The sequence below is a fragment of the Lonchura striata genome, chromosome 11 (genome assembly GCF_050655825.1).
Source record: "Lonchura striata isolate lonStrDom1 chromosome 11, ASM5065582v1, whole genome shotgun sequence".
Lineage (NCBI taxonomy): Eukaryota > Metazoa > Chordata > Aves > Passeriformes > Estrildidae > Lonchura > Lonchura striata.
This window is the reverse complement of record NC_140713.1, coordinates 22,848,197-22,918,179: the sequence shown is the minus strand read 5'-3', so window position 1 is coordinate 22,918,179 and position 69,983 is coordinate 22,848,197. Positions and strand designations below refer to the sequence as shown.

The 69,983-nt window shown below is 49.3% G+C and overlaps 2 protein-coding genes and 1 long non-coding RNA gene across 12 annotated transcripts; 1 reads left to right on the top strand and 2 right to left on the bottom strand.

Annotated features, from left to right (window-relative positions):
* Positions 1-15,629: 15,629 nt before the first annotated feature.
* Positions 15,630-33,093, bottom strand: LOC146766446 (uncharacterized). Of its 3 annotated transcripts, XR_014958006.1 has the most exons (5): positions 32,997-33,093; positions 32,752-32,795; positions 23,143-23,273; positions 16,654-16,784; positions 15,630-16,223 (listed from the first exon to the last, which is right to left on the bottom strand). It is a non-coding gene; the product is annotated as an uncharacterized LOC146766446 (long non-coding RNA). The 3 variants fall into 3 exon arrangements; XR_014958004.1 differs by lacking the exon at positions 32,752-32,795; XR_014958005.1 differs by lacking the exons at positions 23,143-23,273; positions 32,752-32,795.
* A 604-nt stretch (positions 33,094-33,697) lies between these two features.
* On the top strand, positions 33,698-37,407 carry FOXF1 (forkhead box F1). Its single transcript, XM_031505844.3, has 2 exons — positions 33,698-35,248; positions 36,957-37,407. Exons 1-2 carry the CDS (start codon positions 34,189-34,191, stop codon positions 37,115-37,117), a joined length of 1,221 nt encoding a protein of 406 aa, XP_031361704.3. The 5' UTR covers positions 33,698-34,188; the 3' UTR covers positions 37,118-37,407.
* A 5,726-nt stretch (positions 37,408-43,133) lies between these two features.
* MTHFSD (methenyltetrahydrofolate synthetase domain containing) lies at positions 43,134-66,807 on the bottom strand. 8 transcript variants are annotated; one of them, XM_085589916.1, is made up of 9 exons: positions 66,649-66,807; positions 65,057-65,347; positions 64,162-64,275; positions 61,838-61,928; positions 60,183-60,295; positions 59,846-59,971; positions 51,432-51,572; positions 49,600-49,712; positions 43,134-43,485 (listed from the first exon to the last, which is right to left on the bottom strand). In XM_085589916.1, the coding sequence occupies exons 1-9, from the start codon at positions 66,757-66,759 to the stop codon at positions 43,251-43,253; spliced, it is 1,335 nt and encodes a 444-aa protein (XP_085446042.1). In that variant the 5' UTR covers positions 66,760-66,807; the 3' UTR covers positions 43,134-43,250. The 8 variants fall into 8 exon arrangements, with proteins under 8 accessions (XP_085446042.1, XP_085446046.1, XP_085446040.1 ...); XM_085589920.1 differs by having other exon boundaries at positions 43,140-43,485; positions 65,057-65,170; XM_085589914.1 differs by lacking the exon at positions 43,134-43,485 and having other exon boundaries at positions 49,107-49,712.
* Between the last annotated feature and the right edge of the window lie 3,176 nt (positions 66,808-69,983).

Below are 69,983 nucleotides of genomic sequence, written 5' to 3'. Positions count from 1 at the left end.
GCTCAACCCGTGGAAAGAGATCCTGGTTCTGTGCTCAATCCATGGAAAGAGATCCTGGTTCTGTGCTCAGTCCATGGAAAGAGATCCTGGTTCTGTGCTAAATCCATGGAAAGAGATCCTGGTTCTGTGCTCTATCCATGGAAAGAGATCCTGGTTCTCTGCTCAGTCCGTGGAAAGAGATCCTGGTTCTCTGCTCAGTCTGTGGAAACAGATCCTGGTTCTGTGCTCAATCCATGGAAAGAGATCCTGGTTCTGTGCTCAGCCCATGGAAACCAAGGACACAGGACCATGGAGCTCAATCCAAGCCACCCAGCAGGACTCTGTAAGAAGCAGCTTGAGGAAAAGTTATCTCGTTCTGGGCTGTGACTGTTCTTGTTTTATTAGTCTGCACATCCAGCCTGGATTTCTAACAGCCCAGCAATCAACATGAGTGTATTGACACGTTTGGAACTGAGGCTTATTTAAATCTGTCTTTGCATTTGTCCAGTTCTGTGTTATATCTAATTCTTTGGCACTCCTGTGTTGTGCCCACATGCCTCAAGTGGGAAGCCAGCTTTGTGAGATACAAGTCACACTCATCTCCTGTCAGCTCTAAAAGGTACTGGCTGGAGGACAAAGTAGCTTGGAAGAAGTTTTGCTATTATCTGGAAAGCACAAAAAAAGAATCCAGGATGTGTTATAGTTGGAAACAATCAGCAGAGATAATGCTGGACTCAGGGAAGTGGAGAGAAGCAGCCAAAAGGTGACCTGGAAGGAGGGAGTGTGGAATTGCAGAGAGCACGGAGTTTTAGGAACAATGGCTGTTTCTGGGACAGCGAGGGATCCGTGGGCAGGCTGGGAAAGGGGAGAAAGTCCCAAATTCTGCTCTGCTGGATGTGAGTTACACGGGAGCTCAAGCCAACGAGCTGGATCCCAGCACCCTTGTCCAGATCCAAGTTTCATCTGCCTGATTCTCCTCGTGTTTATATGGGAACGCCTTGGCCGGTGTCAGCACTTCTCGAGATGTTACAAAACCAGGGGAAGTGGGATCAAAGGTGGTCCAAACCAACCCACCAAAGGTCAATCCTACAACACCGGGTTAGGAGCTCAAAGGTGAACCCCCACTCATGTTCCCTCCCCCTGGTCCTGAGGTGTTGGACCCCAGGGCACCCACCCATTCCCCTTGTCCCTCGAGGATGTCCCACAGGTAATGCTTTTTCTCTTTTCGAGCCCGTCATACAAGCTCTCAGAGATAAGCATTATACCCCTGATAGCTCTGCTACCTCAGGAGGCATAAAATGAGCAGGATGGCTCCTGTGGCAGCGCTGGAAACAAAAAGTTTTAATAAAAGGCATAAATAAAAAAGCTCTTTACAGAGAAAACCGAGTCAGGACAAGAGGTTCTTGCTCCTGCTAAAAAACTTCACAAAAGCCATTAACTTCTTTTGTTCTCTTCTTTTCTAGGGAATTGCTTAGATGGAACTTTTCGGCTCCTGTCCAATTGGGTGTCCTTAAGTTTGAGGTGAAGTCCCCAAGGTGCTATGAGGTGTCTTGTAACCAAATTGGGGAGAGAAACCTCTGGGCTGTTTCCTTCTTAAGGGGACAAAGGGTAACTTTTTTACTCAGGGGACACATTCCCACGCAGGAGCACTGAACCTCCCTGGATTCACCTCATTGTTCTGCTCAGTTCCTCCAAGTGAAAACCCCAAGACAGGATGGGATTGCTTTTCCACTCCTGTGCATGAAGAACCCCAAGCCAAGCCAAGCGGCAAATTTTGGATGCTCAGGTTTGACCCTTCTAAAAAGCGCAGGGTGAGCTGAGAACTTGGGCTCTAAACCTGGACTTGAGCCTTGGCTCAGATCTGCTGATACCAGTCCTATCTCTCTTTTGGGGATGACATAAATATTTAAGAGTGCTCAGCCGTGTGTTTTTGTAAGGAATATGGATAGTTTGGGATAAGAAGATGAGTCACGATTCTGAGATAGTGCCTGGCTGTTACTGGAACACTGTAGAGCAGCTATACTGAGTCTATATTAAGGAACAAGATGAATAATTATTTAAGGATGAAAAGCCACTTTTCTTCATAAAGGGAAAATGTTAAGAGCTCTTTTACTGTCTCCTTTCCAACACAAAGACTTTCACAGAAAAGGAGTGATAAAACAACCAAAAAAAAAAAACCAACAAAAAACCCCAAGAAACAGAAAGTGTGTCTCACATGCAGGGCCAGGAAACAAAATTCCCATTATTTGCTTCTTAGATAGAGATGTTTTGGTAGAGAAGAGATAAAGGTGTGTATTGAGAAAAGACTGCTGTGGCCAAGGCTTGATGAGTATCTTGGATTGGGATTGTTCAGCCAGGAGAAGAGAAGGTTTTGGGATAATCTAATAGCAGCTTTCCAATGCCAGGAGAGAGATTGTTTATAAGGAATTGGAGTGACAGCACACAGGGAATGGCTTCCCACTGCCAGGGGGCAGGGGTAGGTGAGATATTGGGAAGAAATTTTTCCCTGTAAGGATGCTGAGACCCTGGCACAGCTGTGGCTGCCCTGAGATCCCTGGCAGTGCCCAAGGCCAGGCTGGACAGGGCTTGGAAACTCTGGGATAGTGGAAGGTGTCCCTGCCCATGGCAGGGGAGTTGGAATGAGATGAGCTTTAAAATCCCTACCAACCCAAACTATCCCATGATTTTATGATACGTTTTCTAATCTTCACTGCTCTAATTTTTGAACCCATAGAAGTTGTATCAATTAATTTTGTAGGATACAGAAAATGCAAATGGAGCAAAACCTTGGGCATTTATTACGGGAAGTAAATCCTGCTGGTAACTAATCATCTGTGCCAAGGTCTTCGTTAGGCTAGGAGCAAACCCAAGCCCTTAAAATAAAATTTGAGAACAAAACAACCTCCTCCCCCTTCCAACGGAGCAATCTTCAGCTCAGCCCGTTGGATCCCCAAGCTTGGAATGGGATTGGAAGCAGGGAGATGACATTACACACAGCCTGTCAGCACACACTTCCAGAGCCCAGGCAGAGCAGGACAGATTTCCTTGTAACAGGTGGAAAAAAAGTTTTGGAAGCAAAGCTTTGGGAAGAATTACAACCGCGGAAGACGACAATTTTCTTTGCACTTTGTCAGCCGTGCTTCCGATGGGTCCTGCGCTCTTGGCTCATCCTCTGGGATGAAATGTCAGATAAACAGGCACTTTGATGGAGCCTTCCTCCCCCTCCAGCCTGGGAAATACAGGATATAAAATATGGGAGAGCAGGTTCTGGAGTAGGTGTAAGTTGGAGAGGCTCCACAGCATCGCTGGGGCTGTGCTGATTTATCCGAGCTGAGAAATCCCTCCTGGAATTGAGGATATTTCTCTGCCTTGCTCTTGGAGGGGTGGGAAAAGGAAAAAAGAATCCATAATGAGGATGGACATGTCTTTGAACAATGTTTTTGTTCAAACATGGACAAAATTCCAGATAACATCAAAAACATGGACATGTTTTTGAACAATGGCCTTGGAAATTCCTCTTCTGGCATGGGGAATATCACTCCTCAGGGGAGTGGGATCCTTGTGGAGTCCTTCCCACTCAGGATATTCCATTATTCCAAACCCTTGGGTGGCTCACAGGTGCTCCCTGACAAACTTTTGTGGGGGGAAAAAGCAAATTAAAAGGCTATGAGATTGATTTAGCTCCCTTAGGTCAGTAATTACCAGGGGTATGATGTAGGCTATATTGTGGGAAGATATCCATGATTAATCCTTGGAATTCACCACCACAAGACACCGCTGAAGCCAGAGGAGTTGCTGATTTCAATCCCAGCCTGCAGGATTATGTGAACAAGGTTGTGTTTGATTTGATTAGTTTGGGAAAAGCTCAAAGCCACAGCAGCTTGGATGAAATCAAAGCTTACATGTTTTTGGTGCAGGGCTGAAACCTGAGCCGAGGGCTGTAGGGAAGCCAGGGGAAGCTCTGACAGGTTATTCCATAACTTCCCAACCTGGGGGTCCTCCTTGGAAGCGTGACACCCCACAACAGGAAAAACTGCTCCAAAAACCCAACGGGGGAGCAACCCAGAGACGCGCAGACCGAAACGCAGTTCAGGAGGTGGAAATCTCTTCCCTTGCTCCACAACTTCCCAAGGAAAACCAGGGGATATTTGCTCATGCTTTTTCTTACCCCAGCCTCCCCCCAGCAGCAGATCCCTGCCGTGCACTTCAACTTGAACTTGAGCACGAGTGGCCAGGAGGCTCTGATGGATGGACAGGGAGACCTCGCGTGTCTCCTCAAGCCGGTTCCCTTCAGCAGGTGTTTGCTGTGTCTGAGGCTCCTCTGTTTATAGAATCCCTGTTCCATTTGGAAGGATGAAAAATATCGCTGGCTCTTAGTGTAAACAGTCCTCGCTTCTCTTAAACACTGGAAGGGAAGGTTGCAGGATTACTCGCAGGCCTCTGCCCCCACCCCAGCAGCAGCACCTCGCTCTGCTCGCGCTCCCAAAATGCAGCACGGCCAAATCTGCCCCAGGCTGAGGCTGCAGCGTGGTGGGAATGTGGGAAAGGGGCAAAAACCCTGGGCTCCAGCCCTGTGTGGGACCCCCTGCTCTGGGCAAGGGGTGTTTGCAGCTGGGGGGTCTCTGGAGCTGCCCAGTGCTGGCTATCAGCTTTCAAACACAAGCCAGGTCCAAGTTTTATCTTCCATTTGCTGCCAGCAAGTCTCATTTTGATTTCTTCTCTTTTTTTTTTTTTTTTTCTCCTTCTTTTCCTGGTTATTTTTTCCCCCTTTATTTTTTATTTTTTTCCTTGACTGGAAGCTCCATCAAGGAAAGACAATCTTTTATAATGACAGCAGCAGAGCCAGGGATCTGTGTCAAAGGGCTGAGAAAGCAAAACGAGGGCTGGCCTGAGCTTGGTGCTTGTGTAAGGTGGGCTTGGAGAAGAGATGGAAAGGATGGATAGGTTTGGGGTGTAGAAATCCAAGCTGGAAGCAAAACTGCGTGGCTTTGCAGTGACCCTGATGCAGCAGAGCTCCCCAGGACTTTTACAAGAGGTTGGCCTGTGGATGGAAGGAGTTTTCCGCATTCAGATCATAAAACATTGGCACAGTTTGCCCAGAGAGGTGGTGGATGCCCCAAATTTCAAGGTCAGGTTGAACAAGGAGCAACCTGATCTAGGATGAAGATGTCCCTGCAGGAAGGTTGGACTAAAAGACCTTTAAAGGTCCCTTCCAACCCAATCTAATCCGATTTTTTGGCTACCACCAGCAGGGCAGCCAGGCTCAGGGCTCGGATTCCCCCTGGGGATGGGGATAAACGAGCTCTGTGCCAAGTCCTCCAGCTCCAGAGGGGCAGGAGCATCCTGACAGGGCCTCTAACATAAGGCATGTGTGTGTGAGCCGTGCATGAATCATCAGGAGCTTTATTTAGGATGCAGAGTCAGAGAAATTCCACCTCTGCCCCGGGAGTAGGGGAAAGCAGGTGTTTTTTTCCATAAACTGTCCTTAGCCCTAAAGTTAGCAGCCATAAATTAAACCAGCAGGGGAACAGCAGATGTTGCTCTGCGAATCCATGTGCGTGGAGGTGAAAACTGGAGGGGTTTTTTCCCTTTTTAAATCCAAATACAAAGAAATGCCATACCTTTTTCCTTTCTGGCTGACAGCTCACACGGTTTTGAGAGCTGCACCCTTCCACCCTCCTGCCCGGACTGGCTCATCCCAGCACAGGGATGGGCAGGATGGAGGAATCCCAAACCCCAAATCCCAAATCCTGCTTCCCTCTGAGTCTGGGATTTGCCTCCCTAGAGGGACTTGCAAGGGATTTTTTTGTTAGTTGAAAGAACCCCCCCAGTATTCTCGGTGAGATCTAATTCTCCAATTTTTCCCTAAAATCACAGTTTCTGTCCTGTGGATCACTGGTGAGGAGGCACTGGGAGCCTGACACCCAGAATCACCCAGGCATGTCCCACTCTTGCTGCTCCCAGAGATGGAGAATTGGGAAAAAGAAGGGGAAAAAGAAGTCCCTTGTGGAAGAATTCCCTTGCTCATATCAGGGATCAGATGATCTTCAGGGTCCCTTTCATCCCAACCCATTCTGTCATTCCTTTTCCTTTTTCAGGCTCTTTTCCAAGCAGATTTACCTCTTTCCCTCTTGCTTCAACTCGCAGATCCTCCAAAACAAGCAGGAGGGAAAAAAAATAAAAGGAAAGAGAAAAAAAAAATAAAAGGAAAGAGAAAAAAAAAGTAAAAATAGAGGGGAAAAAAAAGAAAACCAAAAGCCCTGGGGCTAAATTGAAGCCATTAGTAGCCTCGAACTGATGACAGGGCAATAAATTACTAATTAACCTTCGGGGCGAGTTCAACACCTTGGGGATAAGTGTGAAAACACGGAGTAATAAGCCCTGACACAGGCAGGCAGCGGTGGCTCCCGCCGGGCAGGGCCAGGCAGCGCTGCCTCGGATTTTGGGGGAATTCTGCAGGGATCAGCACCGGGGCTGGGACCTCGGACCTCGCCTGGCCTCGGCCCTGGAAAAAAAAAAAAAAAGAAATCAATAAAAAAAACCCGCATTTCTGCCTTGTTTTTGCAAAGCTGCTTCTTCCTCGGGTGTCTGGTTTGGTGCAGCCACACATTTAAAAAAAAAAAATATATATATATATATAAAAATAAAAAAATAAAAAATTATATATATATATATGTGTGTGTGTGTGTGTGTGTGTGTGTGTGTGTGTGTGTGTGTGTGTGATAATCACGTAATGCAGAAGTTGGGGTTTTTTTTTATGTCTGTTAATAAAGATATATGGATACCTCACAGTGATTTCAGAAGCAGGAGAGTATTGTAATTATCCCGACCTGAGCCCAGTCTCTGCAGGTTTTTTTTTTGTGGTGGTTTGAATTTTATTCCCCAGCAAGGAGGGGGAAATGCAATCCTGACCACCCATGGAGCGCACGGAGCTCGGGAAATGTGAACACGGCGGGGACAGGGAGCTGTGATTGCAGCAAGAAATCTCCTCTCTCTCCTGGGTGATGATGAAGAGGCAACACACGCTCCAGGCAGTGAAGGGCAAAGCTCTTCCCACATCAGAAAAAAACCCCAAACATCCAAGCTTGGCCTCCTTGCCTTAAAGAGCAGCCCAAAGCCACCTCAATTTGCACAACCGATGCTCTGAGACCCCCCTCCAGCTTCTCTTTTTTGATTCTTTTTGATTCCTCTCCTCCTGGGGTGAGCATTTGCAAGGTTCAGGTTTTGGCATCTTGCTGCTGATGGAGCAGGGGGCTGTGCCAATAGTGCTGCAGCGAGGTCTTTTCAGCTGTAATGGTGTCTGACAGTTCTGAGAGCAGATATGGCTCAGCTAATCATATTTTAATAGCCCTACCTTGTAGGCAAGGACTGGCTCGGAGTGTACCCAGTAATATTTTAATTTCTGAGCTCTGATGAGCATAATTTTGAGCAGGTATTCAGTTTCTTTGTGCTCCGAATCGTGCTCCCAGATGTTCGATGCCAACGGGCTCTAAAGAGCAACTGCACAAATATAATATTTAATACCCCATGTCAGTTTGGGTGTTCCACTCAATTTCCTGGAGAGATCTTTAAATTCATCTTATTTAGCTTGAATACCCAATCAGTTCCATACTCCAGCTCTGTAATTCCACATAACTCAGTTCTCTAATTTCTGGGATGCAAATGTAGAGCAGATGTAAAAGGGGAGTGGAGGGAAGGGGGGATGTTCCTGCACTTTCTGCAGGGCTGGTTATCAGGGGAGAAAAAGCCTGCCAGGATTTGCAACAAATGCAGCCCCAGATGCTTTGGACATTAAATGAGTGTTTGGAGAGGAGCAGGGACAACCTGATGTCCCTAAGCCTGAGGAATCAGCCTGCTGGGGCGAGCAGTTCATGGGGATGGGGATGAATATTTTTGTCCCATGAAGTGAGCCTGAGCTAGCAGGCAGGTGGGAAGGGGCAGTGAGATTTCAGGGTGCTGATGGTAAAGGTGAATTTTGGTTTTCTGGGCAGTGGGATGGGCAGGGAATGAGCTGTGAGGCAGCAGGAACTCGTTCCCTGCTGATTCCCCTGGTGCAGCACAGGCTGTCTCTTCACCTTTGAGTAACCTGTGAGTGACCTCTTTGAAACACCTCCAGCCTCTGTCCTCACAGCTCCTGGCGTTATCCTGGGGTTATCTGTGCACTGGGACTCAGCAACAGCAGGAGAAATCCCTTTCCATGCTCTGGTTCCCATCTCACTGCTGTCCCCAGCTCTGCTCTGGAGAATTCTGCATCAGTCCCCAGCCAGCTCCCTGCCAAGCCCACACTGCCCAAAACCGGGGCTGGGAGAATCCCAAAGCCATGGGAACACGCAGGCCACGGCCATAACCCTGCAGCAGCCCCAAAAACCCTCTCAGCGTTGGAAATCCAGCAGCTGCCACTCACAGCATCATCCATCACCGCAGGCTCTTTGAACACAGCCGAGTTATTTGACCTTTATTTTTTTTTCTGCTTTAAAAAGAAATACAATAAAAATGCAATCCTGGCTGCTGCTCCTCCGGCACAACTGACCAAGCACCATATATAGTATCAATGAGGGACAGCCACAGACTTCCTTCCATGATTTTTCCTTCCTCCAGCTCTCTCCAAGCTGCAGTAATCACGGGGTTTTTTCAGAATAAACGGGATTAATCTGCCCTCTCGCCTTTCCCCTGGTGTTCTGCAGCAAACCTTGGGTGCCTGTGGGGTCTGTGCCTCTCCCAGCCTCGCTGGGGATGGGATGCAGAGGAAACAGGAGCTATTTCCTCACAGCATTTCCTGCTCCTCCCAGCACAGCAGTCCCAGGTGGTCAGAGCCCCCTGAACACTCAGGTAAAAAAATCCTCACTTTCTCCAGGCTTCCTTGCCAAAAATAAAAATGTATTTTTCCTGTCTGACCTGTGGGAAATGAATTTGTAGAAAAAAATTTAAAATAGCTTCTAATTGTAATAGTGTGAATTAAAACATCTATATTGTCTCACCCTTCTCATGAGACTAAAAATTAAAATAAAAGTTTTTAAACCATCTCTCAATTACCCCACCTCTAAATCAGAAAAAAAAAGTAAAATCCAACACTGACCCATCCCACTTCTTCAGTTTAAAGATCTCAGCAGCTTCAAAAGCTGCATCCTGATCTTTGAGTGTTTGTTCTGGAAAACAAGTCAGAAGGTGCTTCAGAATCTGAATAGGTGAATGTTTATTTCTACCTGTTGGCATCTTTAATAGCAGGCTATTAAAGATGAGTTTCTCCCTTTTCTCCTTCCCAAAAGCATCTCCCAAAGGACTCCTTGAAGATGTGCTCAGTGTTAAGCAGACAAGTGTAATGCCATGTATTCATAAAACATTAAAAATTCCCAAATTCTGTGTTTTATCTGATCTAATCACAGTCTCTCTCTCACATGGACAATGTAGATCCTTCAAGTCATGTCCTTACAAAAAAAAGACTCTTTGAAATATTTTTTTTTCTCATCTTTCTTTTTATTTTAATGGGAAAAACCGCTCGTGTTTTGCCACATAAAAGTAGATTTCCCTGCATCTGTGGCCATGCTGATTGCAAAGCCTGGGAGATCTTCAATTAAATCGCTTGGGCTTTGTGCATTTCTTTCAGAGAAAACCATCAAAATAGCATTTGTGTCTCATTACAGCCACAACATTATCATCTTTGCCTTCTTGCATTACTTATTTTCATCCTCTGAGTGAAGACCCCTCGCTCGGTTTTGCAGACAAGGATGGGACCCTCTCCCTCCTGCAGGGACACTGGGAATTTCAGGATTTCTGGGGAGATTAACCCCACCAAAACTGCCTACGCCCTCTGCCTGTGCCACTGCGGGGACACATCCAGCTCCTGGGGCAGGGCTCTCTTCCTAAAGACAGAATTTACCTTGGGGAAAAGTCAGAAACGACAGAAAGGGATGAGGAAAAGGCACCTCCACCCGTGGGGGCCTGGGACACGCTGTGGGCAACTGTTGGGGTCTGCTTGCTTGGAATGACCCCAGAATTGTAAAAGTCCTTGTTCCCCTAGCCCGGCAGCCAAAGATGAGGTCTGGTTTTCAAGGTTGTTCGTTCTTTTTGACTATAAAATTCTCTCTCTGACCTGCCGAGGTCCGTCCAGTACAGAAGCCAGAGCAGTCTGCCTCGAGCCTTGGGTGGCTCCCACAATTTATACTCAAAGTTCCATGTTGTATGTTTACAGATTTGTGCCAATCACCCATGTTAGACTGTGAATCTCTACCTTAAACCAACAAAAAGTGTCACCATCACAGCAGGACATGGAGGATAAGAAGAAGGAAGAAAATGCTAGGACAGGCCCAGATTCCTCCATCTTGTACCCGTGAATTACATTCTAAAAACCCCAAAATTCTACTTTTCCACGCTGTGTCAATTCACCTATTGCACTTCTGTCCTGCTTGTAAGATCAGCATGGATTCTATTTGCCATCTGTTGGAGGTGGGGCAGTTTTCTTATCTCTTCCAAGAACAAAGTCTCCCTCTGGGGAGAATCTTCTGTTAATGGCCATTAATGACTCACGGCATGGCTGGGAAAGTTCCATCAGCCCATGGTGAGATGCTCCGCCCAGAGGGAGGAGCCAAGCATTCCTACCTGCATAAAATCAGCATTTTTGGGACACCAGGGCAGCCCCTTTGCTGGATTCCCAGAGGAGCAGCTTCTTTCCCACTGGATCCCCAGAGGAAGACCAGACCCAACTCCTCCATCCCCAGAGCTTCAGAGAAAACTCCACTCTTCTCCAGATCCCCGCTCCAGCAGCATTCCATCCTCCACTCCAGGAGGAGCAGCCACATTTAACTGGGCTGTTACCAACACCCTGACTCCTCAGGGTGTCAGGTTCCTGTCACTGGTTTTGTTTGTACTAATTACATTTTTTTATTTAGTTTTTCTCCTAGTAAAGAACTGTTATTCCCATATCTTTGCCTGAGAGCCTTTTATTTTTGAAACTGTGGTAATTCGGAGGGAGGGGGTTTTACCTTTTCCATTTCACAGGAGGCTCCTGCCTTCCTTCACAGACTCCTGTCCTTTCAAACCAAGACAACTGCTCAAACCTTCGTGGTTTGTAATTCCTCATACAGAGTTGGCAGTTTTTTCCACGGGCTAAAATCAAAGCCACAGGTGTTTTTGACTTTGCCAAGGTCCCTGAGCCCCTGCCAGGGTCTGAGGCAGGCAGAGGGATGTGCTGGGCTCCCACAGGCGACGTGCTCGGGGTTGTTCTCACACCCCAGCCAGGATCTCGCCCTGCTTCCATCCTGCTGAAGATGCAGCTGAGCTCCCTCCACATCCCCGGGCTCAGGGGAGGTGGGAACTGGGAAGGAGCAGGGATGGATCTCAGACCCCAGCTGCTCTCCAGCCCTGCGCTATCAAAGCTTCACGATGCTTCAAAGCCACTTGGTCACTTGGCCATGGTCCCTGCAGGACCAACCCTGCTGGCCTCAAAAGCCATTTATTTTTCCTGCTCAGAATAAACATCCTGCTGAAATTGTCACCGTGATTTAGGAGGTGTCAGGTTTTCCTGGTAGTGATTTTTAAATAATTTTATTTTAGTTTTGGTGGTTTTTCAATTTTATATTTTATTTTATTTTATTTTATTTTATTATTTTATTTTATTTTATTTTATTTTATTTTGTTTTATTTTATTTTATTTTATTTTATTTTATTATTTTATTTATTTTTTTATTATTTTATTTTATTTTTATTACTTTATTTTATTTTGTTACTTTACTATTTTATTTTATCTTATTTTACTATTTTATTTTATTATTTTATTTTATTTTATTTCATTTTATTATTTTATTTTATTTTTAATTTTTAAATTAAATTAAATTAAATTTTTTACATTTGATTTTCCTTTATTTTATTTTTTGACACCTCCCACTCCACCTCTGGAATGTCACTTTGCCTTTCACCACGGATGTCCCCAGGACTGGAACATTCTGTTGAAGTCTGAGCTCTGTGTCTCCAACCTCCCCCAGGTGCTTCCTCAGACAAAGAAGACGACAACAAAATTATCCTTTTCTTTCACCCAGGACACATTTTATGCACTGAAAATAGAAATATCATTTTAAATGAGCCGCTCAGAGAGACACAATCTCCTAAATACAGATGAAATCACTTAAATATTTTGAAACCGGCAATCTCATATATTTGAATTATAGACTGCAGTGATATTCTGCTGAAAGCAATTACATTGCAGCTCTTCCCACACACATGGGCAAGTCCTGGGAGCTTTAATTCACAATGACTTCAGCATTTAAGGCATCATGGATGTTATTATTTAAAAATCAATTTTTTTTCAGTGTTTTGCAACAAGGCAAGAGGTTCATTGCTCTGGATGTGGCCCCATTGAATACGTGAGGGGTAATTTGGGCAGGTGAAGATGGTTCCTGAAGCAGAAACACCCGAGTGTTGGGATCTGAGGTATTGATGATTCCCAAATTGCAAAAAGTCTCTGTCTGTCAGCCCTGCTGCCAAAGCAGAAGCCAGAATTGGTCTGTGCTGGTTTCCAGGTTGTTTATTCTGTTTATCTCTCACATGTTCTGCTGCCCTGCCCAGCTCTGTCCTGCAGGGCAGCGTGTGGGACTCTGCCCTCAGTGGGATGTGACAAACATTAAATACCAGAAACTCCCTGGGCTGCATTTACAATAACGTGCCAATATCTGTCACCTACGTTGGACAGTGTGTCCCCAGCCTGAACCAACAGAAAAATGCCAACACCACAGTGAGACATGGAGGGCAGGAAGAAGGAGAAAAAGGACAAGGCACACCCAATTTCCTCCATCTTGTCCCCTTTGGACCCCTCATCTAGAATCCTAGAATTTTACTTTTGCACCCGTGCCACACTTAATTATTACTGATATCAAACACTCAGAGCTGGTAATTCATCCTGTAAGATTGCAAACTCTTTTCCATGGCCAGAGATCACAGCCAGTGTCTCTGGGGGCTCTGTCCAGGGGGGTTCCTGACCCTGCCAGGGTCCCAGGGCAGCCAGAGGGAAGCTCTGGATTCCCACACCCAAGAACAACATTTTCCCCCCTACTTTTTGAACGGCCTCTTGTTTTTGCTGAGAAAATGGCCCGGCCCTGCTTCGTCAGGACTTTTTTAAAACTTGCCACGGCCAGCAAAGCTATTTCTGTTTGAAACCAGAAGAATGCTCCCCTCCAAAGCTCCAAAATTCAGATATCTGCTTCCCTGGGCCGCGCCGGCCAGCCAGCGGCGTTTGCTCGAATGCGGTGGAGACGCTCAGATCCAGCTCATGCTACTGATACCCCTGGCTCTCCCCTCCAAACCAGCCCGGATGAATGGAGCTTTTTGTTGTGAGCGAAGAAACGAGCAGGAATCACAATAATCTCTTTCTAGCCAGGCTTCTGGAGCGTGGGGTGAGGCAAGGGCTCGGCCCGGCGCTGGAGAAGAAGGAAAACAGCAATTTCTCCGCGGTTTCCGTGGCGTGTTGGAAGCTGAGGGAGATCTTCTCGCAGGCAGCCCGAGCACCTCGGCCTGGCCACTGCCCTTGATTCCGTTCCAGCCCTTCGGTGCCGTGGGATTGGGGACCATGAATCGCATCCTCACGTCTCCTGGTAGCCCTCAGGTGATGGGAGGTGGCAAAACATCTCGTGGCCGGTGAGGTTTTCACGGGGCAGAGCCTCTGCTCGGGGTGAGAAGTTACACTTCTTTCCTGTTATTCTAGAACTAAGTACTTTGCACATTTGGGAAATATTATTAAGTAATAGTCTGAGTGACGGGCTGTGGTCAGAGTTAATTTCTTCCAGTTCTCCAAGTGTCTAATTACACTTTCTTCAGTGCTAAGTGGATGGATTGTGTCGAGTGTGCAAAGAGCTCTTGTTTAAATCTAAAATAAAACACACACAAAGAGAAAACCCTCGGTTCGTCAGTGAAAGTCAGGGCTAGGGACATCACCCAAAAAATCTGACAGCTGTTGTAGTTCTGCACATCTTCCCCCCAAGCACCCTTGGAAGAGCAAAACCCACCGGGCAGAACATACCTGGTAAATCAAATCATCCCCTTTATACAGTTCCAGTATTTCCCAGTTTAAAGCTGAGCCTGGCTTTAACTCAGACCCAAGAGAAGACCTCATTAGGCAAACACAGGCATTTTTCAGGAGTTATTCTCCACTTCCTTGCATCCCTGAGGAGGGGACCCTGTGTCCTGCTGTCCATTCCTAGTCCAGGGTGCTGCCAAGGGAAGTGGGCTGTGCAAAGGGCTTTGGGCTGATGGGTTTGATCCCAGAGCAGGGCCAGGGCAGGAGAACATCCATGGAACCCCCAGCACATCGGCTGAAAACAGAGGTTTGGTCGGACCTCACGGCTGGGGGGTGTTTGGAGAGAATCTGAGCACCTGTTAATGGCTGATGGAAGAGCAGCAGAGGTTTTACATGGAAACAGCTCTCAGCAGAAGGACAAACTCTTTCTGGAGGGAATTTCCACCTCTGCTGCGGCCAGTTTGGAAAACCCAAAGAGATGAATTTTCTGGTTAGGATTTAAAATTCCTTGGGGTGGGGGTGGCAGGGGAGAAAAGAGGAGCAGAGCCACACCAGGGGCTGAGAGACAAGCCAGGGACACATCACCCTTCAGTGCCAAGGACAAGTTCTAGGAAGGCACCACCAGCTTGGGTGTGCTCATCAACCACCACATCAACCTTAATTTGGGCTGACCACAAGATTTTTGGCCTTGGCCGTGCTCAAAATAAGGATTTCATGGTTATCAGATCCTCTTTGGTGGCTGTGTTCACTGATTTCTCCGAGGAATGGACACATCCACTTTGGATGGTGGCTTCCAGGACCAGACGTGGAATCCTTCGAGAGCAGGCGAGCTCAGGTTGTGATTTATTTTTCTTTCCTGGGGTTTGTGACTGAATCAGATGGGAGAGAGGAAGTGAAGGTTTGTTCTTTCTAAAGATTTATTTTGTTACATCTGCAACAAGTCAAGAGGAGAACAGGGTAGAAAGGCTTTTGGTTTTGGGCCTGGAACAAAGCTTAGGACTTGAGATAAACAAATGGGGGGAAAGAATTATCAAAGAGAGAGCTGGCCACAGACTTTGTTATGAGCTTTGTGTTACAAGCTGAGAAACTTTGGGAACTTAAACCAAACTGCACAGGGGTAAGAGGAGAAGCAGATGATCGAGGTACCTTGAGGAAGAAAATGAGGGTACTTGACATGGAAAACATCCTAAACTTTGGGTTAGAGGACCCAGCAGTTTCTCAGGTGTGTGGTGGCCCTCTCATTGATTTGGTAGCCATGGACACGCTCTGTCGGCTCCTCCAGGAGTGAAGGGGTGATGTTTTCTTGGTTTTTACATCCCTGAGACAAAATCCCCTGTGGACCCTGTGAGCTTCACCTCCCAGTGTGGTGTGTGCCTGTACCCACGGCCAGGAACTGCATCCACACACAAGATTTTTCTCGGTGTTGGTTGCAAAAATATCCAGTAATTTTGATTTCCTATTTACAATTGTGAGTAATTTAAAAGAAGAAACAGAACAACAACGTCACCCTGCCCAAGTTTCCTCTTTGGTAAGTAGGTGTTAGTAACTCCTGCCTGGTGTTCAGGATGGTGTAGGAGCTGAATTACTCTGTGGAGGTCAGTGGAGGTGGTGAAAAATAACAAAAGTTCTGAGAGAGACAGCATTTGTTAAAAGAAAAAAAATTTATTTTTCTGTAGGGAAGGAAAAAGGGGGAAAAATGTTTAAAGTTTCATTTCCACGGTGTTAAATTAACAACAGCAAAAGCCAGCCAAAGGAATAAAATGCATGTTAAGGAAATTTAAAAGAGTTACTCTGAAATGAATGCCAGCTTGCTTTGCTGAGCTCCTGAGTCACCAAAATCCCACAGGGCACCTCCTAAAAAGCTTAGGCTCTGCACAGATCCTCAGGAGCGCAGTGTTTCCCTTCGGAATGTGGTGCCCTGTGCTCTGGGAAGGAGAGATAACCCCTCCAGAAGGTGCCAGCACAGCACAGGTCTGACAACACCTCCCGGTTACCTGTGCTGAGTGCTCCTTATCTCCCTGATACTCTATCAGCCTGGCCAGGACAAGGCTCCCCGATAGCCAAGTGGCTCAATTAGCAGTAATTAGCGCATCTGTGCTGGCCTGGAGCAGGTCGGTGTCTGCTGATCCCTCCGGAGGAGCTGTGGGCTTGGGTGGCCACTGGCTTGGGAGCCAGGATGGATTTTGGGCTGCTGGTTCCCTTTTCCTGCTGGGCTCGGTGGGGCAGGGTTTAGGGCCAAAGCCTAGAAAGAGGAAAACGGTGGAGATGATTCCACCTGGGCAGGGAGAGGCTGTGGGATGCTCCTCCTTCCACAGGGACGCACAGACAGGAATTGCAGAGCCATTGGGCTTCCCAAAACTGGTCCTGCAAGGGATGATCCATGGTAGGGGCTGCAACTCCTATCTGGGGTGGGGGTTGCTGAGTTTGAGGGGAAATTTGGAGAATTGGGAGATGTGAGCTCCTCTGGTACAGAGATAATGGGGATTTTCTACAGCAGCAAACTCCTTGAGATGCCCCAGTCACCAGCACATCCCCTGGGAGGAGAGGGGAGACCTGAGCCAGGAGGTTCAGGATATCTCCTGCACACACAGACTGCTCTGCACGGCTCCTCTCTCACTCTGCCCAGTTTTCCACTGCAGATTTGGATTTTCCTGCACTTTCTGAACTCTCACCCTCAGGGTGAGGGCTGTCTCCAGCCCCCAGCATGGCCAGGGATGTCCCTGTCCCTCCTGCAGGCACGCAGTTAAAACCCAGCATCTCCAAATGTTGGCAGTGACGGTCCCCAGCGCTGCTGGCCAGAAACCTGCAAAGCAGAAGAGAAATGCTTTTGGTGGCAGAACTACAAATGCTCCATAAAGCACAGCTTGTCTGGGGCCTTTTTAATGTGGTTCTGTGCTGAGTTTCTGTCCCCTAATTCACAGCAGAAGCGGAGCAGAGCTCGGTAAAGATTGAGCATGAATCCCCTGCGCTGGGTTAATGGGAACAATTACAGAGGTTTCTTCTTTTTCTGCTGCCAAGCTGTGACATGAAATCATTCTCCGGGTTCCTGTTTCCACGGGAACAATTAGTTTCATGCCGTTTTGGTCTTAGACATCAATGAAGTGTTTAACTAAATGAAGGCCAACACTTCATAAACGTATTGTCTCACGCAATCAGCAAGTAGCTACCAAGTGCCACAGCTAAATGCACAGAAAGCAACCCCACAGAACGCTCTGGAGTGTGTGAATATTTATTGATCTGGTGCAGCACATCGTCCATGAGCCAAAAATACCGAAAATTCCAACCGTGGGCGTTTAGGTGTTACCAGCTTTTGAGCCAAGCCGTGTTTCCTCAAAGGGTCTGGTCACCTTGAGGCATCTCCAGGAGAGGCTCTGGGGACCTGTTGGCTGATGCTGATGGGTTTCAGCTGGCCAAGGTGAGCCAAGGGCAGGGGAGCTTGCAGGACCTCGTAGCCCCGCGGTGCCTGAGCTCCCAGGGCCGTGCCTGGTCCCCAGCCTTCCTCCAAGGACTCCACATATTTTCTCCTTCAAATAAAATACACAAAGAGTCCACACGGCACGGGGTGGAACTCAGGGCTCCCTCCCCGGCACATCTGGGAGCCTTTCCCTCGCAGAGCTGAGCAGCTGCACGGGAGAGAGGCAGACAGGGAGGGAGGGAGGCAGGGAGAATCCTGCGAGGGCTGAAGTGGGAAGGGAATTCAGGGATGCTGCCCTGGGTGGCTCAAGTGGGACACGGACAGGATGAGAGGGAGGGGCAGCTGAGCAAGAGTGATTTCTGAGCTCCACTCCTGAAAATGAGCCGCTCAAAAGGCTCGGGAGGAGTTGGAGTGGCTCATTTTAATGAGTTGTTAAGGAAGAATTCACTGTGCAACCCTCAATATTGGACCCTGAATTCTTACTTCACTGGGCAGTAGATCACATCCTTTCTTGATACCAGCCCTTAGAGAGAAGGAAATTATGTTTTCCCCTGCATTCAAGAAGGATTTATATACAAGAAGAAAGAGTAACCTGGTTTCAGTTTAGCAACTTGAGAGAATCAGAATTTCATTTGCAGCATTCCCTTTTACCCCTTTTCATTCTCTTGACTGAAATCTGTCCTGGGAATGGTGTCATGCACAGCCTTTCCCTGTTCCTGACGGACAGTCAGACCACACTCAGTGACCTTTGCACAGCTATTTCTTGGATGAAGCCCCTAAGTTGGCTCTTCCAGCCAAATGCAACAGAGATTTCACAGAGAAACTTCACATGAAATCATTTTTTGACCTGATCCCAAAGAACATTTCCACACAGGAGGAAATGTTCCTCCACATGTACAGAGTGGACCCTCTTGGCACAAAATATCCTTCTGTCATCCTTTGTGCTGACAAGCTGGCAGGTGCTGAACCACCTCATCTCAGCACAAAATATTCTGTGGAGGATGAAGGAAATGCACGGAGCTGCTTCTCCATCCGTTCACTTCCATCTGACAGAGCTCTCCCTTTCTGCCATCTGATTTTCCTGCTTATTTATCCTTCCCCACCAGCTAAAAGCAGCCTCGTTGTCCTAGGAAGGAAGCAGGGATGAAATGATGCCCAACGGGGCTGCCAACCCTTCCTCAACCCACCTGGATCCATTAAAGCAGCCAAGGAAAGGGGTGTGAAGCCACCCTCATGCCGGACACTTGGAGCTGTGTCCGTACCTGATGCAGATTTCCAGCAAATCTGGAGAGGGGAACAGGCTCAATCTCCACTCCAAACTCAGTGTAAACATTTCCATGAGATCTCCCTGCAGGGCCAGCCTTGAATCCCTCCCTGCTATTCCCCACTCCCCTTTTACCACCCAACCTCCTGACCTTGCAAAAATATGGCTCTGGAGGGTCAGAGCATGGGCCTGGAGCAGACACTGATTCCTGGGATTAGGGCTGGGTGGCCCAGGGGCTGGACAGTGCAACATTCCTGCTCAGAGGCTCTGCTTGAGATAAGGCAGCCCCACTGTGATTTACTCCAAGGAAGAGGAGTTGAGCTCTGCATGTTCCCTGGCAGATGAGGCAGGGATAATTCTGCAGGATAAACCCCTTTCAATCTGTCAGTAATGGTTTGCTTTGGGGAAAAACAAAACAAAACAAAATAAAAAAAACTCTAATTTTGTACAGCTAAAAGCACCAGGCTGGGCTGGACCACAAGCCAAGGCTCACCCCCTCCGAGCCCAAACGCACAAGGATGCACCAGGATGTGCTGGGCTCATTTATTCCTGTTTTGTTTAACCCTGTTCCAATTCCCCCTGGGTTTGCAATCTTCTCCTGTTGGATTTCAATAGCAAAGTAAGGCAGAGAGGAGCAGTGTTTCCAGGTGAGAAAATCCATGTGAGATGCTTGGATTTCAGGGTTTGATTGGGTCAGAGCTAAAAAATAGGATTGACCTCCCTCACCTGGCTGGAAAAGAGAGGATGAATTCCCATCCCAGAGGTCCAGCAGAAGGGAAAGGTAACACAAAGTTAAATTCATTTCACTGATCAGTTTGGTGGAACATCCCATGCCTTTTCCCTCACCTAATCTCCACGTTCCCACCACGCTGCACACACTGGGAAGAGCCAGCTCCATCCACGTGCAATCCCTCTGGCCATTCTCCATGGAGGGAAACCTGGAGGGAGGCTCTTCCAGCCCCCTGCACATCCCCTTTGGAGCCTAAATACCACCCCAAGGCTCACAGCTGAGGAAACCTGGAGATTTTGATGTGTGGCCACCACGAAAGCTTCAGCTCATCCTACACCTGCAGTGCTGGTCCCAGCTACCAACCAGCCACTTCACCAGCTGGGCTCTTCCTTTGATCCCATCTGGGTGGCTCCAGATCTTTGCCTGGAAAACATTTCCAGCATTTTTGGGATGTTACCAAGAGTTGCCAACACTGGGAACTATTGCAAAATGCGATCAGGATTAGAGGAGCCTGAGTGAGGACTCCCCATCTAAGGTCACCTCGAGAATGTGACATCAAACACAGGATTGAAGTCTTTCAGTGCATGGAAACGTTTCATGGAGCACAGCAGATGACTTTGGAATTTGAGCTTTACTCATTTTTTTCCCCCCGTAGATTTTATTACACAACTTCTTCCCCTCAAGAAGAACACCAGGTTCTCCTCCCAGTTTGTGAACCAAAGCAGAAGAGGTGGCTCTGACAATCTGGTCCTCAGCCTGCGAGGGCTCCTTTCATCGCTGCCACTGATCTCAGTCCCATCCCTGGGAGGTCACTGGAATGAGTCAGGTGGCAAATAGAAAACACACAGTTTATGCAACAGCCTGAAATGAAGGAATCTCCCCTTGGAAAAACAATAGGGCCATTGTGTTCCCCACCGGAGCAGCCGGGAAATGCTCCTGCGGGGCTGTGATGAATTAAAGGTTTTTCTGCAGCTGATGCAGTTGCTGTTTGCTGCTGAGAAAAGCTGTCTGGGTGTCTGCAGCACATTAAATCCTTTAGCTCACGTTGCCAGCACCACCAGAACTTCTAAAATAGCATTAGAATAGAATAATAGAATTTTTTAATAGAATTCTTTATCTATCTAATAGATTTTTTTAATGGAATTAAAGGTTTTTCTGCAGCTGATGCCGTTTGCTGCTGAGAAAAGCTGCCTGGGTGTTTGCAGCACGTTAAATCCTTGAGTTCACATTGCCAGCATCGCCAGAACTTGCAAAATAGCAATAGAAGAGAATAATAGAATTCTTTAATAGAATTCTTTAATAAAATTAAAGGTTTTTTCTGCAGCTGATGCAGTTGCTTTTTGCTGCTGAGAAAAGCTGTCTGGGTGTCTGCAGCACATTAAATCCTTGAGTTCACATTCCCAGCATCACCAGAACTTGCAAAATAGGAAGTAGACAAGCAGAAGGAGAGTGACCAGAGGGGGAAGGAGACAACCAGAGCTGAGTGACTCAGCTCCATGCTGATCCCTCCAGTTTCATGGGATGCTGCTCCTCAATCACACGGTGGAGGGAATTACAGCCAAAACAGCTTCTGCTCTGAGAGCAGAGCCTCCCACCCTGCTTGGATGGACACGAGGGCTCTGACAGGCCCTCTGCTGCTGGGCTGTCCCTAGTCCTGGTTGTTGGACCCTGCTCTTGGAGGTTTTCAAAGCTCAGCTGAACAAAGCCCCTGTGGTCCTGACCCTGCCTCGAGCTGCTGATGGACCTGCCTCGGGCAGAAATTTGGGCTCTCTGGACCATACAGAGACCTCCTGAGGAGGTTACAGGATGGGGCCATCAAGGCAGCAGAGCCTTGCCTTGACCACACTCCCATTTCTAGTCCGTCAGCCTGGTTTTTCTTGGATGTATATTTATATGTATATCTCCTCTTTTGGCTGGAAGAGGCCACCTGGCAGCAGCTGTGGGACATTTCCAGCAGGATCTGGAAAGCTGGAGCTGTTTGAGCACCAGCAGTGGCTCAAACTGCTCTGCCAGCACTTCTGCTGTGCCCCCAGCAGCAGCCAGGGCTGGCTGGGACACACGAGAGCTCCAGTCCTGCTGCTGGAAGCGAGGAACTGAAATGCCAGGAGCAATCAGCACAACAATGCCATGAATTTCCTCCTCCACAGCGCTGAAGGAGAGTGACAGGGAATATTTTGATGGGCCTCAACAGTTCCAAGCATTGGTTTCACTTAAGGAATTCCAACTGGTTGCGTTTTGTTTTTCCAATGGCTGGAATTGCTCTCAGGGGCAAGAATCATTGGAGTGGATCCTGAGCTCCTGTCTTGCTGCTCCACGGGCTCCAAAGCAGGGAAGCAGCTGGGAAAAGGGGGAATTCAGCAGCTGAATCCTCGAGCTGGCTCTGTCCTGCATCCCCTTTTCCCACATCCCACGTGTCATGTGCAAACTGGATGCACCTGCTGGAGGAACTGTGTGGGGGCAGGCGTTATCCTCCAGTTATAAATCCTGGGGCTATCAACAGCCTTCAGTAAACATTTGGACAATCCTTCCTACCTCTCCCTCGTCCAAATATTTGCATCACACGGGGCTGCTGCCCGTTTCCTGACACGCTGCACAGCTAAGAATATCCTTGGATCCCAGGTCGGTTCCAGCTCGCTGTGATGGATGGACTTCTTGGATGAAATAAATGGCTCAGGGAGAAAGAAAAGGAAAAACAAAAACCTGCCTCCTGATAATAAATCCAGGTCAGGATGGAGGGAAAGAGCTTTCAGTGGGGCATGGTGTTTTTAGGAGCTTTTAGGATCTGATCTGGGGCATCCAAGGGTTAACAACAAGCAGCTCGGAGCTCTTTCAGTGGACTCAGACCACTTCATCTCTTGGAGGAAAGGTTGGAGATGCTCCTGGAAGCTCTTCCTTCCTGCTGGGTTGGGAATAGCCAGTTTTGGATGTAAAATAGGAACCTGCTGCATGAAGCCAGGTTTGGTGGCTCTTCCTCCAGAGCAGAGCTTCCTCCAGGTGAACCACAGCAGGAATCACCAGATTGTAACCTGTGTGTAAAACGTTTCACGCAGCAGAGTTGCCAAATAGAAATAAATCTCTTTATTTTCTTCTTAATGCCAAGAGAGGAAAACAACCTGAAGTCTCCTTTAGCAGTTAAAAGGGTTTAGCAGTTAATTGGGTTTAGCAATTAAGAGTTCTAAAGGCAATATCTGTGTTTTGTGATTTAAGACTGCTGTGCTAAATAACGACTTTAGGAAGATTAAGCCTCACAACACAATAATTTTAGTCTTTCGCTAAAGAATTGACGTGCCTGGGACTTTGTGGCTGAACACACACCACAACAAGCCAGTGGATTTTCTGATAGAGTAGTAAAGAAAATAATCAACGCTCAGCTTAAGTGCAGGATAAACAGCAACCTGGGCTGGTGGAAGGTGCTGGAACCCATGGCAGGGAGCTGGAAAAAGATGAGTTTTAAGATCCCTTCCAACACAAACCATTCCACAAGTTTATGATAAAACTTATTAGGGATTAAATTGGCTTGTCCACTGCAGCTTCAGCTTGAACTTTTTGTTTTAATCTTCTCCCCATCCATAAAACCCACCACAAATAAGAGCAGCACAGCTCCCTGCTGTGGGATAGCTGGGAGAAGATACCCTGGGAAGAGAGGTTCAGGATATCTCCTGCACACACAGACTGCTCTGCACGGCTCCTCTCTCACTCTGCCCAGTTTTCCACTGCAGATTTGGATTTTCCTGCACTTTCTGAACTCTCACCCTCAGGGTGAGGGCTGTCTCCAGCCCCCAGCATGGCCAGGGATGTCCCTGTCCCTCCTGCAGGCACGCAGTTAAAACCCAGCATCTCCAAATGCTGGCAGTGACGGTCCCCAGCGCTGCTGGCCAGAAACCTGCAAAGCAGAAGAGAAATGCTTTTGGTGGCAGAACTACAAATGCTCCATAAAGCACAGCTTGTCTGGGGCTTTAATAAATCCGTTTTCTAATCCTGATATGGGACAAACCACGTCGAGATTTCACTGACCCCCCCCCCCCCCCCAGGTAAATTCTTCTGCACCTCCAGCATCTCCCCTTTTCCTCCCACGCAGCTCATCCCTTCCTTCTGCAAAGCCCAAAACTCCGAGCCCCGCGTTTTTGGACAGACTAAACAACATCTGCGGAGCCGGCGGTCCCCGCTGCAGCCGTGCCGGGGGAGCGGAGCCGCTCCCGGCGGCCGGGACGGAGCCGGTGGCACCGGGGAGGGCTCGGGGCGAGCCGGGATGTGGCGGAAGCATAAAGCACCTGTCGGGGCGGCTCTGTCGGGATTAGCCGAGTGCTGACAGACAAATTGGCAAGATTAATAAGAGCAATCAAGGCTGTGTGGGCTCGAGCTGTGAGCTGACATTAATGTGACATCGCTTTCATCTGCTCCTGCCTCGCCCCGCGCGGCATCCCCGCGGCTCCGGCAGAGCAGCGCGGTCGGATGCGGGGTTACAGCCCGGGGGTGTCCCCGAGAGTGTGGCAGGGCAGGGGACAGCTCTGTGTGTCGTGAGGGGGAGCTGCCAGCACGTTTTGGGGACCCCCGCTCAGCCCCGGTGTGCCCCAGAGCTGGCAGCTCTGCAGGGCCTACCTGGCCCGCATAGCACGGGCAGGGAATTTTTGGCTTCAGAGCCGCCTGCTCTGCTGGGTTCGGGGATTTTTGTTTTTCTGTGCCTGCCACAGAACCGTTGGATGGCGAAGAGGAGACGCAATGCTCGCCCTCTCATTAAGGAAAAAAAAAAAAAACAACAAACACACGCACACACCCCCAAAAAACCAAACAATACTAAGCAAAACCCAAACAAACAAACAAAAAGCACCAAGAAAAAGAAGGCAAAAAGCATCAGGGAATAAAGGCCAATTCCAGGTGCGAGGAGAGAACAAAGAAACTCCTCTGCTGTCGCCTTAAGCCCCACACCTCGAGACTTGGCTGGCTCGGGATGCTTTGACACCCTAAAGAGGTTTTAAGGCAGAAAAAGCTGATTTTAAGCGCTCCTCTGCCTCCAAACCCCAGGGGGAATTCTCCCCTGCATCCCTGGCGCGGCGCAGCCCTTGCACGGGGAAAACTTTTGGGATTTTTAAGGAATTTTTCTTTTTCTCCTTGTCTTTTCGAGCACATTCCCTGCTAAAATCTCCCTCGCCCTGAATTCTGTTCGCATCCCTTTCCAACGGCGGAATTGGATGGATTTTCTTTTGTTCTTCGGTCAGTGAGGGGTTCTAACAGTACTAAAATATGGGAATGCCCAAATCCTCCAGGTCTGCCGGGCTCTGCCGCACGGGCTGCTCCGCCGAGAGCTTTTGCCCACAAAAGGAAAGTGTCGGAAAGGAGGGAGATGCCAAAGGCTGAGCGCACGTTCGCTCCTGCGGGGAAAAAAAAAATCCTCTCCCTGGGACCTCAAGTGGATCCCTCCGTGCTGGGGATTTATCGAGTACGAGGGAAAAAATCTGTAAAAAACGGTTTTTTTAAACTATCAGCTCTTCTAACCTTCAAATGCAAATGGGGATAAAAGCAGCTGGAGGGGACAAGAATAATTTTGGAGAGAGGTTTTATGAAGAAACCAAGAGGGTGACACCAAAACCAGACTCAGAAAACAAAGTTACAGTATGATGATTGCTGCCCCATCTCCCCAAAAATTAATTTTAAAAGTTCTTATATTTTAATTTTATGTATGTAATTTTATGTAATATTAATTATTTATTAACTATTAATTTTTTTCTTAGTTGCATTTGTAACGACTGGAGTTATTATATATATATATATATATATATATATATATATATATATATATACAAACATATTTATCCCATCCTAAATGGGTGAATTAACGGGATTTTTGGAGTGAATTTCAGGTTCCTCCAATCCCCACCCGGCAAGGGCAAAGCCCTAAGCACAATGTCCCCAGCAGGAAGTTTTGGGGGACAAAATTCCATTTGCACTGGGAAGGGCTCGAGCTGGATTCAGGGAGGGGGAGATGAACCCCCCTTTTCCCTGCCCTCCTCCAGGGCTCGTTTTTGTTTGGATTTATGCCTAAATTTGGGATTTTTTTTCCTTACAGCCCCTCTCCATCCCCGCCTTCCCCACTGTGAAACCACACGGAAAGGAGGCAACGGCTGAGATCCTTAATTCCTTACCGCTACAAATAATAATTTCGCATCCTTTTTAATCAGATTTGCTGCCCTAAAAAGCGATGAAGTCGAAAATACACATCTTCCACCAATCCGGCAGCGAGGCGGCGGGCACCCAGCGGTCTGTTTGTAATCTCAGCCTTTGCCATGAACATAAACACGGCTCCAACCCAAATACACGCGGCCACCTACGGAGCGAGCGCGGGGCCGGGCGCGCCGCTCTCCCCGCGGGGGCTGAGCCGCCTTTGAGGCTGCCCCGCGTGGAAAAGCCACGGGGAAATCGCTGCCGCAGCTCTGCTCCCTCTCGTGTCCGCGGCCCGGGGGAAGAGCAGCGAGAGAAGGGGAGAAGGGATGGCCGGGCGATCTCCGCGCTGCGCGGAGCCGCTCCCGCCGCCTTCTCCCTCCGCGCCCCGCGCACCGAGAGCGGCCGGGCCCCTCCGGGCTGCTCCTGCCCTCCCGCTCAGCCCCGTTTGCCAGGGGAAAAAATCCAATTTTTTCTTGGTTTTGCAGGGAAATAATTCCCCTTTCCGTATTTGCTGTGTTGCTTTCTTTGGGTTTTTTGCTTTTGGGGTTTTCTCTCTCGTCCTGACCCTTTTTGTCTTTTTCGCACTTCTTCCTTTTTGTATTCTCTCTTGTTCTTTTAATCGTTCTCTTTAAATCTTTCGTCTTTTATTTTTCCTTCCTTTCTCCCTTTCGCTTTCTTTGCTTTTCCCCTTCCTTTCATTTTCTTTCTTTCTTTCTCTCTTTCTCTCTCTCTTTCTTCCTCTTGCTCTCTTTCCTTCGAGCTTTTCCCCTTTCCCTCTATTTTTCTTTCTCCTCACTTCTTTCTTATTCTTTGTTTCCTTTTTTGCTTCTCCATTTCCCTGTTCTTCCGTTTTCTTTTACCCTTTCTCTATTTCTCACTCTCTTGCTCTTCATTTGTCTCAATTTCTGTTCCTCACTTAATTCTTTCGGTTTCTCTCTCCTATTCCTTCTAGTTCTCGTTCTCTATACAATTTTTATATCTTCTTTCTCTTTCTTTCTTTCTTTCTTTCTTTCTTTCTTTCTTTCTTTCTTTCTTTCTTTCTTTCTTTCTTTCTTTCTTTCTTCCTTTCTTTCTTTCTTTCTTTCTTTCTTTCTTTCTTTCTTTCTTTCTTTCTTTCTTTCTTTCTTTCTTTCTTTCTTTCTTTCTTTCTTTCTTTCTCTTCTTCCTTTATTCCTTTCTTTCTTTTCTTTCCTTTCTTCCTTTCTTCCTTTTCTTTCTTCCTTTCTTCCTTTTCTTTCTTCTTTTCTTCCTTTCTTTCTTTTTCTTTCTTTTTCTTTCTTTTTCTTCCTTCCTTCCTTCCTTTTTTCTTTCTTTCTCTCTTTCTCCCGCTCCATCTCTTTCTCTCTCCTCCTTTCCTTCTTTCCTTCCTTCTGCCCATTCCGTCTGATCTCTCTTTTTCTCTTTCTCTTTTATCCTCTCTCCCCTCCAACACAACCTCTCCGTACATTTATTTATTGAACTATTTGGAAACATTTCTGTTTTCCTTTGCCCTGGGGCAAACCAGACCCAGGGCTCTGCTCCAGCTCAGCTCCAAACCCTCTTCCCGACGGACGGAAAAATCGCTTTTCTGCGCTGCCAGCGCGGATTTCCAGCCCGGTGGTGTTCGCCTCGATCCCCCAGGCTCAGCCGGGAGGGTCCTGCCCGCGGCCCCGCTCCCTCTCGGGCAGGTTCCCATCGCTTTTAGGGCTCAGCCGCGCTCCCGGTGTCCCCACGCGTGGGCTGGGGGGACACGGGGGAGCCCCCGTGGTTCCGAGCGGGGGAAAACTCCTTCAGCCCGCGCTGCTTTGAGCCAAGTGGTCAAATTCGATCGTTTCCAGAGGAGAAACGAATAATCCTGGAAGGAAAATTCTGATGCTGCAACCTCAGCCCTCGGGCAGCATCTCTGCGCCAGGTATCCCCAAAATCTGCGGGAGAAAGGCAGCTGAAGAAATTCCTCCCTTCCCCGATTTTAAAGAGGGTTAATGCAAAATTACTCGGTGTGTTTTAACAATCTGAATTTGAGGGAGACTGAGAGAGAGGAGCTGAGGGTGCTGCGCAAAACGTGCTGGGAGTTCTGCAATTTTCCGAGCGGTTCTGAGAACGGGAAAAGCAAAACCATTTCTGAGTTCATTATTCGAATTTTTAGTGAATTCTGGGCCAGTTTTGGTGCGGCTTCTCTTTATTTGATGTGGGGGTGTTTTGTTGTTGTTTTCAGTGGATCGTTCTTTTGATTTTTTTTTTTTTTTAATTTTGGGGTGGTTTTACAGAAATTCTTCCCAATTCCTCTCTGGCTTCAGAATTCTTCCCAGTTCCTCTGGCACAACTACCCCAAAAGCCCCAGAATATTCCCAATGGGAAGATGGACACATGGATGCGCCCGTTCCCTGCCCGTTCCCAGAATGATTCTCCCCGAAATAAAAATCAATCCCTGTGCTGCAGAAATCGTTTAACTTCGGGGCACAACAACCCGTGCTGGGGAAAGTTTTCCCACCTTGGCTCGGGCATTTCACGGATGCACAGCGCATCTTTCCCGGGAATCCCAGCCGAGCTTTTTATTCCCTGCAGAACATTTTTTAAAGCCCCTCCAGGTCGCTTTTAATATTTAAGTAGGGGCTGGTTGTGCAAAGGGGATCGATTTACGAGGAGCTGCTCTGTTAGCAGGAGGTGGGAAAGACGATAAACCAATTTTTGGTGTATTTTAACTCTCTGCTCTGCCAGCTGCCAAGTAGAGGGGTCCACGAACCTGCAGCACGCAGAACCCGCTGATGAACAACATCATTATTTGGGAATTCTAGCGGTGAAAACCAGATTTTGTCGGGAATGCTTCCAAGGCAAAGCACCCGCAGATCCTTGCACAACTGCGGTTGTTTACAGCGAGAATTTCTGGCGGTGTTTGGGAGCGCGCGTCTCCAGCCCCGGCTTTGGGCTGGGCAAGGGGGGCACGGAGTTTTTGTGCGGGATTTACTGTAGAAATCAGGTTTAAAAAAATGCAGCCTAGCAGGCCGTTGTGCAGCCCTAGGCGATTTGCCTTTCTCCGCAGGAATACTCCGAATTTCCCTGCAGGAAAAGGACAAAGCACAGATTTTGTAAGTGCTCTGTCCCCGGGCAGCGTGGGCACGAACAAGAGGGGTTCTGCAGCACCGGGGATCTTCTGGCACGGGGGTTTTGGTACCTCCGGGGACATCCCTGTCCTCAGCATCCCTCTGTGGTCCTGCCGCATCCCTCCCGCCGTGTCCTGCCCGGCAGGTGACAAGGCACAAGGGGCACCCCGACACCTGTCCGGGTGCTGGCACCCCGGGCCGGGTGATGCTCGGTTGTCCCATGTTGGACAAAATCTCCCTCCAAGAAAAGATCTGCACCCCGAGACTCGCGTGGGTCCCCCCAGCCTTCCCTCGGAGTTTTCCTCACGCCCAGGGTGCTGTCCCCTGGAGAAGGGAGGTGGGGTCCTTCCCCAAACCCTCCGTGTTTATTTTCCGCACCTCCCCGCGATGTTTAGGAGCGATCCACGCCGCCACCTTGCCCATTTTTTATCCCCAGAATGGATCGTCCCTGAGGCTTTTGGCAGCCGTGGAAGAAAATAACCTGTTCTTCCTTTATGTGGGATATTCCGTTGGAGTTTTTCCCACCTCTCCGTGCAGACGGATTTTGTGGGACACCTCGAAATGGGGCTGGTGACCCTCACCTGCCCGACGCTAAAATTCCCCCTTCCTCCAGCACCGACACATGGATGGGATTTCGACAACGCTTTGCTTTAAACTCGGAGGAAAAAAAAAACAACAAAAAAAACACAAACAAAACAACAACAAAAAGTTGAAATGAGGCTGAACCCCTTGGAATTCCCTCATTTGGGAATCTGGTGCAGACCCCCGGCCCGGCTTGGCCCAGCCGGACTTTTGGCATCGGGAGTCGCCGGGGGCTGGAGGTGGTTCCCCATGCCAAAAAGCTCAGCAGAGAATAGAAAGTTTTCTCCAGCAGAATTTTATCTCTATCCTGACGGGATTTGGTGCTGGAAAATCTGGAAGTGGCTATGAATTTTGCTTGGATGCCACCGCTATGCCAAGTTAGGAGAGGGGATATCCCATCCCAAGGGTTCTGTTTGCTTTGGGAGCATCCCCAGGGAAGAAACCTCGACCAGGAAAGCCTGAATGCCTCAGGAACGGATTTATCCCAGGATTTACACCTGGATTTACACCTGCATTTACAACTCGAGCTGCCTTTAAGGGTGTATTTGTGGGGTGTGGGAGCATCACTTGCCAGGTCCCAGCCCTGCTCCGGCTCAACCCCGCTGTTTCTCTTGGTACCAAATTCTTCGGGGCTGAATCCCAGCCAGCCCAAAAGCATCGGCCCGGGAAAGCATCCGAGCTATCCGTCCCTGAGCGGGGATATAAATACCCGCAGATATTTGGAAGATCTCTGTGGGAAGCGATTGTGTCTGAGTGGTAGCGCTCGGAGCTTATTATCGCTGGAACCGATTTATATTGCAGGGACCGGGTCCTGCCAGAAAACTCCACATTAAAAAAAAAAAAAAAAGAAAAAAAAAATCCCGAGCTGAAGAAGGCTGTAAATTCCTGTGCTGCAATATTTCATCGAAGGACGTCATGGAAAATCTGGGCTTGAAGGGCGGGGGGAGACTCGGGAAGGGCAGATGGGGGAAAAGGGAGACAAAAAGGGGGAGATTAAGATTTTGCTGGTTTTTTTTTTTTTTTTTTTCCTCCCTATCTGACCAAAGCATGAACTTCTGCCTGAGACATGGCGGTGACAGCCAGCCTGCACCTCAGACACTTGGGCAGCTCTGCTGCACTCCCAATTTCTGCTTTTGCTCTCCCAAAACCTTCTCCAGGTCCCGTTCGCTCCTGCAGACCGGGCTTTGCCTCCAGCAATGCCAGAGGCCAAGGCTGGGACTGAGAAAAGTCCCACGCGTGGGGCAAAGCATTGCTGTGCGATGGATCCCCAAAAGAAATTTGGGGCGTGCGTGCGTCTCCCTAAAAACATCTTTCCCTCGGCGCTTCCACCTTCCCTCAGTTCTCCTCCCTCCATCCTCGACCCCCTCGCTCCAACGCACCCCTTCGCCTTTAAATAAACATTTAGGGATCAATTCGCCGCGGATTTGGGGCCAGCGGCCACGGGGATGGCGAGGACTGAAAAAAATAAAAAAAAACCCAAAAAAAAAAAAACCCAAAGCAGAGAGGGGGGAAAAGCCGGTGCTGAGGAACGGGAGGGGGGTCCCGCGGGTGGTGTTAATGCAAAGCAGGACACGGGGAGGGGGACACGGGCCGGTCACTCCCCTCGCCCTGGGTGGTCCGGGCTGGCAGGAACACCCCGGCCCCCGTCGGAGCAGCACCCAGCCCGCCTCTAACAATGCCACCTATAGACATTCTATACATTTCCATCCTCGGGTTACAGCCGGCCTGCTCGCCGAGTTGACTTCACTTAAGCAATTAGCTAGGAAAAATACCTTCGGCGCAGGAAAAGGAAGAAAGCTCGGATTTGTCTATTTTTACACAAAACACGGCCCGAGTTTGGGGCAGGGGGAGGAGGGAAGGGGAGAGGGTTTGGGAAGGAGCCGGGGCCGGGAAAGCGAGCTCCGAGCGGGATGGGAGAGGCTAATTGAGCCAGATGATCATTTAATTGTTGTCATTTCTTCTTGTTCTCCTTTCTTTTCATCTCTGCCCGTCGGGGGCCGGGGAGGACCCGATTAACCCACCCAAATCACGAGCAGACAACACCAAAAGCGAGTCCCGTTTTCCCCCACATCCTCCTCCTCCTCCTCCTCATACACCAGGCTTTTCCTCCCCAAAACTCTCCTTTCCCCGACTCGTGTGCTCGGATTAAAACCCCCCAACATTTCTGCTGTTCCCACGACGAGGCCTATAGGACCCGGAGCGATATATTCCCATTTTTCACTTTTGCTACCTATAATAAATGCATAGGAAACCAAATCTTCCCCCTCCTAAAAGATCTTGCGAGAGGGGGAAAGGGGACTCGTGAAGGGACTGATTTTCTTTGAGGGGGAATAGTTTGATTTCCACGGAGATTTTGTTGGGGTTTTTTGTTTTTTGGGTTTTTTTTTAACTCGAAGATATTTTATTTCCTCGTGGAAATGCTGCCGGTGGCGAACGCTTTGAACGTGATTTTTCCACGGGTGCTTTGTGCTGTGTTTAGAGCTCCATCCCCGGGTGTTTTGGGGGCAGATCAGGGAGATTCGGTGGCAGAGTGACGCAAAGCAAAGAAATCCACCTTTTTGGCGAGCCGGGGGGAAACATTCGATGCGCAGCAAAGCTCAGGGTCAGAGATGCGCTCCCGCAGCAAAAATAAAAAGAAATACAGAGAGAAGCAGAGGGAATATTCTGCACCAGCCTCCTCGGGGGTGAAAGCCCCGGAGGAGGTGATTGCTTCCCAAAAAAAAAAAAAGCGATTTTTTGGGGTGCTTCCCGAGCAGCCACCCTGCTCCACGTTCTGCTCCGCACTGAGGGAGCAGCGGCCGCCGCCTCCCGGGGCAGCCGGGGCTGCTCGTTCTCCTCCTCCTCCGGGGAAAAGCTCCAGAAATAATTGTCCCGACCTCCTCCCACCCCCTCCCTGGCTACCTGCCCCGGCCCGGGGCTTGCCCGGGGCTCTCCCGTGCCTGGCCCGGGCCCGTTTGCACCGGGAACGGGAGGGCCGGTGCTGTCTGCAGGATGATTTTTTTTTTTTTTTTTCTCGAAAAGGGAGGAAAAGAGGGCAGGGGGGAGGATAGAAAGGTAAAAAGAAAAGGAAAACCCTGATGTGAAATCCCTCTTGGTCCTACCACAGATGTGACAGGCGCCCCGGAGGCTGCTCGCAACTGCTCGCCAATAACGCGGAGGGAGTTTGGAAACCCGATCGGTGCCTATCTTTCCTTTAAAAGGTATTAAATTATCATTAAAACCTTGAAAAGCGAAGCTGGAAGACGAGGGCCTTTGGGAGGGGGGTGTCCCCTCTGTCTCTTTGCCCAGGGATGCACCCACAGCCCTGCGGCGAGGCCTGCAACGGAGCGCGGGGGGACGGGCTGGAGATTTTTGTTCCCTTTTTTCCTTTCTCTTTTCTTTTCCTCAATATCGGGAGGGATCAGGAGGCAGCAGCCGGCACATCGGCGGCTCTGAGAGCCCAGGCTGCTTCCCCCGTGCCCACCCGCAATCCCACCCCCACGCACCGCAGCTTTCCACGCGCGGGCCGCGAGAAGGTGACAAAGGTTTTAAGCGACTTACCTCGAGTGACAGCTCTGCCGGTGGCACGGTGCTCAAAGCGGTGGCTTTTGGGGAAGAGGGGAGGGAGAAAAGGGGGTCTCTGCCCCTCTGGCTTTTTATTCTCCATCCCCCCACCCGCCGTGTTTGGATCTGGCACCGCCGGAGCCGAGCGTCCAACTCCGGGCACGGAGCCGCGAAACTCCAGCACAGATTTATATACACCCCCCTCAAAAAAGCCCCAAAAAACCCCAAACAAACCAACCCACCCTCATCCCTAAAGCAGCTTCGGAGCAGCCGAGGGGTCCGAAGCCCGTTCCCGGCCCCGGAGCGGCGGCGGAGGCAGAAAAGGGCATTTCGCGAGGCAGCGGGAGTTTTCGCCGATTTCTTTTTATTAAAGCACCCCCGAGCCCGTGTTTACATTGCGCAGTATAAACATCCTGCCCGGGCCCGCCGAGCTTAAAAAGAGCGCACGAAGAGGGGGTTTGAAGCGGGTGAAGCTGCGCGCAGCGCGGAGCCGCCGGCCGGGCAGCGCCGCTGCCCCACGCCGCGCGCGGAACCTCCGCGCTGCCCTGACCCGCGTGGGGCCCGTGCCGCGCTCCCCAGGGCCGGGAAGGGGCGCAGGGAGAGGGCGGAGGAGCCGCGCGGCGCGTCGCGGTCACGCGTGGCATCAGTCCCAGACACACACACGCACACAGAGATCCACGCGCGGTGCCCTCCGCGGCGGGCAGGGCTGCGGCGGGCAGCCCCCTCCGGGTGGGGCAGGGCGGCGTGGAAAGGGCTCTTTAAAAGCTGCCCACCGGCGGGGAGCGGCGGCGGAGGGGGCCGGCACGGCGGGCGGAGGGGCCGCCCGGGAGGGCGGGGGGGGAGCGGCTCGGGGCGGGGATCTCCGCTCCGCGCTTACGTCTGTCAGGAGCGGCAGACGCCGCTGCGAGAGATAAAGTAGAAGGCGAGCGGCGGGGCCGGGGGCAGACTCGACAGGCACCGCGATGGGAAGCAGCTCCCCGCAGCAGCGGCAGCGCCAGCGCAGCTAAAGGCTCCGGAGGGGACGGCGGCGGCCCCGGGAGCCCGGCCCGGCCGGGGGCAGGCGCAGCGGCGGCCCCGGCTCCGCGCTCGCAGCAGCCGAGCCCAGCTCGCTTCCACCCGCCCCCCCATCCCGCCTCCCTGCGGCCCCCCCGACCCTCCGCCTCTCGCTCGCCTTCTGCAGCCGCGCTCGGATTTAGGGATAAAAGTGGGAGGAGGCGGCAAAGCGGGGTGGGGGGGTGGCTGGGGGGGTGTCGTCGCTTCCATTTGTTTATCCACGGAGGGGTGAAGCCTCCCGGTGGAAAGCGAAGCCGCCGGGGGGCCGGGGTGGTGGGTGAGTGGCGGCGAGCCCCCAGCAGCGCGGCCTTCGGCGGGGGCGCTGGGGGGGCGGCGGAGGAGGGCCGGGGCTGGGGCTGGCCGCCGCGGACCTGGCCCTAGATGACTGCAGAAGCGCAGCAGGCTCTGTCCTCTCAGCCCCCTCCTCCTCCGGTGCACAGCAGCTACGGCCCCATGTCCTCCGTGGCTGAGAAGCAGCCGCAGAGCTCGGCCATGGACGCCGCCTCCGCGGGGACCGGCGGCGCGGCCGGCAGCGCCCCGGGCAGCGGCGGGGCCCCGGGCAGCGGCGGCCCCAAGGCGAAGAAGACGAACGCGGGGATCCGGCGGCCGGAGAAGCCGCCTTATTCCTACATCGCCCTCATCGTCATGGCTATCCAGAGTTCTCCCTCCAAACGCCTGACCCTCAGCGAGATCTACCAGTTCTTGCAAAGCCGCTTCCCTTTCTTCCGAGGCTCCTACCAGGGCTGGAAAAACTCGGTGCGCCACAACCTCTCGCTCAACGAGTGCTTCATCAAGCTGCCCAAGGGCTTGGGACGCCCGGGCAAGGGCCACTACTGGACCATCGACCCGGCCAGCGAGTTCATGTTCGAGGAGGGCTCGTTCCGCCGCCGGCCCCGCGGGTTCCGGAGGAAATGCCAGGCGCTGAAGCCCATGTACAGCATGATGAACGGGCTCAGCTTCAACCACCTCCCCGACAGCTACGGCTTCCAGGGCTCGGCCGGCGGGCTCTCCTGCCCCCCCAACAGCCTCTCCCTCGAAGGGGGCTTGGGGATGATGAACGGGCATTTGTCCAGCAACGTGGAGGGGATGGGCCTGGCGGGACACTCCGTGCCCCACCTGCCCGCCAACGGTGGGCACACCTACATGGGCGGCTGCACCGGCTCCTCGGCCGGGGAATATCCGCACCACGACAGCTCCGTGCCCGCATCGCCGTTGCTCCCCGCCGGCGGCGTGATGGAGCCGCACTCGGTTTACTCCAGCTCGGCCTCGGCGTGGGCGCCCAGCGCCTCGGCGGCCCTCAACACCGGCGCCTCCTACATCAAGCAGCAGCCCCTCTCGCCCTGCAACCCCGCGGCCAACCCGCTCTCCTCCAGCCTCTCCACGCATTCCCTCGACCAGCCCTACCTGCACCAGAACAGCCACAACACCGCCGACCTCCAAGGTAAGGCGCGGCCCCGCGTGGGGCGCGACCGCGGGGCTCGGGCTGGGCTGCGGACCCCGCGTGGATCCCGGCGGGGCCGCTGCCAGCCGGGACCCCGCTCCGGGAGCGGCTTTAGTGCTGCTTTAGGGGATGCTGCCCTGCCCTCGCTCCTCGCCTGCTTTCCCCGGGGCAGCCGAGCGCCCGTCGGGGCTCTCCCGGCCCGGGGCCCCGGGGCTCCGCTCTCCCCGGGGCTCCGCTCTCCCCGGGCAGAGGCTCCGCTCTCCCGGGCAGAGGCTCCGCTCTCCCGGGCAGAGGCTCCGCTATTCCCGGGCAGAGGCTCCGCTCTCCCGGCCCGGAGCTCCTCTATTCCCGGGCAGAAGCTCCGCTATTCCCGGGCAGAAGCTCCGCTATTCCCGGGGCAGAGGCTCCGCTATTCCCGGGGCAGAGGCTCCGCTATTCCCGGGGCAGAGGCTCCGCTATTCCCGGGGCCGGGGCTCCGCTATTCCCGGGCAGAAGCTCCGCTATTCCCGGCTGCTGCTTCACGTCCAGGGCCGCCCCGGGCCTAAGGCCGGTGGGGCTGAGGCAGCGGGGAGCTGCGGGAAGGAGAGGCCGGGGATGCAGCATTGGGCTCTCCCACCTCCATCGGCATTGAAAAGGGAGGAATTCCCCATCGGCTGCCCCGCCACCAGCTGTGTTTTTCACACGTCCCATGGCCGCGTTTTCCAGGCCCTTCACCTCCCTCCATCCATCGCCCAAGCCGAAGCCGCGGCCCGGACCCTCCAAATCCTGCCGCTCCCCAAAAACCCGGCTGGGTCTCGTTGCTGGAGCTGTCGGGGCTGCATTTGCCCTGACTCTTGGGACGGAGATGGTGTTTGGCCGGGGAGAGGCCTCGGCAGGGACGAGGCCAGCGCTGGTTTCGCTTTGCTGCCCGAATTCCCCTCGGGGCTGCGGGGCTCTGGTGGCACGGGGGAACCCCGGAGCCACGGGCGGGCCACAGGGCAGATTTGGGGGCAGATTTGGGGGTCCCTGCCCATCACCATCACCCCGGGCCTTCGGAGGCGAGCGGGATGTGCCTGACAGAATCGGCTGTGAAGCGGCCAACAAATGGGTCAAAACCACAAAGCGAAGCGGGGGAAAAAGCACCGGAGCTGCAGAACCCGGGGGCCGGGCCGGGGCAGTGCCCACCCCGGGCACGCTGGGGCATTTCCCGGAGCTCAGCGCATCCAGAGCTTCTGGAAAACTGAGCTGGGAATGCGCCCCGAGCAGCCACCGGGGCCTTCACCGAAACGCTCTGATTATCACCCAAAGTGGCGCTCCCGGGCAGGGCACCCGCAATTCCCGGGGCGCTTTTCCATGGAGCAGCCCCCTCCTCCCGCTGCCCCGCTCCGCACCCGGCGGATTTTCCGCACGGGCCGAGCCCATGGGAAAAGCAACAAAATAAATATGAAACGTTGAAACCAAACCAAAAACCCCTAAACCCACCGCAAATCCCTTCTCCTCGCTGTGCCCCCAGGCCGGGCAGGGCATCGCCGTTGCGGGGCTTTCTCTGCCGCACCTGCGGAGCCCCGATGTGCCCAAACACCCCCAAATCCGCGCTCGGACCCGGGCGGGTTGGGTCGTTGGGCTTTTATTTATTTATTATTTTTTTCCCAACCCCATCCCGCGTTGTTTCTCCCTCCCCTGGCGGATCTCTTGGCGCTGCTGACCATCTCTCCCCCCCGTCCCGCAGGCATCCCGCGGTATCACTCGCAGTCTCCGAGCATGTGCGACAGAAAAGAATTCGTCTTCTCTTTCAACGCCATGGCCTCCTCCTCCATGCATTCAGCGGGCAGCGGCTCCTATTACCACCAACAAGTGACATACCAGGACATCAAGCCGTGCGTTATGTGAGCCGGGGCGGAAAAACGCCGCGGCTGGGGCCGGCCAGGGGGTTTGAGCATCCCCCAGGACTCTCGGGGTGCCAGAGGGGGTGAAGCGAGTCCCAGCCGGATTTTGGGCAGCAGGAGCGGCCCCGGGAGGAGCTGAGCATCGGCCGGGGCTGAGAGCCCGCAGCGTCCGCGCCTTCCTCTGCTCGGGGAGGGATGGAGGGACGGCAGCAGCAGCCCCGCGCCCGGCCCGAAAGCCCCGGCTGCCACTTGGGGTGAGGCTTTGGCAAACGAGGTTTTGATGCTTCTTTTTTTTTTTTAAAAAAAAAAAAAAAAACAACAAAAAAACCACCAAAAGATGAAATTGCAAACTCAGAAAATGAAATTGCAAACTCAGAAAATGAAATTGCAAACTCACTTTGGGAGTGATGGCAGTGAGCGATGCCACTGGCTCGGGCTGAGCGGGCTGGGAAAGATCCCGAATTCAAATTCCCTCGGTGCCGTCTCACTTCGAACCCGGAAAAATACGTTTAATTTTTTTTTTCTTCCTTTTTTTTTTCTTTTTTTTTTTTCTTTTTTTTTTCTTTTCTTGCCGGCCAACACCCAGCAGGCAAAAAAAAAAAAAAAAAAAAAAAATCTCTCAGAGGGATTTTTAGGAACTATTAATTTTGCCTTTTTTTTTTTGCCTGCATAAAGACTGCAGGATCAGACCCTATGCAGAGAGAACAAGGCACTTTGGAAAGAGTCAGCCATGCTCATCCTGTTATTTATTCTACAATTCTTTTTTTTTTCGTTGTTGTTGTTGTTGCTAATAATGGAGACACGAATAGTCTCAGTTGATCAGTATTAAATCGGGGAATCTCTGTTGGCAATATTTGCCATATAGATTTGGGGTTTTTTTAGTTAACCTTTGTAAATTTGCAAGCGACTGTGGTCTCTGTGTAAAGACAATCCTCCATATGTTTTTATAGAAATATATATATAATGAAGGATTATTCCCCTCCCTCCCCTCTCTATTTTTTTTTCCACCCTGACGTTGTACAGTTCGGTGACACCTATTTTAATTCTTTCTGCACTGTATAAAATTGTAATTATGTGGGTTTGTTTTTTTGACTTTTTTGCCTATTTTTTTTTGTGTACGTTTTGTCCCTAAAGAAAAAAAAAAAAAATCCCGAAATAAAACCTGTATGTTATTTGTACATGGGCTTCACGATTGTATGAGCAGCAAATAAACGAGCATGCGGTGTAATTAAGCTTAATTAATGAGGAGTCCGGCCCTGCAAACCCTCGGGCAATAATTCCCCGTCCCGGCACAGACTCAAACCCAACTTTTTAGGGTTTTTTCACCTTGGCGGAGTCCTGGTTGCCAATTTCCCTGCCGGGAAATATTTCAATTGAGGATATTGAAACGCAGAAGGAGGAAAAGCGGCGGTGCTTTTTATTTTTAGCTTTTTATCATTAGGATTATTCCATTTTTTCCTCCCCCAGGGTTAAAGGCTGGGTTTGACAGCTCTCTGCTTCTCCCTCGAATTCCAGGCGTGAGGCTGCCGGGATGGAGACCGCGGCTCCTTTTTATTCTTCCTCCATCCCGGGAATTTTCCAGCTCCTTTTTTTCCCCTTCCTCCATCCTGGGAATTTTCTGAGCCGGCAGGAAACTTCCCGCGGATTTTTTCCCGTGTGAAAAAAGAAATAAAAATTCATAAAATTGAAGGAAATTTACCCAAATTAACGCAAATTATTAGGAATGAATAAGCAGGAATAAAAATTAAGCGGATCAGCTGCACCATCTCCGTTGTGCACAAGGCAGTGATAAATCTGCATTTAAATATTGGTATTTTCCTGCGAAATTTGAGGGGATTTGGGCTAATTCAGGATCTTCCAGTATCGAGAAATTTTTGCTTTAATTCGTGGGCCAATCTGTCTTTATCAATATTCAATATCAACGCGCATAAAAAAGAGATGCAGGCGAATTAATCTGATTACGTGGTTGTGGATTTCTGCCTTTATAGAGGGAAATTTAATCAGTGCACACTAATTAGCCCAGCTCTGTGCAATCAGCATAATAAAAATCCAAGTTTGCTGTAACGAGGGAGAAATTTATAATATAATTGTAATTAAGGGAAAGCTTTATTAGAGTTGGGGGAGGCCTTTTCAGAGTGGATTTTTAATTGGGTTTTTTTTGAGGAGCGTTGTGGGGTTTTGGGCGTTTTTAAATTTTTTTTTTCAATGTTTTTGGGTTTTTAAAATCTCTGTTTAGATCTCTTTGAGCCAGCAGCAATCTGCCCGCAGCATTATTGGTTTTGTCCATTTTTATGCTTTTCTGGGCTGATTTTTCCCCACCCCTGTTGAAGGCGAGCGCGTTGTCTCCATCCTTTTTGGTACAAGCTGAACACGGAGGGGTTTTTTTTGCAAATACCTGTACGAGGCGTGGCTTCAGAAACGGTCCAGGGTTAGGAGCTGAGAAATCCAAAAGTCACGGCCGAGGTTTGTTTGCATCCCTTGGGATGGATTTGGGAGCCTCCTTGGCGCTGGGGGCTGCTGGGGGCTGGGAAGGGCAGGCAGCCCCTTGCGAGGCTCGGGGGGTTCCGTGCCCGCTCCCCACCAAAGCCGGCTGTGATTCATTCCTCTCCCTCCCGTGGCTTTGCCAAACCTGGAAAAACAGAGCCGCTGCATTCCGGGGACGCCACATATTCCTCAAGCCAGTGAGCGCAGTCTAAACAGGAGCTCTCCATCCCAGAGCCCTCCAGCAGCCAGGAGAGACCAAAAACCCCCCAACTCCTGCAAAAACCCCGGGCCCTGAAATCCCCCCAGGTCCTGCAAAACCCCCCGGCTCCTGAAAATCCTCCCCAGGTCTTGCAAAACCACCCCAAGCTCCTGAAAACCCTCCCCAGGTCCTGCAAAACCCCCCGGCTCCTGAAAACCCTCCCCAGACCCTGGAAAACCCCCCAAGCTCCTGCAAAACCCCACCAAGCTCCTGCAAACCCTCCCCAGGTCCTGCAAAACCCCACCAAGCTCCTGCAAACCCCCCAAGCTCCTGAAAATCCTCCCCAGGTCCTGCAAAACCACCCCAAGCTCCTGCAAAACCCTCCCCAGCTCCTGAAAACCCTCCCCAGGCCCTGGAAAATCCCCCGGCTCCTGAAAACCCTCCCCAGGTCCTGAAAACCCTCCCCAGGTCCTGCAAAACCACCCCAAGCTCCTGCAAACCCCCCAGGTCCTGAAAACCCTCCCCAGCTCCTGCAAACTCCTCCAGCTCCTGCAAATCCCCCCCCAGGTCCTGAAATCCCCACCCAGGTCCTGCAAACCCCCCTGCAAAACCCCCCAGGTTCTACAACTCCCCTCAGGTCCTGAAACCTCCCCAGGTCCTGCAAACCAACCAGGTCCTGCAATTCCCCCCACCCCAGGTCCTACAAAACCCTCCCCAGGTCCTGAAAATTCCCCCCAGCTCCTGTAAACCCCCCCAGACTCCTGCAAACCCCCCAGGTCCTGCAAATTCCCCACCTCCTGCAAACCTCCCCAGCTCTCTGCAAAAGCCCAGTGGGTTTTTTCCCAGTATTTTCAGTCCCAGGGGATGGTGAAGTCCAAGCTGCTCGTGCTTCTCCAGGCTCTGAGAGGAGGTGAGGAGGGACAGAGCGCCCAGGAATGCCGTGGGAGCCCCGGGAGAGCGGCGAGGCAGGGCTTGCTCACAAATGTGGCACAGAAATGTGGGATTTGCTGCTGGAAAGGCTCAGATCTGGCCGTGCTCAGCACCAGCCAGCTGCTCCTCACACCCCTCATCCCAATCCTTAGGGAAAACATCTCCTTTTCTTTTGGGCTTTTGGCATTTTTACTTCAGCAAACAGCTTCTCATTGCTGATGCCTTGTGCAGGTCCAGGGGCTTTCCACAGGGATGGAATTCCCAGGAATTTTCTACAGGGATGGAATTGCCCAGGAATTTTCAACGGGGTTGAAATTCTGGAGCGTGATGAGAAGCAGGGCCTGGTGTCTCCAGGCAGGTTGTCCCCTCTGGATCAGGGGACATTGGTGTTCCCAGGAATTCTGGTGGCAAAGCATTTCCCTCTGCTCCTCCCAGGATGTTTCCCCATCCCTACAAGGATGGAGTCGTCTGCCACTGTCTCCTGCCCGTGGGCTCGTGGGGACAGAGCTGCAGGGAGCAGCTTTGGGACAGTGCAGAGATCCCAAGGAAGGCCTGGAAGAGGGGATGTGGGGCTGGGTCCCCTGTGGGGGGAACACATTTTTGGGAGGGTCCATTGGGATGATCTGCAACCTTTTTGGGAGGCAGCATTGGGGGTGAATAGTGGTGAGGGGTCGCTCAGGGATCCTGGGGCTGGAGGATCCTGGAGGGTTTGGAGGATCCTCAGATTCTGGAGAATCCTGGGGGGTTTGGAAGATCCTGGGGGGTTTGGAAAATCCTGGGGGGTTTGGAGGATCCTGGGGGTTCTGGAGGGTCCTGGGGTCATTGGATGATTCTCAGGATTGGAGAGAATTGGATGGTTCTGGGGGACTGAGGGATCTTGGGGGCTTTTGGACAATCCCGGATGGGTTTGAGGGGTCCTTGGGGACTTGGAGGATCCCAGTAGGATTTGGATGATCCTGGAGCTGTTGAATGATGATGGCGGTGCTGGATGATCCTGGTGGGATGGGATTTGGATGATCCCAGGGATGTTGGAAGATCCCAGTGGGTTCGGACGATCCCGTTGGGATCCGGAGGCTCCCAGTGGGTTTGGATGATCCCAGTGGTGTTGGATGATCCCAGTGTGTCTGGACGATCCCGGTGTTGTTGGACAATCCTGGTGAATCCGGACGATCCTGGTGGATCTGGACAATCCCGGTGGATCTGGAGCCTCCTGGGGTTGTTGGATGATCCTGGTGGATCTGGACAATTCCGGTGGATCCAGACAATCCCGGTATGTCTGGACGATCCTGGTGTGTCTGAACGATCCTGGTGGATCCGGAGCCTGCCGGGGTTGCTGGAAGATCCCGGTGGTTCGGATGATCCTGGTGGATCTGGACAATCTCGGTGTGTCCGGACAATCCCGGTGGATTCGGACAATCCCAGTGGATCTGGACGATCCCGGTGTTGTTGGACGATCCCGGTGTGTCCGGATGATCCCGGTGGATCCCAACGATCCCGGTGTTGTTGGACGATCCCGGTGTTGTTGGAATATCCCAGTGTTGTTGGAATATCCCGGTGGATCCCAACGATCCCGGTGTTGTTGGAATATCCCGGTGTGTCCGGACAATCCCGGTGTTGTTGGAATATCCCGGTGGATCCCGACGATCCCGGTGTTGTTGGACGATCCCGGTGTTGTTGGACTATCCCGGTGGATCCTGACGATCCCGGTGTTGTTGGACGATCCCGGTGTTGTTGGAATATCCCGGTGGATCCCGACGATCCCGGTGTTGTTGGACGATCCCGGTGTTGTTGGACTATCCCGGTGGATCCCGACGATCCCGGTGTTGTTGGACGATCCCGGTGTTGTTGGAATATCCCGGTGGATCCCGACGATCCCGGTGTTGTTGGACGATCCCGGTGTTGTTGGACTATCCCGGTGGATCCCGACGATCCCGGTGTTGTTGGACGATCCCGGTGTTGTTGGACTATCCCGGTGGATCCCGGCGATCCCGGTGTTGTTGGAATATCCCGGTGTTGTTGGAATATCCCGGTGGATCCCGGCGATCCCGGTGTTTGTTGTTGGACTATCCCGGTGGATCCCGGCGATCCCGGTGTTGTTGGAATATGGATCCCGGCGATCCCGGTGTTTGTTGTTGGACTATCCCGGTGGATCCCGGCGATCCCGGTGTTGTTGGACTATCCCGGTGGATCCCGGTGGATCCCGGTGTTTGCTGTTGGACGATCCCGGTGTTGTTGGACTATCCCGGTGTTGTTGGACTATCCCGGTGGATCCCGGCGATCCCGGTGTTGTTGGAATATGGATCCCGGCGATCCCGGTGTTTGCTGTTGGACGATCCCGGCGGCTCCGGAGCCTCCCGGGGTTGCGGGGGCGGCGCCGTTCCCTTGGCGGCAGCGCCACCTGGCGGCGGCTCGCAGGGAGCGCCGGCCGCGGCTTTGCCAAAATTCGGCTTCGAACCCGCCCAGGTGGGGCCGGCTCGGAGCCTTTCCTGGGGGTTCTTATTAATTAATTTTTTAAAAATCTCTTTTAAAATGTATTTATTTTGTTTTCATTTTTCCCTTCTGGCATCCGGACCTGTGAGCGGGAACATTCATTTTTTCCCATCTTCACGCCAGGTGAAACTCCTTTATGGAGCACTTCTGCATCAAACCTTTCCCAGATGGGAATAGCTGGCACGGAAAAGCACGGAGTAACCCATGGATACAGGCACCTGACACAGGATGCTCTCAGCTGGGGTTGATTATCCAGATTTGCAGAAAACCTGTGGGGACAACACCTGGAATCTTAAATGGGTATTTGGGATGCCAAGGGATGAGTTTGGCACCAAGCTCTTAGCAGGTATGAAGGCTGAGATCCGTAAGAATCGGTGGGTGCCTGATTTCTCCCTCAAAACCAAAATATTTGGGATCTGTGGATCTCAGGGGATCAAACAGCAGCTCCTGTCACTTTTGGAAGGGGACTTTGATTTCTGCAATGCTTTTGGGAGGCCACACCTGAACATCTGTTCCCTTTCCAAGCAGAACTCCAGCCTGATGCTCTGCAGGAAAAGGCAGGGCTGGGATGCTCCTGGAGGATTTAACCCTGCCAAGGAATCCTGGCCACGAGGAGTCATCCTCAGGGATCAAACAGGTGGATGAGAGGAGCCCCCAGAGGAGCAGGAGGTGCTCCCAGTGCAGCTCTGCAGCTGGAAGCTGATGCTATTCCCAGAAATTCCCACATTGCCTCCACCAGTGAGGAAAGGCACGGGCCTGCCTTGTTTGCTTAAGTCACTTTCCCTGTCAGAATCCTGTAAGGAATTTAAACCAGATAATTCTTATCAGTGGTTGGACTGGATGATCCCAGGGGAGGGTTTTCCAGTCTGAATGATCCTGTGGGTTTATTATTAATAAAAGACAACAGAAGGAATAAATCTTACTGAGCTTCTGGCTCAAATATCCAAATTCCCATTATCACAGGGTGCCCAGAGCAGCTGTGGCTGCCCCTGGATCCCTGGCAGTGCCCAAGGCCAGGCCAGATGTGTTTGGAGCACCTGGAATGGTGGAAGGTGTCCCTGCCACGGCAGGGGTGGCATGAGGTGAGCTTTGAGGTCCCTCCCAACCCCAACCATTCCATGAATCAGAGGTTGCTCTGCTTCATCCAACTTCTGATAAATATTCCAACTCCAGTCTTGAACGAATTTTTTGCAGGGGAGCTGCAGATCCTTTGGTAGGTTTCACTGAGGGGGTCACTGTGCCATCAGGAGGGATTTCCTTTCCTGAGGTCACCTCAGAGATGTCTGGAACGAGCAGCAGAGAGCAAATGGCAATTCCAGAGGTGAAACCACCTCGGTTTAACCATGGGAAGGGATGTGAGGACACTGGCAGTGCCACTCGGCTTCAGCAGTGAGAGCACGACCCGAGCACAGACCTTCCTTTATTTAAAGCAGCAAGACTCAAAACCCCTGGAATGGCACAGAAAGTGCAGCTCTGTGGCTCGGCTCAGCTTCAGGCTAATTACTGCAAAAATAAGCAAACACACCTGGGAAAGCAGGATGACATGGCCTGGAAAGTTTTGCAGGGATTTTGGGCTACCAGGAGTTCATTTGGAGCAGAATTTGCTGCAGGAATTGAGTGGGGGTGAAGAGAAGACCCTGCAGAGCAGCAGCTCCAGGCCCTGCCTCCTCCAGAGGGATGGAAATGCCACACTCCAGAGGCTGAGCAGTGCAGGTGCCTGGAAACACTCGGAAAACACCAGATCCCTCTGGAAAAACACAAATATGGCTCTTGTCTGAACAATTACTCACTCTGAAATCTGAAGGAGTGGTAGCCATGGATATGGTAATGCTTAGAAATGTGGCAGCTTTCACCACATCGATGTTTCCCTTCTCCCCTTGGCCCTTTTTGGATCCCATTTAACTGCCCTGTGTGTTTTCTTTATTCTGTAAGGAAAGGTAAACCTGGCTTGGCTCAAAGTGTGGGATGGGTAACACATTTGTGTGACTGGGAGACCTCTGGAGGTGGCACATTTGGGGAATAATTTGTGTTTCACATCTTGTCTCCCAGAGCAGGAGCCGTGGTTGGTCCCTGGAAAGTTCTGGAGCAGTGGGATTCAAGGCTCCAGGTATCCCCTGGAAGACAAAAAGTTTGAAACATCAGTTTTGTCACAGAGAAAAGCCCAACAAAGGCTTGGCTGAGGTTTTTTGAGAGCTTTTTCTGATTTTCTGGCCTGTCTTCATGCTGGTTTCCAAAGGGCTGGGAATGCCCAGTTGCCTCCAGTCTATCAGGAGCCATCTCTGCCTTCCCATCTGCAAAATGTGGATGCTCCTGGGGCAAAATTCTGGGAAAAAAATTATCTTTGGCACCTTGTCTCTAAAGAAGCAGAAGCTGTGGCTTGTCCCTGGCAGGAGCTGGGTATCTTGATGGAAAGTTCTGGAACAGGAGAACCAGTGGGATTAAAGGCTCCTAGAGCCACCCTGATGCTCCAGGTATTAAAAAGCCCATTGGGAACATCAGTTCTGTCACACAGAAAAGCCCAAGAGGGGCTTGGTTGGAGGATTTTTAGAACTTTTTCTGATTTTTTGGCCTGTCCTGCTGTTGTTTTCCAAAGGGCTGGGAATGCCCAGTTGCCTCCGGTCTATCAGGAGCCATCTCTGCCTTCCCATCTGCCAAACGTGGATGTTCCTGGGGCCGCAGCAGAGATGGAGCAGAGATAGATCCATATCCTGAACTCATTTCTCCCAGGCACTTCAGTGGGATGCCCAGCCCAGAACAATGGCAGGATACACGACCCTAAACATTCCTGCAGGGCTTTGAAAGATGAAAAGCAGAGATTTTGCTACCTATGTCAGAGGAGGGGCAGGGAAACGTTCCATGATTTTTATAGCAGCCATCACGGACATTGCACATGGAAACATGGGAAATGCTGCCCTTTTCTGGGAGGAAGATAATCTTTAAGAGATGGCAACCAGGAAATCAAAGCATTTGGTACACAACAGCCTCCCAAGCAGGGGGGTTTGCCCAAGGAACGTGGCCACGGCCACAGATGTTTCCTCCAGAGGCAGAAGTGCTGCGAGGGGCTGTTCCTTCGGAGGAACCGGAACGAGAGAAATCCCTGCACACGCTTTTCCTCCCCCTCCTCAACCCTGTGGAGAAAAAACAGCCCCAGTGCTGGATTTTTCAATGGAAACATTTCCCTAAAAGCCGTTTGTTCCTCCCTTTGGAGCAGTAGAAGATGATGAAATTAAAAAAAAAAAGCATGCACAAAATAAAGGCATGACTTGGAGACAATGTTTAACCATCCCTTTCCTGATTTTTTTTTTTTTTTTAATTGGGATAATGGGATAAAACCTCTATCCTTCCAGGCTGCTTCTTGGGAGGGGATCAGGGAGATGCTGGAGGGTTGGATGTGGACCTGAATGTGAGATGCAAGGAAAAAGCCTTGATGGTGAGAGATTTTCTTCTCCCTGAAAACAAACAGTCTCTGACTCTTGTAGCTCAGAGCTTACCCAGCTTGTTTACTGTTGTCTTTGGTGGCTTGAAGCTGTGTGGCCTTGTCTGTGTTCCAGGAAACGCATGGACATGGCTGTCTGAAGGAAAACCCTCACGCCTGTGCAGTTTTGGGGTGGCACAGAGCCACCCCGGCCTCATTGTTAGCAGATTCCAGCCTTGCCTCACTGCTCTGTGCCACACACCACGCTGGCACTGATGGCTTCCAACAAAAACCCCCTCCAAAGCCACCCTGTCCTCCACCACGGGGCTGGTGCTGGTTTCGCTCTGCGTTTCTGCCACGAATGAGGGTAGGGAGGAAGGGAGAATGGTCCTGGGAAGGTCACGTCCCTCGTGGACCACTGGTGGTCACTGCTGATCCCAAACCCAGCTCCAGGGCGTCACTCCAGACAAACTTCCCCCACTGAACCTTCAAAAACAGCAACAACAGCTCCACAGCAGCATCCCAAGTGTTTGTGCCATGAAAGGAGCTGGAAAGAATGTGCCTGACCACATGACAGGCGAGGACATCGGGCTGTGCAGAGAATAGAGAGCCTCAGCCTGAATTATTGGGAACAAAGTTGGCTCAGGAAAGCATTTCCCATTGTGCTGCTGAACGTTTCTTCTCATCACACAGCTCTGCTGTGCTAGGGATCACTTCACTCCCTGTGAAAAGCAGAGCAGAGATCTATCAGCAGCATTTCAGACTTCTCTGCAGCATCCAGGCACTGCTTTGCCACTGTTGATGGTTTTCTGGTGAGCCTCAAGCAGTAAAACTGGGCCAGGAGCTGCCCGAGATGAGGCACATTTTGTGTCTTTGTGCACAGGTCACAGCTACAGCAGGTAGAGAATGAGGAATTATGGCTTGAGTAAGTATTCTGCTCTTTAAAGGCTGTTCATTCAGGCAGAGAGTATTTCAGGGTATGGATTTTATGGTTTGATTGTTGGTATCTTGCATAACCTTGGTCTCGACCAAAGTAAAACATCAGCAGGTTTCAATTCCTTGAGATTTCTTATCAGATCAGAACCCAAGGATTCGATAAAATCTCTTGCATTTCAGAGTTTTGGGGACTTACAGAAATGCCTCCTGACTCTGCTCTAAGTGATGCCTTCCTGAGCATGCAGAGAGCCTGGAACAGCTCTGACAGAGGCAGACTGCCCCATTCACTTTTCCTACACCATCCCTTAGGTTCCTTTAGGGTCAGCCCACAAGAGAAAATCCACATCATACAGCTGGAGACACCAGAAGGCTGTGCAGGGCTGTGCCTTGGCCACTCTTGTGCTTAATTAATTTCATTTAATTCAACAGCACTTTGGCAGCTGGCACTGAAATGTCTTTTAGCTGGAGAAGGGCAGCAGCAGGAGCTCCATCCCTGCCCCTGCTTCCCTGACTCTCCAAGGTAGAACTGCACTGATTTCAGAGAGGGATTCACTGACTGGGATGGCAGCACCTGAATAACCTCCATCAAAAATACAAGGATCACTGCAGCATTTTTCCAGTCCATTCAAAATGCCAACAAGCTTAAGCTTACAGTAATTATTTTTCTTCCTAACCACAGTTCACAGAATCATAAAAGAGCTCCAGCATCATCAAATCCATTCTGTGACCCATCCCCACCTTGTCACCAGCCCAGAGCACTGAGTGCCAGGTCCAGCCCTTCCCTGGGCACCTCCACCACCTCCCTGGGGAGCCCATTCCAATCCCTGGCCACCCTTTCCGTTAAGAAATTCCTCCTGATTTTCAACCTGTTGCATACCCCTAGTTAGCATCTCCTCACAGCATGGTTTGGAGTTTAACTATCAGCTGGGAAAGCAACAGGATGTTGGGTAAACACAGTGAAACGTGGCAGTGAAATACATGAAAGAAAAAAAAATGACAGGCTGGAAAGAGGCAAGATTTTGGACACTGCTCACCTGTGGCTTCACCCAGAACCACAACTGCAAACAGAAAAACATCCAGATGTTTGTCCAAACAAAACTGGCCCCTGGCTGCAGGCTGGGCTGGCAGGAAAGCAAGAAAACGTACCACATTTACAGAACACATAAACAGATCTGCACTGAAACTCAAGATGGGAAGAAAGGAAAGAAGGTAGAGGATGTGATTCCCACAAATGTGACCAGAAAAGGGTGGATCCACCTGAAACGCAACAGGGGAAGTTTGAGATGCTGAAGTTTTCGTTGGCAGAGTCATTGGCTTTTAACTGCTAAGGTCACCTGGACATCTTCAGCAGAGCAAGAAATATCCCAGAGTCAAAAGGAACAGCAAATGATCTCATTACTCAATTTGCCATCATCTGGAAAGGGCAGGCAGGGATGGATAATTATTTTTTTGCTTTTCTTTCCTCTGCTTTGGAAGCTGATGATGCAGGGAGTGTGTTTGGGTAGTAACATAACCCTGGCTCTCAGCCATGAAGGCACAAGGCCTGAAATGAGACCCAGAGGGTTTTGTGCAGTGCTTGTCTGAATTTGGGCTCAGTGATACTGCAAATCACTTGGAGCTGTACAAAGAATGGAATGGAACTACTGATTTTTTCCAGATCCTTTGCTGACCTTACAAGAAGTTCACAGAATCACAGGATGGTTTGGGTTGGAAGGGATTTGAAAGATCATCGTGTTCCAACCCCTGTTGAACAAGACACCTTCCACCATCCCAGGGTGCCCCAAACCCAGTGTCCAGCCTGGCCTTGGGCACTTGCAGGGATCCTGGGCAGCCCCAGCTGCTCTGGGCATCCTCCCAGGGGGATTTCTCCCTGAGATCCCATCTAACCCTGCCCTCTGGCAGTTTGAAGCCACTCCAGAGCCATGTCCAGTGTCCCTCTCCATCGGGAGGAGGAGTCAGTTCCATTTGGAAAGTTCTGAGCTCACCCCTGAGCCTTCCTCCCTCCAGGCTGAACAATTCCAGCTCTCTGTACCTTTCCTCCATCCCTCTGCTCATCCTGCTGCCTCCTCTGGACTCTGCCAGCAGCTCCTTGTCCTTCCTGTGCTGGGATCCCAGGGATGGATGCAGCTTTCCTTCAGCCCTTCCCTGCAGAGCCATGTGATAACGCTGAGAACTTTTTATTTAATACTGAATAAATGTCTGACCCTCAAGGCATAATAATCTGCTTAAAATATACTTAACAGTATTCCCTGGCTAAAAGAAAAAAAACAACTTTCCAACTCTTACTTTAAAGAAAAAAAAATCCATTTAGATGCTTACTTTGACTACATGCCCAGCATCACTGGCAAAAGTGCTTCTGTTTAAAAAGGATGGCTGGGCCAAAATTTAACTTGTTTTTCAGGAATAGGAAACCCAAGGGGGAAGAAAAAGGTAATAAGAGCCATAGCAGATAAATCATTATTGGCTATTACACTGGAAGGGAATGTTCGTGTCCAGGACAGTGCCTGGGAGCACTTTCACCTGGAGAAGTTGGGTGGTTTGGTCTCACCCTCCTCACTGATGATGAGGAAGAGCATCAGGGATGCTCACACAGCATTAATCTCCAGCAAATTCCCAAAGAATTCCATGCCAGACTAAGCACCAACAAGTTCTGACCATGGTGTGCCTGCTTTTCATTTCCACAACAACAACAACAACAATAACATAAGTAATATTATAAATAATTATTATAATAAATTATTATTATTTCACAAAGGCAAAGGAATCACATCCCATTAGAAGAGACAATCAGGAAAAGCAGATAATTATGAAATTGTATAGCTAAATTATAAAATTATAATTTTATGATTATATGATCCATCAGAAAAGCAGTTCTGGGGAAAAGCCGAGAAAACTGGGATTTGCTTTCCTAAGGTTTACCAAGGGCTGATTTAGCAAAAATCTGAGAAAAGGGTTCCCATCTTTCCCACCAGCTCTTACTAGAGCTAGAACTAAGGCAGTGTTTCCACAGCCACTCTTCAAGGCACAAAAAGGAAAATCTCTTTCTCCCTGGTCATTTTTATAAAAAATAAATTGAAAACTTCCAACAGGCAGAGCCCATTTTTCAGTAAACAGGATTGTCAGCCTTAGGACAGATTCCTGCTGCTGGCTTTTACCCTCACAGGTATAAAGGGACAGGTCTGACCTCAATGAGTGACTGGAACCACCCTGCTGCAGGTGCTAAGGGCAGGGCTTGAAGCCAGGCTTAAAAAACCACCAAACAGCACCAAAAGCAGAGTGTGGGTACTTTGTGAGCAATTATTTATAGAGAAATGGCTCCCGTGTCACCTGTGGGGACAAACCCTTGCATGTCCAAGAAAGGTTGTGCAGAAATTTGGTTTTGTTAATCCTGTTACAAAAAAACCTTAAAACTTGAGGTTGGCTTCTCACAAAACAATGAAAACACACTTTTTTTTGGGTTTTTTTTTGGTTTTTTTTCTCCTCCATCCTCATTTATGACCATTGATTTCCTCCTTGCCCTTTGCTCCTCTGGCTCTTGGCCAGCTCCACTCTCAGAGCGTTGCCCCCAAGGCTCAGGCCTTGCAAGGAGGACACAGCTCTGTGTGCAGCTCCCTGATCCCTGTAGTGCAGGAAAGCCCTGTGCTGTGCTCCCTGCCACTTCAAGCCAACAGGAACCACCTGCAATTCCCTCAGGGCACTTTTCAGCTCGCTCACTCTCAGACTGCCAGGCAAGTTCCCCACAAACACAGTGCAGATTGTGTCACATCCCTCGAATTTGGGATTTTCAGGATCACTTTCCACGTGGGGTTGTCCCACTGGAGCTGAGGCTGGAGCAGCCCGAGCTTGGGGATTTGCAGCCATCACCTCCTTGTTTGAAATTGTTCCTCTCTTGGTGTTTGCCAGGGCTGGGTGTTCATCCTGGAGGGTGACATCCTTGCTAGCCTGCTTCTCCCTGCTCCGAAGAGTCTTTAGGATGGGGATTTTCCCCAGCATCTCAGAGCTGACCTAAAAAGAAGGAAAATAATAATAATAATAATAATTATATTATAAAAGGATTTCTTGCCTTCCAGAAAAAGATGATCAGCATCAGGGCTCGTTTGTGCCATAAAAAGAGAGGAACCTTATCCTGCTGCCACACAGAGTGCCAGAGCATTCCAAATGTTCCTAATTGCTGCTCTGATTGGGAAGTCTCCCTAAATACACACTGCAGGACAAAAATAAACATCAGTGGCTCCTGAAGTGAGCAGCACAACATGGATCCAGCAGGCAAATCCCAACCTAAATCAGGATTATTCAATCTGACATTTATTTATCCGAGTGCCTTCAGATCTGCATTCTCCCTGTTCTCTCTGTGTTTGCTTTGACTGAGAGCCTGTGCTCCTGCCCTGGCAGAATCCATCCCAACCCCTGGCATGGCACAATTCCACAAATCCCTGCCCTGGCACAATCCTATACAATTCCCTGCCCTGGCAGAATCCATGCCAATCCCTGTCCTGACAGAATTCCACATAATCCCTGCTCTGGCAGAATCCTACACAATCCATGGCCTGGCAGAATCCTACACAATCCCTGGCATGGCAGAATCCATGCCAATCCCTGGCCTGGAAGAATCCTACACAATCCTCTGACCTGGAAGAATCCTACACAATCCCCTGACCTGGAAGAATCCTACACAATCCCTGCCCTGACAGAATTCCACAAAATCCCTGCCCTGGCACAATCCTACACAATCCCTGCTCTGGCAGAATCCATCCCAATCCCTGGCCTAGCAGAACCCTATACCATTCCTGCTCTGGCAGAATCTTACACAATCCCTGCCCAGGCAGAATCCTACACAATCCCAGGCCTGGCAGAACCCATCCCCATCCCTGCCCTGACAGAACCCTACACAATTCCCTGTCCTGGCAGAAGCCATCCCAATCCCTGTCCTGGCAGAAGCCATCCCAATCCCTGTCCTGACAGAATCCATCCCAATCCCTGTCCTGGCAGAAGCCATCCCAACCCACCAGACACTTCCATTCTCAGAGCTCCTGGTGCTCTGCTCCCCCAGCACAGGATATCCCGTGGGCTGGCTCACACAATGGTGGAAGCTGCAGCAGGAGCGTGCCTTGGAGCAGGGTTCCTGTGGATGTGGGCCCAGCTGGAGGCACATCCCCTGCTTGGGGCACATCCCCTCTGTGCCATCCGACCTCCCACACCACCCACAGCTCCTCAGATCCCACGTGGATGTGCTGGAGCAGGGAAGGGAAGCGCTCGGACACTGCGCTCCCACTGTGAGCCCGTTACTCCTTCCTTCTGTCCATCCATCCATCCATCCATGCCCTGCTCCCAAAGAGCTTTTCTGGAAGGGCTCTTCCCCTCAGCAGCTGAACCCCATCCATGTGAGGCATGAGATGCCCCAGGCTGCACTCAGACACTGGCAGGAAATGCACTGGTTCCCCAGCTCATGTGGTCGAGCTCTTGGCTTGCACGCTGAGCTTGGAAGGAGGAGGAATTCCTGCTTGGCTGCTGGACAAATCCAACATCCATCAACACCAGATCCAATGCTGAAATGTAGGGAGCAAAACAGAGCCTGGGGAAGCAATGCCTGAGCTAGCAGAGACCCAGGCTGGTAGCCCAGAATGGGAGAGGGCCACCACCCTCAGCAGGCTGGACTGAGCAGCACCAGGACATCCCAGCCAGCACAGCCTGCAGAGCTCCCAGCTCAGACCTCACCCACCCCAGAGCCCCTGAATGAATTCCTGCTCCTCCAGTTACAGCCACAGCCAGCCTGGATCTGCACAACATCAAGCTCAGCTCTCTGGGGACAGCAGCTCAGCTCTGAAGTGACTCGAGGAAAAGCCAAGGCAGGGTGGGGGCAATGTCAGGATGAGGTGACAGGCAAGTCACTCAACAGAATTCTCTTAATCTTCTAAAGAGCAAACAAGCAGGATTTATTTCAGGCTGGAACTAAATAAAAACATCATTTCCATAAAGCCTGTGCTAGTTCTGCTAACACAACATCAAACAGCAGGATTTGCTCTGGGGATTGCTCCAGGAGCCTCCACACACAGAAAGGTGCAGAGCATTTCCACATTTTACAGAGTTATTATTCTGTGGATGCTGGGGCTGATTTGTTTTTCTCAGCCAGGAATTCCAAGTGCTGTGTCTAACAGCAAGCTCCCCTTCCCTGAGTGATACAACATCAAACCAAGGGCTGAAGGATCTCACTTTGATTGTACTGGCCAACAATTAAGAATGTTTGCTGTCCTCTGTCAAATTTGGATGTGAAATGTAAGCTCTATGCTAATTAAACCAAACAGGAAAAACATTTTTCTGTTCTCATGCAACCAATCACTCCTGGCCCCAAAGCACAACCCAAGAACAGTTCCTTTCATCCTGAAATTAAACTCAGTTGCCAAGGCACGGGTTGGGTGTTTGGTCAGAAAGGGAAATGCTACCAAGGGCAAACCCTCAGGGCTTTGGAGATTAGGGCAATCAGAGATGGGCACTGAGAGGATATACCCTGGAATTCCCAGGCTTTCAAGGACAATCCAAGGGCAAGATTTAGATAATCCTGGGAACAGCATTTCTAAGAGACTTCCACCAGGCATCCCCTCTCACGAAGTAGATTTTGGCATCAGACTGCAGCTCTTGGAGCTACTGTTTCAGGCTCCTGGCAGCCTCAGGAAGATGCAGTGACAACAGCATTTATGTTTTAGGAGGAATTTCTGCACAGAAGGGGGGATTAGACATTGGAATTACTGCCCAGGGGCGTGGCGGAGTCCTCATCCCTGGAGGTGTTAATGGAAAGACAGGACATGGCACTCAGGTGTCTGCTCTGGGATCAGTCACAGGTTGGGCTTGGTGATTTTGGAGGTGTTTTCCAACCTCAGTGATTCTGGGATTTTCATAAGGGCTATGAACTATTTTCTTTAAAGTTCCGATCAAACACACCTTTAAAGTTCTGATCAAACAGTGATTCTTGACATTCCCTCAAAACCCAGCCCTGTGCAAACACAACAGCAACAGACCTTCACCAAAGCAACAAAGGCAGCTGATTTGAGACTTCTATTTTTTTTTGCCTTAGCAAAGAGTTGTAAAAAACATTAGGCAAATTCTGACACTGTCAGCTGACACCCTCCTGTCACAAGAGACACAGAGGATTTACCTTGAGGGCTTTTTTCTCTGGGCTCTAGGAGAAAATTTCAGCTGGGTCAAACCTTCTAAACCTGTCCCTGTTTTCTCCCACTTTTATGCCATGGGAAGGCAGAAACTTGATTTGGGATTTCAATTCAACAAACAAATCCATTGGGTTTTGGGGGTGAGAACTAAAAGGGCAAAGGGGGCAGTGGGTGGCAGGGAGAGGAAAAAGCTTGTTCTGCTCTGTTGCAAAAGAGCAAACAAAAGAACCCTGTGATAGCACAATGTGTTGCTGATTACAATAATGCAAAAAGTTCCTTTTGAGGAGCTGGGGAGGACTGCAAGGATTTATTTCCATGTGGAGAGAGGCCAAAGATATTCCTGCTCTCTTTCAAACAAGCTGCACACTTCTGGGTTCTGTGCTGGCTGGTCAGCCCTCCCTAGACTTGCTTAGCCCTATTCCTGTCCCTACCTCCTGCTTTTGGCTAAACCAGAATTTAAGGGACATCCCAGCCCAGGTCTGGTTGATCCATCTATGTGAACATGGGCAAAGCCAGCACTGGAAGCTTCCCCCATCCCTTTAAAGCCAAGGGCAAAACATTTCCTGATGTTTTGAAACTTTGGATTGAGTGTTGGGATTTAGCTTTTCTACTGAAACCAAAGCTGATATTCCCTATCATCCCCTGACCAGCAATTCCCAGACCAATTCCACACTTCAGCCCTCTGGGGTTGGCCAAAAGAAGTGCTCATGGGTCTGTGCCATAAACTCTGAAGTGATTTGGGTTAAAAATAACTCTGCCAAAGGCAAATAATCATTTAATAATCCCTGCCATGGCTGGGAGAGCCTTGGGGAAAGAGGACAGCAGGCTGGATAAATTCTTCTGGCACACAATTGCTGGGAAAGGAGCTGAGGAGGGGAATGTGGCCCCTTTCTGACAGAAACCTGAGGAAAAAAGTCCTGGATGCTGAGTGCCAACACAAATCTCCCAACAGCATCCATGGCTATGACACCTGGTTTGATCCCAAAATGTGGTGGCAGATGGACTCCTGAGCATCCCTGCTGGAACACCAGGGCTCTCCTCACCCTCTGCCCTCCCAGATCTCTGATCAGAGCCACTTCCCATACTCTGCTGTGGAGAATGAAGGATTCTCTGTGTCAGAGTGAGTAATGCTGACCCCTGAGCCAGCCCAGGCCAAGGCAGACAGCACCGAGATCTCCCTGGAAGCACTGCAGTCCTGAGTGAGGCCCACTGGGATGGGATGGGATGGGATGGGATGGGATGGGATGGGATGGGATGGGATGGGATGGGATGGGATGGGAGGCTGTCCTTATCCTGCTATTTCACTCTGCTTCCCACAGCTCCTCATCTCAGTGACACAGGAACACCTGGATTTTGTGAGACCCCACCTGGAATCCCGTGCTCAGCTCTGGCGTCCCCAGCAGCACAAAAACATGGAATGATGGATCAAGTCCAGAGGAGGCCACAAAGTTGGTAGAAGGATTGGGACACCTCCCCTGTGGGGACAGGCTGAGAAAGCTGGAGTTGTTCATCCTGGAGATATCCCAGCACCTTCCAGGATCTGCATGGGCTACAAGGGAGCTGGAGAGGGACTGCTCATCATTGACAGGACATGGGGAATGGCCTCAGAATGGAAGAGAGGAAAATTTAGTTTAGATACAGAGAAGGAATTGTTCCCTGGGAGGGTGGGCAGGCCCTGGCACAGGCACCCAGAGCAGCTGTGGCTGCCCCTGGATCCCTGGAAGTGTCCATGCCAGGCTGGACAGGGCTTGGAGCAACCTGGGACAGCTGGGAAGGTGTGCAGGGGCTTGGAATAAAATTCTCTTCCAAATCCCTTCCAACCCGACCCATTCCATAATTTTAAGATGAAGACTGATGCTGCTGCCCTGGCGGGCTGCAAACAGCACCAAACATCTCCAGTGCTGCAGATCCATCAGCCCTTCCAAACAGGTGAGCAAAAGCTGTTTGCAAGGCTCATCTCAGAGGGTTCTGACCCCAGATTGTCCCAAACCTCCTTGGGACAGACCCAACTTTTCATGCTGTGCCCTCTTGCCATGCTGTGTCCTCGTTTCCAGGAGCTCTGAGCAAACAGGGATTTGTGCAACAGACAAGGCCGGGGCAGCAAGGCCAGCACGGTTGAACATTTTATCATTCACTTGCACAAAATGTCCAAATATGTGCACACAATCCAAGGACATATTTCTGGGAGCTGGCAGCCCGTGGAGCCTGCTGGTGTCCCTCAGGAGAAACTTGTGCAGCCCACACTTGGAATCCACCCGTGCATGCCGGGGACTGCAGCGAGGCTCAGCTTGGCAAAGGTGCTGAGATGTGGGGAAGCATCCCAAAAACCACCCCAAAACAAAGCCCTGCCTACACTGACTGCAATTTCAGTGGCAAAATCCTTCTGCTGAAGGATTTGCCAGCTTGGATGGGTGCATTTTTTGAGTTTTTCCATTCTGAATGCTCTATCACACACCCAAAGATGTTTGTTGTTAGAGGGTTTCCATCTCTGCCACTGGGATTCCCCCACAGTTAATTTCATTTCATTTCATGAAAATTCTTTTCCTACTGCTATAAAATTCTCAGCAAAAGAATTATTTCAAAACCAAAAGGAAATACTTGCTAAAATATAGTGATTTTTCCACCACCTACTCTTCTTTCCCTCTTCATAAACACAAATATTTTAATTTGTCTGTACAGTTTCAATTTATAATAAGCACAGCACAAATAACTTGATAATTGGGACAAATATAATAGCCAGTGCCCCAGATAAAGATCAGAGTAACCCATAGAAAACATTAAATGAGAAAGCAAGTAGCTTCATGAATTTAGAGTTCCCAGAAACAATGGGTTGGATTTTCAAGGCAGATGAAGCCAAATAATTCTCCACTGGCATCCAAATAAAGTTTTCCAGAGTGCTCAGCTCTCAGCAGCTCTTGCTGCCCTCCAGTAACTCAAATTGATGTCCCAAAACTGTGACCTCAGAGGCACAAAAGTCCCACAGACACCCCCCCAGCACTGTGGATTTAGAAGTGTTTCTGGAGTGCTTGATAATGATTCTTTAGTATTGATGATGTTGTGGCTCTTGCACTTCCTTGAAAGTCCTTGAACAGCTCAGAACACACAAGAGCACTCCAGGAAAATGCAGCCAAGGATTTGTTTGCACCTCCTCCCCTCTGGAGCTGAGGGTGCATTACTGGCAGCACATCCTTGCAGCAATCCTTAGCTGTAATCCCATATTTGCAAACACCTGGATTTCAAACTCCTAAACATTGTCCTGGCCTCATCCATCCCTGCTCCCCAAGGATCAGCTTTTATTTTTTTTTTTTTAACAATGTATTTTCCACCTCACAAGTCTTCACAAGGAAGTTAAGCTACTCTCTGTTGACAAAAGCCCGTGTTTAGAAGTGGATGATTTATTTACTCACTGCCTCTTGGTTCATTTAGTTTTGCTCTAAGAACAGGAATGCATCAGCAAAGCCAGGATTTGAAGGAGAAAAGGATGGAGAGAAAATGATGGGGAAGTAGCCAGGAAAATCCAAAGGGCAAATACTTAAATAGCCCCTATCAAATGCTGCCTTTTTCACACCCTGGTGATTAACCAGACCTCCCACCTCCAAACCCCTCTGTGCAGAGCTGAACATTCAGATACCACCAGAGGCACACACAAAATAAATGTCACTCATTTCCCTGGGGAATCCTGACAATTTCTGCTTCATATAGACACCACATTTTGTTCTGTTCCCAAAATGACAGAAAAGTGATGATTATCCTTGGTTTTCTCCAATATTGCCATTTAATCCACACAGCTCCAAACAAAAGGTGTTAAATCAACACTCAAATACAAATAAAGGGTCAATCTGTGCTCCACTCTCAGTGAAAGCTGCAAAAAATTCAGTTTCTGCTAAAGGTACAAAAAAAGAAATAAGAAAAGTGTCAGCAAGGCCACTTACTGAGAAGTCTGACACCAAGACAGACAAACTGATCAAAAATATGTTGGCAGGATGGATGGAGCACAAGGGGTAGGCCTTCAACACAATTACATTCAATAATATCCTAAAAAAAAATTACAATTCAAAAATAATTCAATGGAAAAAATGCACTAGGACAGACAGAGCTGTTATTTATTTATTTATAACCTCAAATCCTCAACCACAGGCAGGGTAAAATGCTCTCCCACTATTGGAATAAAAATAGTCCTGGCTAGAATTTGTTTGTTGTAGATACATTACCTAAAGAAATTTAACTCTTTTAGCTGGTTAGCAAATTTTAACAAACAACTTTTGATTTCCCTGGGAGTATTCCCTTAAAATTCCTCAGTTTCTGCAAGATGTGGGTGCACAATTCCTCATTGCAGCATTCCTGCTGTACTCACTCATGCAGGATTGTGTCTGCTCCCTAACTGGATGATTTTAGAAATGAAAATCCAATGACAAAGAAAAAGTTTTCCCAGCAGGAACCTCCAGTAAAACAATTCACTCAAGGCTTTCCTGAAATTATTTGGGAAGCTGAGGAAGTTTCTGACACTGGGCAGGGGGAAATGGCCAAATCCATAACAGAGGAACTTCCAATAAAGATTCATGTTTAAAGTCCCTTTTCTCCCACCTGAAAACGAGCTCCAGCCACAAATTTATCCTTGGAAAGTAAATCCACTGCAGAAACAGGGGTGTACCAGCAGCAGGTTTTGTTTTCCTTTCACAACCAGAGCAGCACAGACTTTACCCACCAATTCCACCCCTGTGGGACAGCTCCCACTATCCCAAATTGCTCCAAGCCCATCCAGCCTGGCCTTGGACACTTCTAGGAAGGGGCAGCCAGCTCTTGATAACCCATTGGAAACAGCAACCTCAGATGTAGGGAAATATCTCTCCTCCTCACCATCACCCCTCAAACCCTTCTGCTCACAGATGCTGCTGTTTTGTTTCACCTGACAAGCACATCTGCTCTTTTAGCAAGTATTTCTAATTTTAAAAAAATTGTTTCTATATAAAAATGGAGGATTTATCAGCAGGTTTTTGGTACCAGTAAGCCACCAGCAGCAAAGGTTTAAGATTTAACTTGAATGAAGATTGAACTTGCCTTGTGCCACCAGCAGCAAAAGGTTTAAGATTTAACTTGAATGAAGATTGAACTTGCCTTGTGCCACAGTATTCCCTGAGGTTTTGGTCGTTTGCAGTTAGTTTTGATAGTCTTTGTTGGAGTGAGGATGTAATCCACAGTTAAATCATGATCACCCAGGAGCTCCTCTGCTATGTCAAGCACCTACAAGGCAGAGATTTGGTTAAGTAGCTAAAAACAAACTCCCTAAAGCTGTGCCCCATTCCTGGTGTCTTGTCACATGAAAATCCATCAAAGACAATAGGAATAAAGATGCCAAACCAGCTTCATTCCATGTCTCCTCTCCAGACAGAGCAGGAAGTGTCCCAGAGCTCCCTCCCAGCTGCAGAGGGGATATTTGAACATCTGAGCTCACCTGGCAGTCGTGCACGATGGTAACCACAGGTGTGTCCTCCTGCACTGCACCCATGGACACCATCATTGCATATTCCATGTCTGCATAACCTTCCCCTTTGCCAATTCTCCAGCCTAAAGCACAGAAAAGTGAAAAAAAAAAACAACCCAAACAGCACAGTGGAAAGTTGTTGTTAAAATGGTGTAATTAACCCAGCAGTCTGCAAGTTGTAACTCTGGAAAAAATCAGATCAGCATCTCTCACAGAGTGTAGCTTTCCTTGAAATCGGCACTGAAATGAACTAAAACACCAGTTTCAATGACTCCTAAAAGATCCCAGAAGTTTCTTATTCAGAATAAACAAATTAAAAGCAGTTAAACCAGCAGTTTATTTAGCAATTGTATTTAGAACCTTCTATTCATGTCCAACACAGGTTAATGTGGGTAAAGAGGAACCTGGGTCACATATAAAAACTGTGTTATTTTAGGCAAGGGATAAAGTCAGTGGAAAATTTTTCAGCACCAGCAGGTTTCCAAAACACTAGAAAATGCAAAATCTGATCCCCAGACAGGTCCTGAATCAGCAGGTCTAACACGTGTCCTTTCACACAGCCTGTGTGAGCAGAGCAGATCTCTGAGCAGGAGCCTGCTTGGGCTCCTGTCAAACACAAAGAATTGTTTGCCTCAAGAGCTTTCCTGAAGGCCAAAACATCTCTGAGCCCACTGCTGTGTGCCCACTGCATCCTGAGGCATCCCAGCTTCCTGCTGGGACTGGGAGCAGGGATTTGGCACACACAAAAGAGCCAAGACCACAACTCAGCTCCATGGATAAATCTGTCTCTGCCACGTGATGTGGCCTTCCTGCCACTGTGCTGGGACTTGGGACTGTTATAGATGAAAATTAGTCTAGCTAAATTAAAAAAAAAAATAATAAAAAATTTATTTAGGATCGAATTCTCTCTGAGCCAGCCACAAGGAAAAGGACAGAGCTGAGCCTGGGTTTGGCGTGGGTGAGTGACAGGAAGGAGCCTCTGGCAGAGATTCCCCTGGACACACACACCACCCTCCTGGGCCCTGCAGTTCTTATACGAAATGTTCTGCCTGAGGCCAGGATTTCAGCAATCCACCTTTTCTTTCTATTCAGAGTCCCACATATTCCTAAAGCTCTTTTCCCCCAGCTGGGGTTGAACAGTCCAGGTCCAGGTGTGGATTTTTCCTGATGGTTACAGAACTGCAGCTGCAGATGTTGCAGAACATCTTCTGAACTTCAGAACTGCAACTACAGATGTATCAGCCCGGAGGACCCCAGTGATCCCAATCTTGGGTCCTTACCAGGATGATCAGCTCCCAGGTCCTTTGGTATTGATCAACTCCCAGGTCCTTTGGTATTGATCAGCTCCCAGGTGTTCCAGTATCACCTTCTAGGACAGCCCATCTCCACACCAGCCACATGTATTAAATTGTAAATGAAGCATTGTCCAAAAAATAAAACCAGCTCTGGTGTAACCGAATATGTGTGTGTGGGGGGGCAGCTCACAGTGCTGGTGTGTGTATTTTGTAATAACTAAATATTATACATGCCAAATCATATTTCCCTTGATTCAATACAACTGTATTTCATTGGTGCAAATTATAATCATACATAACAGGACCTTCCTGCTGGAGGTTTTTCCTTACCTTTTTCAGAGACAGCCACTGATCCCACAACAACCAAGTCCACTTGTGCTTTCCCATCCAGCCCCACAGGCACGCTATAGTCTTTTACACCCTGCAGGAAAAAAAAACAAAACATTTGAGGCTTGCAAAGTGCACAATCTTCCAAGAACTGAGGAAGAAATGCAGGATATTTTGATAAATCCAAGTAACTCCCCACATTTCCAAGTGTCTCTTCCATGTTTAGCCAAGCTGTACATGTCTGGGAAGTTATCCCCCAGGGAATCCTAGAATAGATTCCCTACTACAGTGACAGGAATTTTGGCACAGTGCAAGGAGGGCTGAGGGAGGTGGGCACTTTTAGAAGCAAGGTTTTATATTTAGGATCAAAACCTGATAATTTTGAAACACTTTTTTGGAAATCTGTTCCTAAAAAAGAGGGCAAGTGACACTTCCTATTTACACTTCCCCACTCTACTAAAATCTTGATGAATACCAGAGCACTACAAATGCTTCAATTAATTCTGAAATACAAATCACAAAGTTAATTTAGACACAGACAGCTACAGCACATATAAATCTGAAGTTACAAAAAGTGATACAATTTTTATTTCTTCTCCTCTGTGTTCAACCCCACCCATTCTTCTTCAATCTGTTCTCATTTTAATGAAAATTCTGTCCAGACTGCAGAAATTAAAAATTATGTTTACTTGAATTTTAAATATCAGAGGTTTAGAACTATTAAAAATAGATAAATTCAATTTAATTTATTTAATTAAAAAACATTGAATTGTGATTCAATCACTCCCAACGTATGTGTACAGCACACTGCAAATGTTCCTCACACCAAATCAACTCGCTGCTAATTATAAATTCACAATATTAAAATCACAATAAAGAGCCAGACATTTTCTGTGCAGAGCACAAACCCCAGGAATTCAGTAATTTGTGCCTGACTATCAGCACTAATGCCCATCAGGCATTCCCAGCAGTGTGGTAAGGATTGTTTGCACAGTGCTTTGTAAATACAAACTGCCAACAGCATTTTTTTCATTAGTGGGCTGGGGGAAAAACCAGACACATGGTGGTAGGAGCCCAGATCAGACAGCAGGCCAAGAGAAAGGACTCTTGCAAAAATGCTCTTCAGCCCTGAACAGCTTAATTAGTTAATGACTGCAACAGAACTTCCAACAAAGAAAGCAACTACTAATTACCAGCCATTTACAACCTCAGTTGTTGATGGGGTCGCTGCAGAACTTTATTGCCTTTAGCAGGAGATAAAGGAGGAATAAATCCCTGCAGGAAGCAGATAAAATGGATGTGAAAGCTGCAGGGCTGTGCGGCCCCAGGGCTCAGCTGTACGGTGAGGCTGAACACGAGAGGGCAGCAAGAGACCGCAGCAAGAGACCGCTGCAGAGCTGAAACCTCAGCTCGTGTGCTGGCCTCGCAGAGTGCAAACCCAAAATTCACCACAATTCCATTCACCACAACTCACAATTCACCACAATTCACAATTCAGTTCACCACAATTCACCACAATTCAATTCACCACAATGCACCACAATTCACAATTCAGTTCACTATGATTCACCACAATTCAATTTACCACAATTCACCACAGTTCACCACAATTCACAATTCACAACAATTCACAATTCAATTCACCACCATTCACCACAATTCAATTCACCACAATTCACCAGTTCACCACAATTCAATTCACCACAATGCATCACAATTCAATTCACAATTCACCACCATTCACCACAATTCAATTCACCACAATTCACCACAATTCAATTCACAATTCACCACAATTCACCACAATTCAATTCACCACAGCTCACCACAATTCAATTCACCATAATTCACCACAGTTCACCACAATTCACAATAATTCACCACAATTCAACTCACCACAATTCACCACAATTCAATTTACCACAATTCACAATTCACCACAATGCACCACAGCTCACCACAATTCAATTCACGGCTCTTTGGATGCTGTGTTCCATTAAAAACCTCAATTTTTCTATCTGGTAACACCTAAGGGCACTAGAATACCCCCCAGAGGGTTCAGCAGCTCAAAAGTGCAGAATGTAGGAGCATGAAGAAAGATCTGACTCACCTCAAGTCACTCATCATTTTCCAAAGAAATGAGAAATATCAATTCCAACCCCTTTCAACCCTGCTAAGACTGATTTTTCTCCTGATTTCAGTATTATCAATGTACACAAGCCCAGGAATAACATCCTAACAGGAAGGGATTTCAGGTTTTCCAACTTCCAGCTGGTCCATCCTAAGGCCACAGGTAAATTCAGCCCTCCCTGACTCCAGATTCCCACCTGAGATGTGGCACACCTTCTCAGCATCTCCTTGGTTGCACCGGGGGGAGGAACAATCCTGTTGAACAGCCCAGACCTCAGACGTGGTGTGGGAACCAGCAAAGTCTTCCCTGCCTGGGGAACCACATGAGAACGTTCATTTAACACTGAAGAAATATTTTTATTGTCACACAGTAAAAACCACATGGCCAAATATTTAATTTTTGATGCTGCAGATTGTGTAGTGCTTGTAAGATTTATTTCTTCCAATACAGGAAAATTCCATTGAAAGATTGATTGAAGAAATAGAGGTAAAATAGAGATCTGAAGATATTTCAGGACATACCTTTAATGACAATTCCTCCTTTAAAGCTATGTCTCTAAATAGCTTTATGAGATAATTTCAAACTGACAAAGGGTAGAGTTAGATGGGATATTGGAAAGAAATTCCTCCCTCTGAGAGTGGGCAGAGAAGGTGTCCAGAGGAGCTGTGGCTGCTTCTGGATCCTTGGAATGCCCAAGGTCAGGTTGAACTATGAGGCTTGGAGCACTCTGGGATGGTGGCAGAGTTAGATGGGATACTGGGGAGAAATTCTCCCTGTCAGGGTGGGCAGAGAAGGTGTCCAGAGGAGCTGTGGCTGCTTCTGGATCCCTGGAATGACCAAGGCCAGGCTGGACACTGGGGCTTGGAGCACTTTGGGATGGTGAAAGGTATCTCTCGCCATGGCAGGGGGTAGAAACTGAATTACCCTTCAAATCCCTTCCAACCTAAACCACTCCATGATATTGATATTGATTTGATATTGATTTGCTATCCACACACTGCTGCACATAAAACCCTTTGAAGATGCAGTGCCAGGTGTTGCTGAGGTGTTGCTGTCCCCTCCCAGCTCCTCCTCAGGGCTTGCCCAGGTACCTGCAGAGCTGCCAGCCGGGCACCTTCCAGAGGCTTGTCAGGATCCACCTTCACCTCCCGTGCTCTGCTGAACACATCGAGCTCCCTGAGAGAGCAGCAGGCCTGCAGAGAGCCCTGAGAGAGGGAGGGAGCCAAGAGCAGAACATTTTTGATTTTGATTTTGGTATTTTTACTCACTTCCAGCATTAGGAAGCGGGCGTTCCTCTGGGGAGCGTCGGGGTTGCATTTTACAGTCCGGGCAGCCCGGAATTCCTGCAAGCCCAGCAGCCTGGTGGCAGCATGAGAGGAGCCCTGCGTGCAGAAAATATCACCCAGGAGCTCACAGAAAACATCACAGGAGCTCACAGAAAACATCACCCAGGAGCTCACAGAAAACATCACAGGAGCTCACAGAAAACATCACCCAGGAGCTCACAGAAAACATCACCCAGGCCACTTCAGAGCCTTTCCCCCCTCTGATTTCGGCAGGTTTTTCATTGAGGGCTGTTCATTTTCTGCCAATGCCCAGTGGCAGGCGGGCCAGGGCTGGGGTGGGAGGGTGGAACTCTGTTCCTGCTGAGGGACCTCTGATTTCCCAGCCATGTGAACCCTCTGGGGTCTGTCACTGACAATTGGGGTTGTTTGCTTTCCTTCCAGGGCTGTGGAGAGCTGGGGGGACTGAGAGGACTGGGGGGCACTAGGGGGAGAACTGGGGGTCACTGGGAGGCACTGGGGGAAGAACTGGGGGTCACTGGGAGGCACTGGGGGGAACAGGGGTGGAACCTGGGGGGGAACTGGGGGGCACTGGGAGGAACTGGGGGGCAATAGGGGTAACTGAGGGGCACTGGGGGGAGCTGGGGGGAACAGGGGTGGAACCTGGGGGGGAACTGGGGGGCACTGGGAGGAACTGGGGGGCAATGGAGGGGGGACTGGGAGGGAACTGAGGAGCATAGCTGGGGTAGTGGGGGGAACTGGGGGGCACTAGCAGTAACTGGGGAGGGACTGGGGGGCACTGGGAGGCACTGGGGGGTAATTGAGGAGCATGGGGGGGTAGTGGGGGGAAACTGGGGTGGAACTGGGAGGCAACTGGGGGGAACTGGGGGGGCACTAGGGGTAACTGGGAGTCACTGGGCAGGAATTGGGAGAACAGGGGAGCACTGGGGGGGAACTGAGGAACATAGTGAGGGCACTGGGGGTGAACTGGGGAGGAACTGGGGGACAATGGAGGGAACTGGGGAGGAATTGGGGGGCACTGTGGGGGAACTGGGGGGCACTGGAAGGACTTGGGGGGAACTGGGGGCCACTGGGGGGGAACTGAGAGGAACTGGGGGGTAACTGGAAGGACTGGGGGAAACTGGGGGGCACTGGGAGGAACTGTGGGGGAACTGTGGGACACTGGCGGGGAACTGAGGAGCATAGCGGTGTCACTGGGGGCCACTAGGGGGTAACTGGGAGGGACTGGGGAGGAACTGAGGAGCATACGGGGGGTAGTGGGGGGTGCACTGGAGGGGGCCGGGCTGCAGCGGCGGCAGGGGAGGAGCAGGAGGATTCAGCAGCAGCAGCGGCAGGAGGGTCCGGAGGGCTCGGAGGACTCGGCCCGGCAGCCGCCGTACCTGGAAGTTGGGGATGCGGCCGCGCACGGGCCGCGGGAAGGCGGCCAGGCCGGAGCTCTCCAGGTGCCGCCACACCTCCTCCCGGATGTCCGCCTTGCAGCGGGCCGCCATCGCCGTGACGTCACCGCCCTGACGTCACCGCCGTCCCTCACGCAGCGGTGACGTCACTACCGCCAAACCACGCCCCCTCGGCTGTCCGCGCGCGGCCTCCGCGCTGGGCACGCCCCCTCTGCGCGTGCGCGGCGGCTACGGCGGCGCGGAGGGCTCAGAAAGGCGCGAGGGCGGAGCGGGCGCGGGTTGTCTGCAATTAAAGATAAAAAATTGCGGATTTCTGCCGCATTCACGCGGATTTACACCCGCATTGTACAAACACCGCGGGTTTCCATCACGCCTCATGCCTGCGGGTCAGATCCCACCCCGCTTTCTGTCAAATAATCCCTCACGTTCATTGTTTTCCATTTAAAACTGGCTGGTGGTGAATCAAGCAGTATCTGGACTCTGCCGGCTTCCCGAAAGATCGCTTCTTGGATAATAAATTAGTTGGATAATAAATTATTCACTGGATAATTAATTAATAAATATTAATAAGTTATTAATATAATAATATAATTATTATATTATTAATAAACATATAACAACTATAATAATAATTGATAAAATATTAATAAATTCTTAATTTGATAATAAATTAATAAATATTAATAAGTTATTAGTATAATGATATCATTATTGTCATTAATAATAAATATATAACAACTATAATAATGATTCTTAATAAATATTAATAAATTATTAATTGGTTAATAAATTAATAAATATTAATAAGTTATTAGTAGAATAATATAATTATTGTAATTTTTAGGAATAAATATATGGCAATTATAATAATTGTTATTAATAAAATGATAATAAATTATTAATTATATAATAAATTATTAATTGGATAAAAAATTATTAATTGGCTAATAAATGGTTTGTTTGCACGAGTTATTATTTATAGAATTAAGTCATTCTAATAAAAGCACCCCGAAAATCAAAGGAGATTGAGGATTCTGACACTCCTGAGCGGAGCGGGATGGAGGGACATGGAGACGATGAAATGATAAATAAATTTCATTTATTCGTTTATTTAGGTTTATGAAGGTTTATTTGAAATTCCACGGGGGAAAGGGGAAAAGCCTTTGGTGTAGGAATCCTTAAAATCAGGAAATTTTATACAAACTGCAGAGGGCAAACCGCGAATGAAAATAACCAGTAAACTTGAGATTTGTCAGCAGAAAAATGATACAAGAAGCAGAAAAAAAGGACAAATAAAAGGATGGTCGGTGTATGAACGCTGACCGTTGTTAGATAAATACCGAGGAAAATGAATAATTGATTGTTGTTAAATAAACAGTAAATAAAAGAGCTCCCAAAGGTACAGAAAAGGACAGCTAGAGATAAATTTAGGGAGTTGGAAGCTCCATAATGGAGCTCTGTGCTCCATTGTTTGTGTCTTAAGGCTTTAAGATACAAATGAATTGGATGTGATCCATTTTTTATATTATAGATGTTAAATTATAATATGATTATGATATGATATGATATGATATGATATGATATGATATGATTACATATAATATATGCACAATATGTATACAATATATACAATATATACAATACATATAGACAACATATACACAATATATACACACAATATTTACAATATATATGGAATATATAGAATATATACAATATATACACAATATATACAATATACACAATATATACACAATATATACACAATATATACAATATACACAATATATACAATTTATATACAATATACACAATATATACAATAGTTATACAATACATACAATATAGATATACAATATATACAATACATACAATATAGACAATATAGATATACAATGTATACAACACATACAATACAGACAACATATACACAATATATACACACAATATATACCATATATACAATAGATATACCATACATACAATATATACAATATATACAATATAGACAATATAGACAATATAGATATACAATGTATACAACACATACAATACAGGCAACATATACACAATATATACACACAATATACAGAATATATACAACAAAGAAACACACCAATATTCTAACAAATCAATATACAAACGCATTTCGGCTGCAGCTGAGAGCGGCGCTTCCATCCAGGGGCTCTTTGGCCTGTAAATCACATTTAGGGCCCATCTCCGCCTCATTTCCCCGTGCCCTGCTCCAGGGTGGGACCCCCGAGCACTCAGTGCCAGGAAAAGCAGCTGCACGGGATTTTTTGGGTCTTCAGCTCCTCGTTTCATTGTTATCTCATCAAAACTTCAGCGCTGTGTGCAGCCAGACCTTGCATGCCCGAAAACAGCACGGAAATGGCCAACAACCTCGTGCTGGGAGGTGTTTTAAGTCTAATCAAAAATAAACTACCCAATTAAGGAGTGACCCCTAAATTGTTTCCCTTTCTAAGCCAATAACGGACCCCATTTTTTATCAAGCTGGATCAAATGTTTCAGTGAGTTTCAAAGAAGATCTGGGATTTTGAAATAAACAAAACTCATCTCTGCCTTGAAACACCCAAACTTGTGAAAACACCTAAAAAAAGGGAAGGACAGATGAATCAGATGAATTTAAACCCTGGGAAAAACACAGAAACTCCTTGTGCTGCAGGAATATTCCTTGGAACTGCAGGCTGAACACAGCAGGGCAGCCACAAAAATCACCCAAATGCACCCAAAAAAGAGCTTTAAACCAGCCATAATGCTCTGCTTGAGTCTCAATAGTGAACATTTAAAAAAGGCTACAAATTCTAAAGGGAAACATTATTAATGACGCTGTCATTAATGAAAGGAGTGTGGATTTCCATAAAGAGTATGGGTGAATTTTTGTGTTTGTGAAATAACCCGGTGAAGGAGGCACCTCAAGGCAGGTGGGGTTGGCCTGGGCTGTCCAGCAAGGTCTGGAAAATTGGGATGGACCAGCCCCCTGCAGCCAGAGGTTCCTGCCCTCTCCAAAACTAAAACCAGGGTGCAAAGCCAGGAGAAAATCATGTACTTCAGTGGGTCTTGACTGGATTGGTGCCAGACTGAGCCTTTCCTTTCCTTTCCTTTCCTTTCCTTTCCTTTCCTTTCCTTTCCTTTCCTTTCCTTTCCTTTCCTTTCCTTTCCTTTCCTTTCCTTTCCTTTCCTTTCCTTTCCTTTCCTTTCCTTTCCTTTCCTTTCCTTTCCTTTCCTTTCCTTTCCTTTCCTTCCCTTTCCCTTTCCCTTTCCCTTTCCCTTTCCCTTTCCCTTTCCCTTTCCCT

Excerpts from the sequence above, each read along its gene's own strand:
- MTHFSD (XM_085589914.1), bottom strand. The coding sequence starts at position 66,759 with ATGGCGGCCCGCTGCAAGGCGGACATCCGGGAGGAGGTGTGGCGGCAC. Across the intron at positions 61,929-64,161 it reads GAAGGTGTGCCACATCTCAG|GGTGTAAAAGACTATAGCGT; the intron begins GTGGGAATCTGG and ends TTTTTCCTGCAG. Across the intron at positions 49,713-51,431 it reads GAACAATTTCAAACAAGGAG|GGAAGGGCTGAAGGAAAGCT; the intron begins GTGATGGCTGCA and ends ATGGCTCTGCAG.
- FOXF1 (XM_031505844.3), top strand. The coding sequence starts at position 34,189 with ATGACTGCAGAAGCGCAGCAGGCTCTGTCCTCTCAGCCCCCTCCTCCT. Across the intron at positions 35,249-36,956 it reads CAACACCGCCGACCTCCAAG|GCATCCCGCGGTATCACTCG; the intron begins GTAAGGCGCGGC and ends CCCGTCCCGCAG.